The 72,089-nt window shown below is 41.4% G+C and overlaps 3 protein-coding genes and 1 long non-coding RNA gene across 5 annotated transcripts; all 4 read left to right on the forward strand.

Annotated features, from left to right (window-relative positions):
* Positions 1-1,808: 1,808 nt before the first annotated feature.
* LOC112238960 (sodium-dependent neutral amino acid transporter B(0)AT1-like) lies at positions 1,809-11,254 on the forward strand (the record flags this gene model as incomplete). Its single annotated transcript, XM_042315022.1, has 11 exons — positions 1,809-1,978; positions 2,135-2,272; positions 3,053-3,234; positions 3,434-3,544; positions 3,803-3,915; positions 6,932-7,060; positions 7,407-7,563; positions 7,921-8,125; positions 8,373-8,532; positions 10,584-10,746; positions 10,995-11,254. Coding segments are annotated over 11 exons (1,756 nt in total), but the record flags the coding sequence as incomplete, so codon positions are not given.
* Positions 11,255-12,704: 1,450 nt separating this feature from the next.
* LOC112238959 (sodium-dependent neutral amino acid transporter B(0)AT1-like) lies at positions 12,705-26,690 on the forward strand. Its single transcript, XM_042315023.1, has 12 exons — positions 12,705-13,046; positions 13,284-13,424; positions 13,511-13,648; positions 13,791-13,972; positions 20,653-20,763; positions 20,955-21,067; positions 22,076-22,204; positions 22,282-22,438; positions 24,172-24,376; positions 24,468-24,627; positions 25,903-26,065; positions 26,235-26,690. Exons 1-12 carry the CDS (start codon positions 12,845-12,847, stop codon positions 26,481-26,483), a joined length of 1,950 nt encoding a protein of 649 aa, XP_042170957.1. The 5' UTR covers positions 12,705-12,844; the 3' UTR covers positions 26,484-26,690.
* On the forward strand, positions 18,575-19,244 carry LOC121844669. Of its 2 annotated transcripts, none has more exons than XR_006082101.1 (3): positions 18,575-18,657; positions 18,729-19,050; positions 19,208-19,244. It is a non-coding gene; the product is annotated as an uncharacterized LOC121844669 (long non-coding RNA). The 2 variants fall into 2 exon arrangements; XR_006082100.1 differs by having other exon boundaries at positions 19,116-19,241.
* Positions 26,691-45,101: 18,411 nt separating the features above from the next.
* Positions 45,102-52,005, forward strand: si:ch211-254p10.2 (solute carrier family 40 member 1). The gene is made up of 8 exons (XM_042315021.1): positions 45,102-45,108; positions 45,456-45,523; positions 45,753-45,912; positions 46,520-46,635; positions 47,046-47,172; positions 47,428-47,706; positions 49,250-49,942; positions 51,044-52,005. The coding sequence occupies exons 1-8, from the start codon at positions 45,102-45,104 to the stop codon at positions 51,307-51,309; spliced, it is 1,716 nt and encodes a 571-aa protein (XP_042170955.1). The 3' UTR covers positions 51,310-52,005.
* The last annotated feature ends 20,084 nt before the right edge of the window (positions 52,006-72,089 follow it).

Here is a 72,089-nt window from a genome sequence, read left to right on the forward strand (position 1 = left end):
ATGTGGGGGTCTGGGAGAGGAAGTGTGTCCATCTGATGAATGGGCATGTGCCTGAACTTAATTTTATACACTAATTGTAGTCTCACCCATTCATTTCTAATGACCGGTCATTTTTGACTGGGAACACCACAGGTGTACAAAAGTTAAATAAAACACCCAAAATGTAATTAAAATCATCAAAATGTATTTTGTGTGTTCAGATGCCATGTGTGAACAAAGTCATGGAACCACAATCAGATTAAATGAACTACATTTTCAGAGAGAAACCTTGTAAATTGGTCAAAGTCGGCCGGAACACAGCAGGAGGGTTAAAGTCCATTGCCCTCATGGTAAAATCCCTGAGCGGTTTCCTTCCTCTCCGGCAACTGAGTTAGGGAGGACACTTACATCTTTGTAGTGACTGGGTGTACTGATACACCATCCAAAGTACAATTAATAACTTCACCATGCTCAAAGGGATATTCAATGTCTGCTTTTTTTTGTATCCTTCTACCAATAGTTGCCCTTCTTTGCAAGATATTGTAAAAAGTCGCTGGTCTATGTAGTTGAATCTGTTTTTGAAATTCACTGCTCGACTGAGGAACCTTACATATGTGTGGGGTACAGAGATGAGGTAGTCATTAAAAAAATCCTGTTAAACACTATTATTGTAGAGTCCATACAACTTATTGTGACTTGTTAAGCACATTTTTACTGCTGAACTTATTTAGGCTTGCCATAACAAAGGGCTTGAATTCATTTGTAAGAATTTCACAAAACATAATTCCACTTTGACATTTTGAGGTATTGTGTGTAGCCCAGGGACACAACATCTCAATTGAATCCCTCTTAAATTCAGGCTGTAACACAACAAAATGTGGAGAAAGTCAAGGAGTGTGAATACTTTCTGAAGACACTGTATATCCATCTACTGTATTGTTGGCAAACATCGAGAAGACTATTTCTAATGGTTATACACTAATGAGGGATGTAACTACAACATGGGCTCTCTTGTGCCGACCCAGGGTAGATAGGGTGCTTTAGCCCAGTAACATCCACCCAGTGTGATAATTGGAATGAAACACCTCTGCTCTTATCTTATCTAAATACAGAGAGAGTGCCTAAATGGACTTACGGTAACATCCCATCACGTTCTATGGAAACCGTTTGACTACTAGCGAATGACAGATAAGGACTGGCAGATAAAGACTGTTATCTACTGAAGATTGCTGATGGACAGGAAAGCCTTGAGAAGTGTTTGTTGTGAACTGAGGGATAATCACCTGCACATTGAACCACCAACACAATCACTATCCTGTGCCACAGTAAATCCTTTACTTCAGCCATTCCTGCCTGCAACAGGTGCATTGACTTGTCTCCGTAAAAGGACATCAGTGTTATGTGATTCACAAGTGGTTTTATTGTTTCTCTCCATCTGTTTCTCTCTATCCTTTTTTTGCAGTATGTTTAGATAGACAGGTATGTGTATCGATGAGCCCTGTGTTTTATCCAAACCCAAGTACAGGTGTTTCATATTTACATTTGAACCTTTATTTAACTAGGCAAGTCAGTTAAGAACTAATTCTTAGCCTATCGGGGAACAGTGGGTTAACTGCCTTGTTCAGGGGCAGAACGACAGATTCTTACCTTATCAGCTTGGGGATTCGATCCAGCAACCTTTCGGTTAATGGCCCAACGCTCGAACCACCAGGCTACCTGCCACCCCTATATATGATACAGAAGACTTGTAATATACGCTCCATTACATCTGCAGGTGTCTATGTCATGAGATGTCAGTAAGAGTCATGGATATTTACCAATGATTTAAGAGCTTTGATTGTGCCCTCTTTGTTCTCAGGTGCATTCATGATTCCTTTCCTGATCCTACTGGTTCTAGAAGGTGTTCCCCTGCTCCATCTGGAGTTTGCTATTGGTCAACGTCTAAGGAAAGGCAGTTTAGGCGTGTGGTCAACAATTCATCCCTACTTAGCTGGAGTTGGTAAGCAACACTTTCCCCATCTCTGGTCCAGGGCAAACACATAAGGTGCAGTTTGCTGCATGTAAGCAGCAGGTAAACGCCCCGGGACCAGAGCTACACGTGATGCTTCAATAAACCTTGAGTCATCATGGACTCACTGCTCTGTGTTCTTACCAGGCATAGCGTCCATGTTTGTTTCTTTGATGATCAGCCTGTACTACAACACCATCATGGCCTGGGTGATGTGGTACTTCTTTAACTCCTTCCAAGAGACGCTGCCTTGGAGCCAATGTCCCCTCAATTACAATCTAACAGGTAAGAGTTCAGTACAGACACCGTCTCCATGCAAGATTGGTAAAAATGAGATATCAAATTAAATCAAATCTTATTATTCACATGTTCCGAATAGAACAGGTGTAGACCTTACAGTGAAAGGCTTACTTACAGGCCCTAACCAACAATGCAGTTAAAAAAATATATGTATAAGAATAAGAGATAAAAGTGACAAGTAATTAAAGAACTGCAGTAAAATAACAATAGTGAGACTATATACAAGGGGGTACCGATACAGAGTCAATGTGCAGGGGCACCGGTTAGTCGAGGTAGTATGTACATGTAGGTAGACTTATTAAAGTGTCTATGCATAGATGACAACAGAGAGTCGCAGATGTACTGTATAGTATTTGAGACATTATGGGTGTCAGGGGTCAATTCCACTTCAAATTCAGCAAATTCAGAAAGCCAACAGATATTTCATAGAGGAGAACTGATAAAAATGTTAGTTTACTTTCTGAATTAATTAACTGAATTGAAATGGAATTGACCTCAACCCTGATAAACATGCTTCACACTCAGGATGACAGCTATATTACAAGGAAGAAGTACATTTATTATGGAATCTGGAGATACTGTACATGTACTATGGCTGAACATGGTCTGCATCCTAAATGCGACCCTATTCCCTATAGTGCAATACTTTTGACCAAAGCTCTATTGGCCCGGGTCAAAAGTATTGCACTATGTATGAATCATCAAGTCATGTATGTCTAATTATAATAATGTATTATTCGTAAATTCTTTACCTAAATGTCTCAGGCCTGGTGTCAGAGTGTGAGCAGAGCTCCCCAGTGGACTACTTCTGGTACAGAGAGACCCTGAACACCACCCCAGACATTGGTGAGAACGGGGGTCTGCAGTGGTGGATGGTGCTGTGTCTGGTCAGTGCCTGGGCCGTGCTCTATATCTGCATCATCCGAGGCATCGAGACCACTGGGAAGGTAGAGCAGCTCAATCTATCTGAGATGAGGACTACATGTTAACGGTCACATTTATATCCACTTATGACCAATAACAATGGATGAGCGTTGGAAAATGGACAAATAAAATAGCATGAAGGTAGTTTTATGTTATCATGTCTCAGTGATTGCGAATATAAATAAAGGTATAGTGAAATCCCTGTCTCCCCTCTCCTCATAGGCTGTGTATGTCACCTCAACGCTACCCTACGTAGTGTTGAGCATTTTCCTGATCAGAGGTCTGACTTTGAAAGGCTCTTTGACTGGAGTTGTGTTTCTCTTCACCCCGGACGTAAGTCAAGTGTTGTGGTCCAAATGGCAACCTATTCCCTATATAGTCTACTACTTTTGACTACAGACATATGGGCCCTGGTTAAAAGTAGTGCACTATACAGGGAATAGGATGCCATTTGGGACACTGTTACACTGTTACACAAACCTCACGCTAAAAGAAATGTAAACCCATCCCTGAACTGACATCAGATAAATAGGTCATATATAAATCAGGTAAATCTGAATCATGTAACAAAACGTTGTGTTGTTGTCCCAGTTGACAGAGCTGACCAACCCAACTACCTGGCTGGATGCAGGGGCCCAGGTGTTCTATTCCTTCTCCATAGCATTTGGTGGACTCATCTCTTTTTCCAGCTACAACTCTGTGCAGTAAGTCACAATCAACCATCTAAATAAACTACTATTGTTTAATCAATGTATTATATATTTTAGGAAAAAAAGTGGTTTACTATGTTGTATTGGGACACTTTTGAATTGTGTTATAAAGCCAGACAACTGTGCTAAAATAGAGCGTTATGATGTCCATATTAGGACATGCTCAGTCTCAGCAACTGGGTCTCGATCCCGGCCTGTGCAACTGGGTCCTGGACTTTCTGATGTGACGCCCCCAGGTGGTGAGGGTAGGAAACAACATCTCCATCCCACTGATCCTCAACACTGGGGCCCCACAAGGGTGTGTTCTCAGCCCTCTCATGTACTCCCTGTTCACCCACGACTGCGTGGCCATGCACGCCTCCAACTCAATCATCGAGTTTGCAGACGACACTACAGTGGTAGGCTTGATTACCAACAACGACGAGAAGACCTACAGGGAGAATGTGAGGGACCTCGGAGTGTGGTGTCAGGAAAATAACCTCACACTCAAAGTCAACAAAACAAAGGAGATGATCGTCGACTTCAGGAAACAGCAGAGGGAGCACCACCTATCCACATCGACGGGACAATAGTGGAGAAGGTGGAAAGTTTTAAGTTCCTCGGCGTACACATCACGGACAAACTGAAATGGTCCACCCACACAGACAGCGTTTCTTCAGGAGGCTGAAGAAATTTGGCTTGTCATCGAAAACACTCACAAACTTTTACAGATGCACAATCGAGAGCATCGGGTCGGACTGTATCACCGCCTGGTATGGCAACCGCTCCGCCCACAACCGTAAGGCTCCCCAGAGGGTAGTGAGGTCTGCACAACGCATCACCGGGGGCAAACTACCTGCCCTCCAGGACACCTACAACACCCGATGTCACAGGAAGGCCATAAAGATCATCAAGGACAACAACCACCCGAGCCACTGCCTGTTCACCCCGCTATCATCCAGAAGAAGAGGTCAGTACAGGTGCATCAAAGCTGGGACCGAGAGACTGAAAAACCGCTTCTATCTCAAGGCCATCAGACTGTTAAACAGCCACCACTAACATTGAGTGGCTGCTGCCAACATGCTGACTCAAATCTCTAGCCACTTTAATAATGGAAAATTGATGTAATAAATGTATCACAAGCCACTTTAAACAATGCCACTTTATATAATGTTTACATATCCTACATTACTCATCTCATATGTATATACTGTACTCTATAGCGTCTACTGCATCTTGGCAATGCCGCACAGCCATCGCTCATCCATATATTTATATGTACTGTCGTGTCTTTGCTATGCCGGATTAAGTGATATGACATGCTATTTTATCAAATCATTTCTCTTTAACTAATATTACCTGATTAAACTAATCGTGTAAATGTAATTAACTAGAAAGTCGCGAAATAATGTTAAGAGAGCTGTTATCTTCTGAATAAACTCTTAAAGACCTGGTAATCTTTTACCTCAATAGCAGTCCATCATTAATCGTCACCTTATTCAGTCTCATCTGAACATCGTAAATTCTTGGAACCCTTCTTGGAATCTTCACGAACCCTGGCTAACAAGTTGAATCAGCAATACAAAATTTGGATTAATTATTTATTTACTAAATACCTAAATAATCACACAGAATTACATATACACAGGATGGATCATACATTGATTACTAATTATGTCATGCAAGAAAATGTCCCTGGTGGACGGAACCGATATGACGGCTGGTTACACAAAGAAAGGGGGTTGGGTTTGAACGAAAGCGGGGGAAGACTGAGGAACAAAAGGTTTGGGTCACTATCGGACCTCGTGAAGCTATGCTATCGTAAATACAGAATCTTATGCATTCTAAATAACCACTCATTTGGAGAAGGAAAATGCAATAAATATTTACTCTGAGCTGCGCTTCGATAGATTGGACGTAGATGGACGGTTGCCCAGCAGGGATCTCTTGTCCTCTGAAGAATGTCTGGTGGTAAAGTGGATACGTTGTAGGACCGTCGTCGTGTGGTAGAACAAAGACTTTGTCCGTCCTTTCCTGGCCCATGTTTAAAGCTGCTGCTGCTAACTCAACGTCTAGGAGGTATCACTTCTTTAATAAATAAGAGTTCAAAGTTCATACCAGGTTGCCATACTATACGATCATGCTATATTCTGGCTGGTATAGTCGAAATTCATCCTTCCGGCGTGTCAATCGTCACCTCCACGTTGAAATTCACACTTTTTAAGGTATGGACAGCAGTCCTCACGTCACTGGGAACACGATGCTAATTTCATTAGTTTATTGTTGTTCAACCGTTTGCAACCAGAGCTCACACTGAGGTTGGCTTAGTTCTGTAGTTGATATTAGCCCTTTTAACGTATGGACAGCAGTCCTCACATCCTTGGGAACAACAACGTTACATTTTCGTAAAGGGCCTTATGTAGTGGTGGGAGAGAAGGGTGTGTTTCATAGTTTACAACCAATGTCTGTTCACTTGGGCACTGAGTGAGCAGAATTGTTACTTTATAACAACCATTCTCTCATTTTCTCATGATAACTAGGATGTGTAGACTTTCCAAGATACAGTTTATGTCATCCTGTCATCAGTAACAATGTCTCAGATGACAACTGATCTGACATCATATTCTTTAAGTACCAATGCATATTTTCAGCTGGTTGGATTACCGAAATATGGTTCTGTTCCCCACCCTTTTGATGTTACCAGACTCTCTCTATGTTAACAACGGGCTTTCCAACAGTCACATCTGTAGAGTAGAGAGAGGAAAGGGGGGAAGGTATTTATGGGGGTCATAAACCTCACCAACAGGGCAACGTCATGACAGTACACATTCTTATTCATTCCTTTACACTTGTGTACAGTATATAAGGTAGTTGTTGTGAAATTGTTAGATTACTTGTTAGCTGTTACTGCACGGTCGGAACTAGAATCACAAGCATTTCGCTACACTCGCATTAATATCTCCTAACCATGTGCATGTGACCAATAAATTTGATTTGATTTGAGCAGGACGTTGTTGTTTTTGATCCCCAGTAACAACTGTGAACAGGATGCAGTGATCATCTCTGCCGTCAATGGCTTCACCTCCGTCTACGCTGCAACAGTCATCTACACCATCATTGGCTTCAGAGCCACAGAGAGATTTGACAACTGTCTTGGCGGGTAGGAATCTACCCGTCTCTGTAGATGACATGTTTCTACTACAGTACTCACTGCATCCGATATGATATGAGTACAGTTGCCAAAATTCGTCACCTTTCCCAAAATTCCCAGGTTTTTCAGAAATCCCAGTTGGAAGAGTCGTGGAATCAGGATGGGATAAGCAGGACATCTGGGAATCCTCCAACCACGATTTCTGTAAAATCTGGGAATTTTGCAACCCTACATGTACCTAACAGTGCCCCCTACCTCCGATATGACAGTATGATAGCCGATGTGACATAGTTAGATGTAATGTTACCACGAAAGAGGCCATGACATCACCTCATTTTCCACAATGATTCTGTAGAAATATCCTGGCGCTGCTGAATACATTTGATCTCCCCGAGGGAAACGTCACTGAAAGCAACTATGATCAGTTTCTCCAGAGTCTCAATGGAACACATCCAGAAGTCATTCAGGGACTCAACTTGAAGACCTGTGACTTGAACACTTTCCTCAGTGAGGTATGACTTTTAGGGCTGGTTTCCCAGACACAGATTAACCGTAGTCCCGGACTAAAAAACATGCTCAATGAGATTCTCCATTGAAAGTGATTTTTAGTCCAGCAGTAGGCCTAATCTGTAAATGGGAAACCAGAGTTTTAAAGCTAAGCTAAGGTCTCTTACATACATGCTCCACAAGCTTTTCATTTCATCGTATAAATACTGACAATACAAGAATATTATTTTAGCTTGACTATATGGCAATGGCAATCCCAAAGGGAACTATACACTGAATATTCTAGTCCTATACAGTGTAGTAACACGATGTTATTTAAAACAGGCTCTAATTCCACTCCTTCTCTATGTGTCCTGATGCAGGGGGTTGAAGGAACTGGTCTGGCCTTTATCGTGTTCACAGAGGCCATCACTAAGATGCCTGTATCTCCTGTTTGGTCAGTCTTGTTCTTCATCATGCTCTTCTGTCTCGGCCTGTCCTCCATGTTTGGCAATATTGAAGGAGTTCTGGTACCACTTCAGGACCTGGGGGTTTTCCCCAAGAGTTGGCCCAAGGAGTCCACCACAGGTGAGACAAGAGCTGGGAAAGACTGGGACCGGACATCAGCTCAGACAACACACCAGCCCATTCATTTCCTTCGGACCAAAATCCCACACTGGTCTAAAGATGGACCAGTCTATCTTTCATTTGCCCGAACTGCCCCATGGCCAGTCTGTTTCTGGACAAGAGCAATCCAGACCTATTTTCTCCAATGTTGAGAGATTGAAACCTCTTTATTAAATATCTTTAACTCATGTTCTTTATTCTGTTACAGGGATAACGTGTGTCCTCTGCTGCATTGTTGGACTGATATTTGTCCAAGGCTCAGGGAACTACTGGCTGTCACTCTTTGACAGCTTTGCTGGTTCCATTCCTCTGCTGATCATTGCATTCTGTGAGATGGTCGGGGTTGTGTACCTCTATGGTATTGATAGGTGAGAATCAAATTCATTCTGTGAGATGGTTGGGGTTGTGTACCTCTATGGTATTGATAGGTGAGTAATAAATTCATTCAGTGAGATGGTCAGGGTTGTGTACCTCTATGGTATTGATAGGTGAGTAATACATTCATTATGTGAGATGGGCGGGGTTGAGTTCGAAACATTAAATCAAATCAAATCAAAATGTATTTGTCACATGCACCGAATACAACAGGTGAACCTTACAGTGAAATGCTTACTTACAGGCTCTAACCAATAGTGCAAAAAAGGTATTAGGTGAACAATAGGTAAGTAAAGAAATAAAAACAACAGTAAAAAGACAGCGAAAAATAACAGCAGCAAAGCTATATAGAGTAGCTAGGCTATAACAGTAGTGAGGCTATATACAGTAGCTAGGCTATAACAGTAGTGAGGCTATAACAGTAGTGAGGCTATATACAGTAGCTAGGCTATAACAGTAGTGAGGCTATATACTGTTGCGAGGCTATAACAGTAGTGAGGCTATATACAGTAGCTAGGCTATATACAGTAGCTAGGCTATATACAGTAGCTAGGCTATAACAGTAGTGAGGCTGTATACTGTAGCGAGGCTATAACAGTAGCGAGGCTATATACAGTAGCTAGGCTATATATAGTAGCTAGGCTATATACAGTAGCTATGCTATAACAGTAGTGAGGCTATATACAGTAGCTAGGCTATAACAGTAGTGAGGCTATATACAGGCACCGGTTAGTCGGGCTGATTGAGGTAGTATGTACATGTAGATATGGTTAAAGTGACTATACATATATGATGAACAGAGAGTAGCAGTAGCGTAAAAGAGGGGTTGGCGGGTGGTGGGACACAATGCAGATAGCCCGGGTAGCCAATGTGCGGGGGCACTGCTTGGTCGGGCCAATTGAGGTAGTATGTACATGAATGTATAGTTAAAGTGACTATACATATATGATAAACAGAGAGTAGCAGCAGCGTGAAAGGGGTTGGGGGGGGAACACAATGCAAATAGTCCGGGTAACCATTTGATTACCTGTTCAGGAGTCTTATGGCTTGGGGGTAAAAACTGTTGAGAAGCCTTTTTGTCCTAGACTTGGCACTCCGGTACCGCTTGCCATGTTGTAGTAGAGAGAACAGTATGACTGGGGTGGCTGGGGTCTTTAAAATTAGGGCCTTCCTCTGACACCGCCTGGTGTAGAGGTCCTGGATGGCAGGCAGCTTAGCCCCAGTGATGTAAGACACACAATTACCACAACAAACTGTGATTGGATGGAATTTTAATATTTTTGGTCAGCCGGGCTAGTAGACATAAAATTCTACTATCCCGGGTCCTAAATGTCACTCACCAGTGTGCCAGTTTGGCACATTTTCTACTAGCCCGGTCTGAAAAATACTAGCCTCGGGTTAGCTTAATTTCTATCCATAGTAAACTGGGTTGGACTTAATAGGTGTTGAAAATATGTACTGTACCAGTCAAAGGTTTGGACACACCTACTCATTCATGGGTTTTTCTTTATTTTTACTATTTTCTACATTGTAGAATAATAGTGAAGACATAAAAACTATTAAATAACACATATGGAATCATGCAGTAACCAAAAAAGTCTTAAACACTTCTAATATATTTTATATTTAACATTCTTCAAAGTAGCCACCCTTTGCCTTGATGACAGTTTTGCACACTCTTGGCATTCTCTCTACCAGCTTCATCAGGAATGTTTTTCCAACAGTCTTGAAGGAGTTCCCACATATGCTGAGCACTTGTTGGCTGCTTTTCCTTCACTCTGCGGTCCAACTCATCCCAAACCATCTCAATTGGGTTGAGGGCAGGTGAATGTAAAATATAAAATATATTTAGATTTCTTTAACACTTTTTTGGTTACTACATGATTCCATATGTATTATTTCATGGTTTTGATGTCTTCACTATTATTCTACAGTGTAGAAAGTAGTAAAAATAAAGAAAACCCTTGAATGAGTAGGTGTGTCCAGACTTTTGACTGGTACTGTATAATAACAATCGTTTTGTGTCTCTCTCTCTCTGTGCCAGGTTCAACGATGATATAAAGTTCATGATCGGCCACAAGCCCAACCTCTTCTGGCAGATCACATGGAGATTTGTCAGCCCCGCCATCATGCTTGTCATCTGTGTGTTCTACTTTATCACTAAAGTCACCGAAACGCTCCTATATAAAACCTGGAATCCTGAATCGGTACGGTTTTTGCTCTGTCAAGTCTATAAATCTGTTGAAATCAAAACATCCAAATTGCAACACATAAATGTATCTGTCATTTGTTTTTAGGCCTCTTAACATACTACTCACAAACAAAGATTTCCCATATGCCTATATTTACATGTATAGCTCCACTATTCACATAATCTCCATATGGTACAGTACTGTACATTACAGTGACAACACGGACATACTAAAAGCCTTATTCCATTCATCTTCCGTTACAGGAAAACTTCCCTACATTGGAGGAGAAGCCCTATCCAGCCTGGATCTATGTAATAATCTTTATCCTGGCAGGGATACCCAGTCTAGCTGTGCCTGGCACTGCTCTCTTCAAATGTTTACAGAGGAAGAGAAATAGAAAGTCTGAACAGCAAGAGCTCAAAACAGTCTCTGACCAAATGGAGGTGAACGACAGGCTCAGGATGGTAAATCCCGTACCGGATTACCCGTAATAACTCACCACCAATAAAAACAAAAAGAAAAACACAGCCTTTAACGTAGATTCATTGTCAGAAACGTGTGTACTGTTTTTATTTATGAATCACTGTTTCTTTCATTTCTTTCATTCTGTAAAGTGTGTTGTGATTTGATCTGAATCTGACCGAGATATTTTTAGCATAGTATTGCTGCAGAACACTGATATGTTTATGAATAAAAACTGTCGTATCTGAGGATGCTTCTTAGATCGAGGACTCCGGACACCCAAGTACATTTTAGTATTTCATTGTAACCTAGAATAACATTACAGGAATGTCGCTGTCACAAGCTACCTGAGGCCTCTTGAGGTTAAAGCAGACATTAAAGGGCTACGGATAGTGGGAAGCAAACTACATATTGAGTCAATACTGCCATCTATTGGTAAACATAATACTTACACTGAGTGTACAAAACATTAAGAACACCTGCTCTTTCCATGACACAGACTGACCAGGTGAAAGATACGATCTCTTTTTCATGTCACTTGTTAAATCCACTCCAACTCAGTGTAGATGAAGGCGAGTTGACAGGTTAAAGAAGGATTTTTCAGCCTTGAAACATGGATTGTATGTGAGCCATTCAGAGGGTGAATGGACAAGACAAAATATTGAAGTGCCTTTGAACAGGTTATGGTAGTAGGTGTCAGGCACACCGGTTTGTATCAAGAACTGCAACGCTGCTGGGTTTTTCACACTCAACAGTTTTCCCTGTGTATCAAGAGTAGTTCACCACCCAAAGGACTTCTAGCCAACTTGACACAACTGTGGGAAGCATTTAAGTTAACATGGGCCAGCATCCCTGTGGAATGCTTTCAACACCTTGTAGGATTCCATGCCCCAGCGAATTGAGGCTGTTCTGAGGGCATACTTTCATTCCACAGTACTAGAGGGCAGAGTTAGCTATTCAACTGAAGTCATAAATTAGTCCTCTTAAAATGTAGTTCTCATTATTTCTTGCTGTGGTTTTTTATGAATCTCCACTGTTTCTGCTACTCTGTATTAGCTTGCTCTCACGAGGATTTAGGTTCAGTTGTTACGAGGGTTTAGGTTCAGTTTGTTACGAGGGTTTAGGTTCAGGTTGTTACGAGGGTTTAGATTCAGGTTGTTACGAGGGTTTAGGTTCAGGTTGTTACGAGGGTTTAGATTCAGGTTGTTACGAGGGTTTAGGTTCAGGTCGTTGTTTCTAAAAGGGTAGCATGCCCATCCTCCAACTAAATATTTCCTAATACACCATCTAATTGGAGTTAGTTTTACTCTATAGAGAAGAACCCGACAGTATATTGGATATTGGATACATATAACAATGTTGAATGTTGAACCTTCATTGGAATTTATATCACTCATAAAGAGTCATAGAGATCGTTATCAGAGGCCAATGACTATAGATTACCATGATGTACTAGCAAGAGGCATACGGAATGGGGTTGTAGGCGTGTGCAATGCACCTCACATCCATCCAAGACATTGATTATAATCGGGAACAGTCTGCCCTTATTAATAGCCTCCTTTGAACAGTGGATTACACATTCATTGGACTCCAAAGAAAGTAGTCATATTTTCCATTTGCATTGAGCCTGTCCATCTGCGTGGAAGGAACCATGAGGTGTTTACAGGTGTCCAACCAAGACCTGGAAGAAAGGATCCCTTCCTATGAGGAACTGGAAAAGCTGGAGAATGAGGAGGCTGGGGACAGACCCAAATGGGACAACAAGGCCCAGTACATGCTGACTATCGTAGGTTTCTGTGTGGGACTGGGGAACGTCTGGCGCTTCCCGTACCTTTGCCAGAGCCATGGGGGAGGTAGGCGTTGTTGAATGTGTTGTTGAGGAGTAGGGTTGCAGAATACCGGTAACTTTCCTCAAATTCATGGGTTTTCCAGAAATCCGGTTTGAAGATTCCCTTAATACAGAGGGGAATAAGCAGGAAATATGGACATTTTGGGAAAGTTACTGTAATTTTGCAACTCTGCGTTTCTTTATGTACATACAACAGCAACAGATAACCTCTCCTCCACCCTGCTTCTTGTTCTGTTCTCAGGTGCATTCATGATTCCTTTCCTGATCCTACTGGTTCTAGAAGGTGTTCCCCTGCTCCATCTGGAGTTTGCTATTGGTCAACGTCTAAGGAAAGGCAGTGTAGGTGTCTGGTCTGCCATCCATCCATACTTGACTGGCATTGGTAAGCAAAACACTCCATAGGAATTTAGACATGGGTAAAAATGGACCAAATCTCATTGGGCCACGGTGTTGTGTTGTGTTCCATAGGCATTGGATCCATGTGTGTGTCCTTTCTGGTCAGCCTGTACTACAACACCATCATGGCCTGGGTGATGTGGTACTTCTTTAACTCCTTCCAAGAGACGCTGCCTTGGAGCCAATGTCCAGTCAATGCCAACATGACAGGTAAGGCATCCATAGATAGCTAAGTTATGATGATGGAAAATGATTAACTTTATACACACCCCTTATTTCTTTGCCTGTAACTCTGTCTTCAATTGCTTCATTGAATTTTGCCATGTGAATGAATGAAATGAACTTTCCCCAGGCCTGGTGTCAGAGTGTGAAAGAAGCTCTCCAGTGGATTACTATTGGTACAGAGAGACCCTGAACACCACCCCAGACATAGATAACACAGGTGGGCTACAGTGGTGGATGGTCCTATGCCATGTGTCTGCCTGGGCGTTGCTGTTTATCTGCATAAGTCGAGGCATTGAGACTACTGGGAAGGTACGGCATAACCTCTGCACAGCAAATCACTTCCTAATACTAAAGCAGCAGCAGCTGTCAATGTCAAAATGATCAAGGTTATGTTTATAGGCATTTGATTATTGAAGCGTTGAATCAAGGTTTCCTTTTTATGACATTATAGCCATATACAAAACAATACAGAATGATTGGTTTTACTATACTGAACAAAAATATAAATGCAGCATGCATCATTTTCAACAATTTTACTGAATTATAGTTCATATAAGGAAATTAATTAATTGAAATAAATTCATTACGCCCTAATCTATGGATTTCACATGACTGGGCAGGGGCTCAGCCATGGCCCACCCACTTGGGAGCCAGGCACAGGCCCAGCCAATTACATGTATGTTAAGCCAATTGGGCATACTGCCATATTCTCTAAAATTACATAAAGGCTTATGGTAGAGAAATTATCATTCAACTCTCTGGCAACTGCTTTGGTGGACATTCCTACATTCAGCATGCCAATTGCACGCTCCCTCAAAACTTGAGACATTTGTGGCATTGTGTTGTGTGACAAAACTGCACATTTTAGAGTGGCCTTTTATTGTCCCCAGCACAAGGTGTAATGACCTGTGTAGTGATCATGCTGTTTAATCAGCTTCTTGATATGCCACACCTGTCAGGTGGATGGATTATCTTGGCAAAGGAGAAATGCTCAATAACAGGGATGTAAACAAAATGTGTGCGTAAAATTGGACAGAAATAAACTTTTCGTGTGTATGGAACATTTCTGTGATCTTTTATTTCAGCTCATGAAACATGGGACCAACACTTCACATGCTGAGTTTATATTTTTGTTCAGTTTATATATTGATGCAATAAAGCATGTTACCATAGCACTCAAATGACCCAGCTGTTTTTAATAACAGCTTTGTTGACCTTTCTGACACCCCTTCGACAGTGTAGACAGTGTTCACGTTCTAATTTGAACGTATTTTATATATTTGTATTATATATGGTATTATATATTGTATATACAGTGTATGTCACCATGGTGCAATCCTGGATGTAAAATTGTTGTAGTTTGTAGTTTATTTGAAAATACCAACTTTTCAAACACTCGAGGTAGACAAATATAGTTTATATAGAGTTTCAGCTAAAAGACAAACACATTTAGTATTTTGAATACCTCTCAGAAAACCAAATAATATTTGAAGGTATTTGAATATATGGCTGTCAAATATTTGATGAAGAATCCAAAAATGATAACAGTTAGTTGAATTAGTCAACATATTTTATTATAAGCAAGTGGTTTGTAGGACTCTTAGATATGAGTGTTAATTTAGCCTATAACCTAGAATGAAAAGGAATTACTCAACATTAGACTAGACCACATTTGAAGCTTTAAACTAACAAATATATTTTCATAATGAGTGAGACATAGACCAAGGTAATACATGACATTAAGTTCTTATACTTGTGTAGTAATTTTGTCATTATTACAACAAGAACATTGTTGTTAAATTTGAGTTGATTTATAATTGAATAATAATGGAGTTATGACATAAGTGGAATAAGGAACAGTCACTATTCCTCTTGTGTACAGTAGTTACAAAAACACTCAGGTCATTGCTATGCGATTAAAATGCAATTGACAAAGTATTGTGTAACAATAAGCTAATAAAATGTTGTTCCAAAAGTAATGAAAGTTTATTACACAGGTACAAGAACAGTTTCATGCTAAGTGTTACTGAGAAAGCTAACAGTAACACAATACGTCCATTAAGTGTCAAAAGGAAACTAAATGTCCCAACTACAGACAAGGTAGGTGGAAAATCATGTTCGTTTTTATTCTGAGTAAACGATCCCTTTAAAGATGGTATCGTGTGTGTTTGAAAACAAGAACACTTGCCCTCAGATGGACAAAGAGGTTCGAAGTTGTTTTTGCTAAGCGCTCAACTTGCTGTTAGCAATGTTTGCAAATGGCTGTGAATTACTCTGCAGTATTTTCAGGTATCATTAAATGAATTGCAGCTTTCGACCTTTTCAGTGGCATGTTGAAAGAATCATTCAGTGGTTGAGCGTCACCACGTATTTATTCTTATCTGTACAAAATATCATTGGTTAATTGGTTTGACATGATTTTGTGCACCTGGGGCAATGGACATACAGGAGAATGTACATTTACCAAATGTTTAGATAAAAATGTATCGTGTAGATCAAATATATGACTGTCAGATAAATTGGAATAGTATGGGTCATTGTGTGTTGTCTAATCATTCTATTTCTGCCAAGAGGGTGCAAAGCTGTCATCAAGGCAACGTGTGGCTATTTGAAGAATCTAAAATATAAAATATATTTTGATTTGTTTAACAATTTTTTGGTTACTACATGATTCCATATGTGTTATTTCATAGTTTTTATGTCTTCACTATTATTCTACAATGTAGAAAATAGTAAAAATAAAGAAAACCCCTTGAATGAGTAGGTGTTCTTCTTTTGACCGATAGTGTACGTAAGTCACTATTTTGACATATACTAGTAAGTCCATTTTAGTATATTTGCTATAATAGCACACAAAACAGTAACTGTCCAACTTCCTAAAAGCATTCCTCTCTCCTCCCATTAGGCTGTATATATCACCTCAACATGACCCTGTGGTCTCCTCCCATTAGGTTGTGTATATCACCTCAACATGACCCTGTGGTCTCCTCCCATTAGGCTGTGTATATCACCTCAACATGACCCTGTGGTCTCCTCCCATTAGGCTGTGTATATCACCTCAACATGACCCTGTGGTCTCCTCCCATTAGGTTGTATATATACCCTCAACATTACCCTGTGGTCTCCTCCCATTAGGTTGTGTATATCACCTCAACATGACCCTGTGGTCTCCTCCCATTAGGCTGTGTATATCACCTCAACATTACCCTGTGGTCTCCTCCCATTAGGTTGTATATATCACCTCAACATTACCCTGTGGTCTCCTCCCATTAGGTTGTATATATACCCTCAACATTACCCTGTGGTCTCCTCCCATTAGGTTGTATATATACCCTCAACATTACCCTGTGGTCTCCTCCCATTAGGCTGTGTATATCACCTCAACATGACCCTGTGGTCTCCTCCCATTAGGCTGTGTATATCACCTCAACATGACCCTGTGGTCTCCTCCCATTAGGCTGTGTATATCACCTCAACATGACCCTGTGGTCTCCTCCCATTAGGCTGTGTATATCACCTCAACATGACCCTGTGGTCTCCTCCCATTAGGCTGTGTATATCACCTCAACATTACCCTGTGATCTCCTCCCATTAGGCTGTGTATATCACCTCAACATGACCCTGTGGTCTCCTCCCATTAGGCTGTGTATATCACCTCAACATTACCCTGTGGTCTCCTCCAATTAGGTTGTATATATACCCTCAACATTACCCTGTGGTCTCCTCCCATTAGGTTGTGTATATTACCTCAACATTACCCTGTGGTCTCCTCCCATTAGGCTGTGTATATCACCTCAACATGACCCTGTGGTCTCCTCCCATTAGGCTGTGTATATCCCCTCAACATGACCCTGTGGTCTCCTCCCATTAGGCTGTGTATATCACCTCAACATTACCCTGTGGTCTCCTCCCATTAGGTTGTGTATATCACCTCAACATGACCCTGTGGTCTCCTCCCATTAGGCTGTGTATATCACCTCAACATGACCCTGTGGTCTCCTCCCATTAGGCTGTGTATATCACCTCAACATTACCCTGTGGTCTCCTCCCATTAGGCTGTGTATATCACCTCAACATTACCCTGTGGTCTCCTCCCATTAGGCTGTGTATATCCCCTCAACATTACCCTGTGGTCTCCTCCCATTAGGCTGTGTATATCACCTCAACATGACCCTGTGGTCTCCTCCCATTAGGCTGTGTATATCACCTCAACATTACCCTAGGTGACCCTGTGGTCTCCTCCCATTAGGCTGTGTCAACATATAGGCTGTGTATATCACCTCAACATTACCCTGTGGTCTCCATTAGGCTGTGTATATCACCTCAACATGTACCCTGTGGTCTCCTCCCATTAGGGCTGTGTATATCACCTCAACATTACCCTGTGGTCTCCTCCCATTAGGTTGTGTATATCCCTCAACATTACCCTGTGGTCTCCTCCCATTAGGCTGTATATATCACCTCAACATTACCCTGTGGTCTCCTCCCATTAGGCTGTGTATATCACCTCAACATTACCCTGTGGTCTCCTCCCATTAGGCTGTGTATATCACCTCAACAACCCTGTGGTCTCCTCCCATTATGTATATCACCTCAACATTACCCTGTGGTCTCCTCCCACCTCAACATTAGGCTGTGTATATCACCTCAACATGACCCTGTGGTCTCCTCCCATTAGGCTGTGTATATCACCTCAACATTACCCTGTGGTCTCCTCCCATTAGGCTGTGTATATCACCTCAACTGTGTATATCACCTCAACCCTGTGGTCTCCTCCCATTACCCTGTGGTCTCCTCCCATTAGGTGTATATCACCTCAACATTACCCTGTGGTCTCCTCCCATTAGGCTGTGTATATCACCTCAACATTACCCTGTGGTCTCCTCCCCCATTACCCTGTGGGCTGTGTATATCACCTCAACATGACCCTGTGGTCTCCTCCCATTAGGCTGTGTATATCACCTCAACATTACCCTGTGGTCTCCTCCCATTAGGTTGTATATATCAACACCCTGTGGTCTCCTCAAGGCTGTGTATATTACCCTGTGGTCTCCTCCCCCATTAGGCTGTGTATATACCCTCAACATTACCCTGTGGTCTCCTCCCATTAGGTTGTATATATACCCTCAACATTACCCTGTGGTCTCCTCCCATTAGGCTGTGTATATCACCTCAACATGACCCTGTGATCTCCTCCCATTAGGCTGTGTATATCCCCTCAACATTACCCTGTGGTCTCCTCCCATTAGGCTGTGTATATCACCTCAACATTACCCTGTGGTCTCCTCCCATTAGGTTGTGTATATCACCTCAACATTACCCTGTGGTCTCCTCCCATTAGGTTGTATATATACCCTCAACATTACCCTGTGGTCTCCTCCCATTAGGTTGTATATATATATACCCTGTGGTCCTCAACTGTGTATATTACCCTGTGGTCTCCTCCCATTAGGCTGTGTATATCACCTCAACATGACCCTGTGGTCTCCTCCCATTAGGCTGTGTATATCACCTCAACATTACCCTGTGGTCTCCTCCAATTAGGTTGTATATATACCCTCAACATTACCCTGTGGTCTCCTCCTAGGTGTGTATATACCCTCAACATTACCCTGTGGTCTCCCATTAGGCTGTGTATATCACCTCAACATTACCCTGTGGTCTCCTCCCATTAGGCTGTGTATATACCTCAACATTACCCTGTGGTCTCCTCCCATTAGGTTGTATATATACCTCAACATTACCCTGTGGTCTCCTCCCCACCTCAACATTACCCTGTGGGCTGTATATATCACCTCAACATTACCCTGTGGTCTCCTCCCATTAGGCTGTATATATCAACACCCTGTGGTCTCCTCCCCTCAACATTACCCTGTGGTCTCTCCATTAGGCTGTGTATATCCCCCATTACCCTGTGGTCTCCTCCCTGTGTATATCACCTCAACATGACCCTGTGGTCTCCTCCCATTAGGCTGTGTATATCACCTCAACATGACCCTGTGGTCTCCTCCCATTAGGCTGTGTATATCACCTCAACATTACCCTGTGGTCTCCTCCCATTATATCACCTCAACATGACCCTGTGGTCTCCTCCCATTAGGCTGTGTATATCACCTCAACATGACCCTGTGGTCTCCTCCCATTAGGCTGTGTATATCACCTCAACATGACCCTGTGGTCTCCTCCCATTAGGCTGTGTATATCACCTCAACATGACCCTGTGGTCTCCTCCCATTAGGTTGTGTATATCACCTCAACATTACCCTGTGGTCTCCTCCCATTAGGTGTATATATACCCTGTGGTCTCCTATACCCTGTGGTCTCCTCCCATTAGGTTGTATATTACATTACCCTGTGGTCTCCTCCCATTAGGTTGTATATATACCCTCAACATTACCCTGTGGTCTCCTCCCATTAGGCTGTGTATATCACCTCAACATGACCCTGTGGTCTCCTCCCATTAGGCTGTGTATATCACCTCAACATGACCCTGTGGTCTCCTCCCATTAGTATATCACCTCAACATGACCCTGTGTATATCACCTCAACATTACCCTGTGGTCTCCTCCCATTAGGTTGTGTATATCACCTCAACATTACCCTGTGGTCTCCTCCCATTAGGCTGTGTATATCACCTCAACATGACCCTGTGGTCTCCTCCCATTAGGCTGTGTATATCACCTCAACATTACCCTGTGATCTCCTCCCATTAGGCTGTGTATATCCCCTCAACATTACCCTGTGGTCTCCTCCCATTAGGCTGTGTATATCACCTCAACATTACCCTGTGGTCTCCTCCCATTAGGCTGTGTATATCACCTCAACATTACCCTGTGGTCTCCTCCCATTAGGCTGTGTATATCACCTCAACATGACCCTGTGGTCTCCTCCCATTAGGCTGTGTATATCCCCTCAACATTACCCTGTGATCTCCTCCCATTAGGCTGTGTATATCCCCTCAACATTACCCTGTGGTCTCCTCCCATTAGGCTGTGTATATCACCTCAACATTACCTTATGCGGTGCTGACCATCTTTCTGATCAGAGGCTTGACCTTGAAAGGCTCTTTGAATGGAGTGAAGTTCCTCTTCACCCCAGATGTGAGTAGTTTACATTACTATCATCGAACAAAAGTATTTATTGAAAGTATATGATATTCCAAGTTCAGCCACAGATCCAGATCCACAAAGAGTGCATCTAAGGCCTTTTAGCTAGCGTTAATATATGAGGTAGTGTGATAGAATCAAAACGACACGCCTAACAACTTTTCTATGGGTGTGTGTTTCTCCAGATGAATGAACTAATGAACCCAACGACTTGGCTTGATGCGGGTGCCCAGGTTTTCTATTCATTCTCTTTGGCCTTTGGAGGTCTGCTGTCTTTCTCCAGCTACAACTCAGTGCAGTAAGTCCATACTGCTTGCTAATAACTACTAAATGACTTGTTGTTCACAACCCAGTTGAGACATTAAATCAATTCAAAACGTATCATATCTTGTAGATAACCACTGCAAACTTAGGACCCAGTCCTACCTACCTCAAAGTGTACAAGCTTAACTTTCATCGTAAAATATTTTTAGCCAAGATTTATGCAAAAGTTAAAGTGATGGTGCAATATATCTAGTTTAGATCCAGCCTTATGGCTGGTTTCTGATGGGGTACGACAGTTGAACTAGATTCAACCATTATGGCTGGATACTAATGGGGTACGACAGTTGAACTAGATTCAACCATTATGGTTGGATTCTGATGGGGTACGACAGTTGATTCAAAACTTATGGCTGGTTTCTGATGGGGTACGACAGTTTAACTAGATTCAGCCCTTATGGCTGGTTTCTGATGGGTACGACAGTTGAGCTAGATTCAAACCTTATGGCTGGTTTCTGATGGGATATGACAGTTGAACTAAATTCAAACTTCATTGCTGGATTCTGATGGGTATTTATACATTTTATTCTTCAAGAATAAAAAATGGATTTACCAATTCCAGATTGCTCCTTTAATGTGGTCTATTTCTCCAGTAATAACTGTGAACAGCCATTCCAGATTGCTCCTTTAATGTGGTCTATTTCTCCAGTAATAACTGTGAACAGCCATTCCAGATTGCTCCTTTAATGTGGTCTATTTCTCCAGTAATAACGGTGAACAGCCATTCCAGATTGATCCTTTAATGTGGTCTATTTCTCCAGTAATAACGGTGAACAGCCATTCCAGATTGATCCTTTAATGTGGTCTATTTCTCCAGTAATAACGGTGAACAGCCATTCCAGATTGCTCCTTTAATGTGGTCTATTTCTCCAGTAATAACTGTGAACAGCCATTCCAGATTGATCCTTTAATGTGGTCTATTTCTCCAGTAATAACTGTGAACAGCCATTCCAGATTGCTCCTTTAATGTGTTCTATCTTTCCAGTAATAACTGTGAACAGGATGCAGTCATCATCTCTATCGTGAACGGAGCCACTGCTGTCTACGCTGCAACAGTCATTTACACCATCATTGGCTTCCGAGCCACAGAGAAGTTTGATGACTGTATTTCTGGGTATGTACCTATACTAGAATTAAACTAGAGTTGTTGCATGAAGATATGAACTACCCTCTAAATCAATGTTTTTGCAGAAATATCCTGACACTGCTGAATACATTTGATCTCCCAGAGGGAAACGTCACTGAGAACAACTATGATCAGGTTCTTCATAGTCTCAATGGAACATATCCAGAGGTCATTCAGGGGCTCAACTTGAAAACCTGTGATTTGAATTCTTTCCTTAGTGAGGTGATTCATTCATTTTTATGAAATGGTACTTGAATGTAAAATGTTACCAATACAGTTGAAGTCAGAAGTTTATATACACTTAGATTGGAATCATTAAAATTTGTTTTCAACCACTCCACAAATTTCTTGTTAACAAACTATAGTTTTGGCAAGTCGGTGAGGACATCTACTTTATGCATGACACAAGTAATTTTTCCAACAATTGTTTACAGACAGATTATTTCACTTATAATTCACTGTATCACAATTCCAGTGGGTCAGAAGTTTACATACACTATGCCTTTAAACAGCTTGGAAATTTCTAGAAAATTATGTCATGGCTTTAGAAGCTTCTGATAGGCTAATTGACATAATTTGAGTCAATTGGAGGTCTACCTGTGGATGTATTTCAAGGCCTACCTGCAAACTCAGTACTTCTTCGCTTGACATCATGATTAAATCAAAAGAAATCAGCCAAGACCTCAGAAAAAAATTGTAGACTTCCACAAGTCTGGTTCATCTTTGGGAGAAATTTCCAAACGCTCCACGTTCATCTGTACAAACAATAGTACACAAGTATAAACACCATGTGACCACACAGCCGTCATACCACTCAGGAAGGAGACGCGTTCTGTCTCCTAGAGATGAACCTACTTTGGTGCGAAAGGTGCAAATCAATCCCAGAATAACAGCAAAAAACCTTGTGAAGATACTGGAGGAAACCGGTACAAAGTATCTGTATCCACAGTAAAACAAGTCCTATATCAACATAACCTGAAAGGCCACTCAGCAAGGAAGAAGCCACTGCTCCAAAACCGCCATAAAAAACGGACTACGGTTTGACTACGGTTTGTAACTACACATGGGGACAACGATCGTACTTTTTGGAGAAACGTCCTCTGGTCTGATGAAACAAAAATAGAACTGTTTGGCCATAATGACCATCGTTATCTTTGGAAGAAAAAGGGGGAGACTTGCAAGCCAAAGAACATCATCCCAACCGTGAAGCAGACAGGGTGGCAGCATCATGTTGTGGAGGTGCTTTGCTGCAGGAGGGACTGGTACATTTCACAAAATAGATGGCATCATGAGGATGGGGAAATTATATGGATATGTTGAAGCAACATCTCAAGACATCAGTCAGGAAATTAAAGCTTGGTCACAAATGGGTCTTCCAAATGGACAATGACCCCCAAGCATACTCCCAAAGTTGTGGCAAAATGGCTTAAGGACAACAAAGTCAAGGTATTGGAGTGGCCATCACAAAGCCCTGACCTCAATCCTGTAGAAAATTTGTGGGCAGAACTGAAAAAGCGTGTGCGAGCAAGGAGGCCTAAAAACCTGACTCAGTTACACCAGCTTTGTCAGGAGGAATGGGCCAAAATTCACCCAACTTATTGTGGGAAGCTTATGGAAGGCTACCCGAAACGTTTGACCCAAGTTAAACAATTTAAAGGCAATGCTACCAAATACTAATTGAGTGTATGTAAACTTCTGACCCACTGTGAATGTGATGAAAGAAATAAAAACTGAAATAAATCATTCTCTAATATTATTCTGACATTTCACATTCTTAAAATGAAGTGGTGATCCTAACTGACCTAAAACAGGGAATTTTTACTAGGATTAAATGTCAGGAATTGTGAAAAAAATATTTTAAATGTATTTGGCTAAGGTGTATGTAAACTTCCGACTTCAAATGCATTTGTATAAGATTTGGTGCTAGGCTTCTGATTCATTCTCTCTTGGTACAGGGGGTTGAAGGAACTGGTCTGGCCTTTATCGTGTTCACAGAGGCCATCACTAAGATGCCTGTATCTCCTGTTTGGTCAGTCTTGTTCTTCATCATGCTCTTCTGTCTCGGCCTGTCCTCCATGTTTGGCAATATTGAAGGAGTTCTGGTACCACTTCAGGACCTGGGGGTTTTCCCCAAGAGTTGGCCCAAAGAAGCCATCGCTGGTGAGATGAGACAAAGACATATGTCCCTTACACCATTTTGAAGGATGGAGATCCCTTTGTTAAATATCTTTATCTTCTTCTTCTGTTACAGGGACAACATGTGTCCTCTGCTGCCTTGTTGGATTAATATTTGTCCAAGGCTCAGGGAACTACTGGCTGTCCCTCTTTGACAGCTATGGCGGGTCCATTCCTCTGCTGATCATTGCATTCTGTGAGATGGTTGGGGTTGTGTACCTCTATGGTATTGATAGGTGAGTAATAAATTCATTCTGTGAGATGGTTGGGGTTGTGTACCTCTATGGTATTGATAGGTGAGTAATAAATTCATTCTGTGAGATGGTTGGGGTTGTGTACCTCTATGGTATTGATAGGTGAGAATCAAATTCATTCTGTGAGATGGTCGGGGTTGTGTACCTCTATGGTATTGATAGGTGAGAATCAAATTCATTCTGTGAGATGGTCGGGGTTGTGTACCTCCATGGTATTGATAGGTGAGTATCAAATTCATTCTGTGAGATGGTTGGGGTTGTGTACCTCTATGGTATTGATAGGTGAGAATCAAATTCATTCTGTGAGATGGTCGGGGTTGTGTACCTCCATGGTATTGATAGGTGAGTATCAAATTCATTCTGTGAGATGGTTGGGGTTGTGTACCTCTATGGTATTGATAGGTGAGAATCAAATTCATTCAGTGAGATGTTGGGGTTACGTTACTCTATGGTATTGACAGGTGAGTAATACATTAATTCAGTGCGATGTTGGGGTTACGTTACTCTATGGTATTGACAGGTGAGTAATACATTAATTCAGTGAGATGTTGGGGTTACGTTACTCTATGGTATTGACAGGTGAGTAATACATTCATTCAGTGAGATGTTGGGGTTACGTTACTCTATGGTATTGACAGGTGAGTAATACATTCATTCAGTGAGATGTTGGGGTTACGTTACTCTATGGTATTGACAGGTGAGTAATACATTCATTCAGTGAGATGTTGGGGTTACGTTACTCTACGGTATTGACAGGTGAGTAATACATTCATTCAGGGTTACGTTACTCTACGGTATTGACAGGTGAGTAATACATTCATTCAGTGAGATGTTGGGGTTACGTTACTCTACGGTATTGACAGGTGAGTAATACATTCATTCAGTGAGATGTTGGGGTTACGTTACTCTATGGTATTGACAGGTGAGTAATACATTCATTCAGTGAGATGTTGGGGGTTACGTTACTCTATGGTATTGACAGGTGAGTAATACATTCATTCAGGGTTACGTTACTCTACGGTATTGACAGGTGAGTAATACATTCATTCAGTGAGATGTTGGGGTTACGTTACTCTACGGTATTGACAGGTGAGTAATACATTCATTCAGTGAGATGTTGGGGGTTACGTTACTCTATGGTATTGACAGGTTACTATTGAAACAAAATTCTGTTGATTGACATGGTCCTTACATTCACCGTAGATTCATTAGAGTCTGGGCACTAATGAATGTTGACTATGTAAATTATTCGAACAGGTTCAACGATGATATTGAGTTCATGATCGGCCACAAGCCCAACCTCTTCTGGCAGATCACATGGAGATTTGTCAGCCCCGCCATCATGTTTGTCATCTTTGTGTTCTACTTTATCACTAAAGTCCAAGAAACACCCATGTACAAAGCCTGGAATCCTGAATCGGTAAAGTTTCACTTTGTTGTCAGTGGCCCAACGAGGAGATTAGCACCTGCTAATAGTAAATCAACTTGCATGCACATGTTCTCTATTGGGTGTTTGAAAGGATCTCACTAGACATTGGCATCAGTAGCCTATAAACACACTTAACAAGGTTATTACTGTTTCTTCACAGGAAAACTTCCCTACACTGGAGGAGAAGGAATATCCATCCTGGATTTTTGCTATAATCTTCATCCTGGCAGGAATCCCAGGTCTTTCTGTACCTCTTACGGCTATTTACAAATGTTTGAGGAACCGCTGCTGCAAGAAGGATAATGAGTTTAAACAAGATGACTTAAACACTATTGCCAAGCAAGTTCACCTGACGGATGAGGCTACCAAGAACAAACCAGACATCCCAGAGACAGCAGATGGAAGATAGTGATCAAATCACTAGCCCATTGTTGTTTTCATGACAGGCCATTTATTTTCTTCATGCCACTGATAGCTGAAAGGAGTAGATACGTTTGATAGTTTTACAAGGTTGTATGGATGAGGTATGACAGAAAAGCCATTAAAGCTTACATTGATTGACACATTGTTGTAATTTTTGTGCTGAGAAGTCAACATTAAACTAAATTATATCCTTTGTTCTTGTTATGTTCTTGTTCTAGTATAGTCCATTCAGTGTGTAGTTCTGGTCTAGTTCTGGTCTTGCTATAGCATAGTCCTTGGGGATTACCATTCAGTGTGTAGTTCTGGTCTTGCTATAGCATAGTCCTTGGGGATTACCATTCAGTGTGTAGTTCTGGTCTAGTTCTGGTCTTGTTATAGCATAGTCCTTGGGGATTACCATTCAGTGTGTAGTTCTGGTCTTGCTATAGCATAGTCCTTGGGGATTACCATTCAGTGTGTAGTTCTGGTCTTGCTATAGCATAGTCCTTGGGGATTACCATTCAGTGTGTAGTTCTGGTCTTGCTATAGCATAGTCCTTGGGGACTACCATTTAATGTGTAATGCTGGTCTTGCGACTTTGGGCTAATAAATATTCCAGACAATTTACTGATTATTTACTGGAATAACGAATTGATCAGATTTATTTGATTCATCTGGTTATCTTGTTCAAACGAATCTGAAAGGGGCACCATTAAGGGTTGCTCATAGAGAGACTTTTAGTTATCATTAAACGTTACAGTGTTAATCCTATCAACAATATAATCATTTTTACCATGTTCTCATTCTGAAGTTGTCGAGTGTCTGGAACCTCAAGAACTCAATAGCTTGTAAAGTAACACAATGGCACAAATAATTCATTTAAGGTTTTATTTTACTAGACTAAATCAGTTGGAAAATGAGGTAGTTAAAGATACAATATAAAAGCAGGGTATATGGTGATACAACACAGTTATTGAGGTGAGAATCTCCACAGGTCGATATGAATGAACTTCCATACTCAAGTCAGGCAGTACAACAGAATATTCACAGGATTTTTGAGAATGACTTGATCTTAGTAATTGAAAGAGACAATGTGAAAGGGGTTTACCAACACATTCTTTCACAACTGTGACCTTATAGAGAGCTTCCCCAACCAGGAATAGACAATGAACTAGGCAATCAGTTAGCATCCGAATGTGGAAAATGCCGGGACAGTATTGATCATGGGCTCGTAAATTCGACCAGCCGTCTTACAATTACTCAATAACTTCCAATATGTCACACACAACGCCAGTTTCAGAGGAATTTAAGAATGCAATAGGTCCTGTACTTGAATGCCGATGTTGCCTGACCAAGTGGATTCCTTGAGGATGTGATGGAGAAATAAAAGGTCCATTGTCCTCTTCTCTTGACAGTAGTGATATGAGGCCAACAGGCCAAAAATAGCTCACAGCCAAAGAAGTGAGTCCCACTTCTCTCTCTGGCGCAGTCCTCCGTCCTCAGTCCCGGAAGGTACAGTCTATTAGAGTTGTTTTCATTCTTTCTCTGATCCAGGGGGATGTATTGTGAAGTCAGTCCGTTGGTCTTGAATGAGAAACAGTGCGCTTCGCAGGATGCCCTCGGGGATGATTGCTTCCGTCTGAGTAGGATACTTTTTCATCGATCGGTATTTGGTTTCCAAGGAGATGGGATCATTCGTCCAATGGGCCGCACCTCGCAGAAACGTGGTCTTGTCGTCTGTTAGTAAGTCCTATAATTTATAGGGATACTCACAGAGTGCGTGCTTATGATAGGCATCATGGGACAGCCCTGTGTATTCTAAGGATTCAGCATATCCCTGTTCTCTGTGAAAAACCTGACATCTCCTCATAAGTGCCCACAGCATGTTCCTACTGCACAAAACACAGTTCACCAATCTCTAGGATAACTGCATTATTCAAGATGGTGGGACTATTGATAGGGGAGTTCTAGATACAACATGCCATTGATTACTATGACAAAATGATAACCATTGTCATGTATTTATTATACCACAGAGCCTGGCCCAGTTGCAACTTCTACTGGCAGATCAAAAATAATGTTTTATTGTCACATACACCGGATAGATGCAATGAATGTCTTTTTTCTTCCCTGTTTTACAGGGAAACCATAGTAGTAAGGCATCCCTGGACAAAATTAAGTTTAAGTGCCTTGCTCAAGGGCACAACGACAGAGTTTTCATCTTGGGTATTCGAACCAGAGACCTTTCAGTTACTGATGCAACGCTCTAACTGCTAGGCTACCTGCCACCTTCATGGAGGCTGATCTGTCCCTTCACGTTCGTTATTTTTGTCTTCTACTTCGATGACACAGTCCCTAAGGTATCCTGAATTTGTAATATTCCCTCTAAACATAATAAGCAGCTAAACTACAGAGTTTTGAGATGTAGAAACTGATTGAAAACACAATAAGATATTGATGTCACAATCGACAATACCAGATTACATTCACAGGTTATGTTCGATACACAAGTCAGTGCATTGCTCCAGTTCATGTTGATAGACTAACTCATACTGAGACTTTCTTTGTAGGAAAACTGTACATATTAATGATTTTTATTGTGTGTCCCTTTCGGGAAATTTGTCTTGCAAATTTGGAGTTGAAGCCATATCCAGACTGGATCTACAGTGATCTACAGTCAGTGGTGTAGAGAGGAGTAGGCAGGAGGCAGTCGCAGGTTTAAAACTACTGAATTTATTTAAGGACCATAGATCAAAGCGGGACGAAACCCAAACGCTGTTGTGCTCAAAATCTATCTTCATAAACAAAAAGGCACAGGGCGAACCCAAAGTGCAGCATATAAAGTACTCAGGGAATAGTAGGAGAAATTCCTCTCAGGAAAACAAGTAACATTTACAATGATCCACAAAGACAAATGGCAGAGGGAGTATATATACAGTGATAGAGTGGGGATTGGAACCAGGTGTGTGTAATGATGACGAGACAAGTCCAGGGTTGATGATCAAATCAAATCAAATCAAATTTATTTATATAGCCCTTCGTACATCAGCTGATATCTCAAAGTGCTGTACAGAAACCCAGCCTAAAACCCCAAACAGCAAGCAATGCAGGTGTAGAAGCACGGTGGCTAGGAAAAACTCCCTAGAAAGGCCAAAACCTAGGAAGAAACCTAGAGAGGAACCAGGCTATGTGGGGTGGCCAGTCCTCTTCTGGCTGTGCCGGGTGGAGATTATAACAGAACATGGCCAAGATGTTCAAATGTTCATAAATGACCAGCATGGTCGAATAATAATAAGGCAGAACAGTTGAAACTGGAGCAGCAGCACAGTCAGGTGGAAGTTGAAACTGGAGCAGCAGCATGGCCAGGTGGACTGGGGACAGCAAGGAGTCATCATGTCAGGTAGTCCTGGGGCATGGTCCTAGGGCTCAGGTCAGTTGAAACTGGAACAGCAGCATGGCCAGGTGGACTGGGGACAGCAAGGAGTCATCATGTCAGGTAGTCCTGGAGCTCAGGTCCAAGGGCTCAGGTCCTCCGAGAGAGAGAAAGAAAGAGAGAAGGAGAGAATTAGAGAACGCACACTTAGATTCACACAGGACACCGAATAGGACAGGAGAAGTACTCCAGATATAACAAACTGACCCCAGCCCCCGACACATAAACTACTGCAGCATAAATACTGGAGGCTGAGACAGGAGGGGTCAGGAGACACTGTGGCCCCATCCGAGGACACCCCCGGACAGGGCCAAACAGGAAGGATATAACCCCACCCAAAGCACAGCCCCCACACCACTAGAGGGATATCTTCAACCACCAACTTACCATCCTGAGACAAGGCTGAGTATAGCCCACAAAGATCTCCACCACGGCACAACCCAAGGGGGGCGCCAACCCAGACAGGATGACCACAACAGTGAATCAACCCACTCAGGTGACGCACCCCCTCCAGGGACGGCAAGATAGAGCCCCAGTAAGCCAGTGACCCAGCCCCGTAATAGGGTTAGAGGCAGAGAATCCCAGTGGAAAGAGGGGAACCGGCCAGGCAGAGACAGCAAGGGCTCCAGCCGTTGCTCCAGCCTTTCCGTTCACCTTCCCACTCCTGGGCCAGACTACACTCAATCATATGACCCACTGAAGAGATGAGTCTTCAGTAAAGACTTAAAGGTTGAGACCGAGTTTGCGTCTCTGACATGGGTAGGCAGACCGTTCCATAAAAATGGAGCTCTATAGGAGAAAGCCCTGCCTCCAGCTGTTTGCTTAGAAATTCTAGGGACAATTAGGAGGCCTGCGTCTTGTGACCGTAGCGTACGTGTAGGTATGTACGGCAGGACCAAATCAGAGAGATAGGTAGGAGCAAGCCCATGTAATGCTTTGTAGGTTAGCAGTAAAACCTTGAAATCAGCCCTTGCTTTGACAGGAAGCCAGTGTAGAGAGGCTAGCACTGGAGTAATATGATCAAATTTTTTGGTTCTAGTCAGGATTCTAGCAGCCGTATTTAGCACTAACTGAAGTTTATTTAGTGCTTTATCCGGGTAGCCGGAAAATAGAGCATTGCAGTAGTCTAACCTAGAAGTGACAAAAGCATGGATTAATTTTTCTGCATCATTTTTGGACAGAAAGTTTCTGATTTTTGCAATGTTACGTAGATGGAAAAAAGATGTCCTTGAAATGGTCTTGATATGTTCTTCAAAAGAGAGATCAGGGTCCAGAGTAACGCCGAGGTCCTTCACAGTTTTATTTGAGACGACTGTACAACCATTAAGATTAATTGTCAGATTCAACAGAAGATCTCTTTGTTTCTTGGGACCTAGAACAAGCATCTCTGTTTTGTCCGAGTTTAATAGTAGAAAGTTTGCAGCCATCCACTTCCTTATGTCTGAAACACATGCTTCTAGCGAGGGCAATTTTGGGGCTTCACCATGTTTCATTGAAATGTACAGCTGTGTGTCATCCGCATAGCAGTGAAAGTTTACATTATGTTTTCGAATAACATCCCCAAGAGGTAAAATATATAGTGAGAACAATAGTGGTCCTAAAACGGAACCTTGAGGAACACCGAAATTTACAGTTGATTTGTCAGAGGACAAACCATTCACAGAGACAAACTGATATCTTTCCGACAGATAAGATCTAAACCAGGCCAGAACATGTCCGTGTAGACCAATTTGGGTTTCCAATCTCTCCAAAAGAATGTGGTGATCGATGGTATCAAAAGCGGCACTAAGGTCTAGGAGCACGAGGACAGATGCAGAGCCTCGGTCCGATGCCATTAAAATGTCATTTACCACCTTCACAAGTGCCGTCTCAGTGCTATGATGGGGTCTAAAACCAGACTGAAGCATTTCGTATACATTGTTTGTCTTCAGGAAGGCAGTGAGTTGCTGAGCAACAGCCTTCTCTAAAATTTTTGAGAGGAATGGAAGATTCGATATAGGCCGATAGTTTCCATCATGAGTGATGGATGTTTGCCAGCAGTAGGTATGGCAGAAGCTAGAAGGCCAGCTACGCTGAATGCCTGAGCTGGACAGAAGGGGGAGCCAAAGCAAAGGCTGGTGTGACAGTACCCTCCCCGGGTAACGACCCCGGAGACGCTGTGTGCGTTGGTCAGGACGACGCCTGTGGAAGTCCCGAATGAGAGAACGATCCAGGACGTAATGTGCCGGAACCCAGCACCGATCTTCGGGACCGTACCCCTCCCAGTCAACCAGGTACTGGAGAAGCCCTCCAACAGGCTGCGGATGGAGTATGCCGGGGCCCCCTCGACGTGCAAGGGAGGGGTAGGTGCGTCGTGGGGTCCAGCACTAGCCAAGGGCCCAGCTGCTACCGGCCTGAGGAGAGATACATGAAATGAGGGTGAGATGCGGTAATTGATGGGGAGTAGTAATCTGTACGTCACCTCATTGACTCTCCTCAGGACTTTGAATGGGCCCACAAACCCATGGGCTCAGCTTTTGGCAGGGCAGGTGGAGGAGCAGGTCCTTGGTAGAAAGCCAGACCCTGTCACCGGGATGAAAGACCGGGGCCCCACTGCGGCCTGCTCCCTCTGCCGGAGGACGACGTGCTGGAGACGGCACGCCGGAACCAATTGTCCACCGCAGGATCCTCGATCTGACTCCAGTGCGAGGGTGCCTGGACCGGGTGATAGCCTAGAACACACTGAAAGGGTGTGAGGTTAGTGGAAGAGTGACGGAGGGAAGGTACCCAGTTCCTGATTTACCCTTTCCACCTACCCGTTTGATTGGGGATGGTACCCAGAGGTGAGGCTGACCGTTTTGCCCATCGTAATCTTTTCTTTTTATTGGCCAGTCTGAAATATGGCTTTTTCTTTGCAACTCTGCCTCTTTGTTTCTGGCCATTTTGAGCCTGTAATCGAATTTTCAAATGCCGATCCCACAACCTATCGGCTCGCGCAAACAGACGGATGGAATTCTATCTAACCAAAATAAAACAATGCACCAAAATCAAACTCAACATCCACTGACTGCTCAATCGGGGTCCCTCAAGGATCAATTTGTATGTCCTGAAATCAAAATGCTGATGTATGCTGACGGCATGGTCTTCTATGTCTATGCCAAGACAAAGCAAAAGGCTGCTCGTAAACTTACAGCAGCAATGGATAAAATAGCTGACTGGTTGGACCACTCATGTCTAACATTAAACATAACGAAAACTGTCCGCATGTATTTCTCCATCAGGAACAGTGAGACCCATCAGCCTGACGTGACTGAGGTAATTCTCTCACTCTTTTTCACTCTTTCTTTCTTTCTTTCTCTCTCTCGGAGGACCTGAGCCCTAGGACCATGCCTCAGGGCTACCTGGCCTGATGACTCCTTGCTGTCCCCAGTCCACCTGCTGTCCCCAGTCCACCTGGTCGTGCTGCTGCTCCAGTTTCAAGTGTTCTGCCTGCGGCTATGGAATGCTGACCTGTTCACCGGACGTACTACCTGTCCCAGACCTGCTGTTTTCAACTCTCTAGAGACTGCAGGAGCGGTAGAGATACGCTGAATGATCGGCTATGAAAAGCCAACTGACATTTACTCCTGAGGTGTTAACCTGTTGCACCCTCGACAACCACTGTGATTACTATTACTTTAATTCATCTATGAACATTCAAACATCTTGGCCATGTTCTGTTATAATCTCCATCCGGCACAGCCAGAAGAGGACTGGCCACCCCTCATAGCCTGGTTCCTCTCTAGGTTTCTTCCTAGGTTTTGGCATTTCTAGGGAGTTTTTCCTAGCCACTGTGCTTCTACACCTGCATTGCTTGCTGTTTGGGGTTTTAGGCTGGGTTTCTGTACAGCACTTTTTGACATCCGCTGATGACATCAGGGCATTATAAATACATTTGATTTTGATTTAACTGTAAAGGGGCGGAGGATCAAGGAGATGTCACATTTGAAATACTTAGGAATAATTATTGACTGAGCTTTCCTTCAAAAACCGAATAAAACAAGTATATGGAACACCAAAATGCAACAATGTGAATTTCAAATTGATCAGAAACCAAATGTCAACAGATGCTGCTAAATTGTACACGCACTTGGTTATTTTATCCCATCTCTCGTCCTGTTTTACAACCTGGTCACAAGTTAGTATCACAGCAATGAAACCACTTCAAAAGCTCTATAATTTAACTCTGAAAGTACTGGACAAAAAATCATATACCTATCACCACTGCAATAACATTAAGAAATACAACCTACTGAGCTTTGGCAGCTTCTTATGCCTTGCCAACACTTCTCTGCTATTTAAGGTCACTCATGACCTTGCCCCACCACCTCTTAAGCAGTTAAGCAGCTTGTTACATAATACAAGGACAATATCAGGAGCTTCTACCAGAGGGGACTGCTCAACTCGGTTTAGGTCCACAAAATGTATCCAGACATCTTTTTCAATCAGAGCGTCTAGATTATGGAACAACCTGCCAACCAAATCAAATCAAATGTTTTATTTGTCACATACACATGGTTAGCAGATGTTAGTGCGAGTGTAGCGAAATGCTTGTGCTTCTAGTTCCGACAATGCAGTAATAACCAACAAGTAATCTAGCTAACAATTCCAAAACTACTGTCTTATACACACAAGTGTAAGGGGATAAAGAATATGTACATAAGATATATGAATGAGTGATGGTACAGAGCGGCATAGGCAAGATACAGTAGATGGTATTGAGTGCAGTATATACATATGAGATGAGTATGTAAACAAAGTGGCATAGTTAAATTGGCTAGTGATACATGTATTACATAAGGATGCAGTAGATGATATAGAGTACAGTATATACGTGTACATATGAGATGAATAATGTAGGGTATGTAAACATTATATTAGGTAGCATTGTTTAAAGTGGCTAGTGATATATTTTACATCATTTCCCATCAATTCCCATTATTAAAGTGGCTGGAGTTGAGTCAGTGTGTTGGCAGCAGCCACTCAATGTTTGTGTGAGAGAGTGCAGTACCTTTGCTAGCTTCAAGGAAAAGAAGTGGCTGAAGGCCAGTCATGTGAACATTAAGACATTCCAACTCTTAAGATGTCACAACTGTAGGACCAAGGGACATTTAAACTCTGACGTAAACTTATTGTCTACTGTATATTTTGATTATGATATATACATGGATTATTATTTATATACAGTACCAGTCAAACGTTTGGACACACCTACTCATTCAAGTGTCTTTTTCTTTCTTTTTTTCCTTTTTTCTTTCTACATTGTAGAATAATAGTGAAGACATCACAACTATGAAATAACACATATGGTAAGCATGTAGTAAGCAAAAAGGTGTTAAACAAATCAAAATATATATTATATTTGAGATTCTTCAAAAGTAGCCACTTTTGCCTTGATGACAGCTTTGCTCACTCTCTGCATTCTCTCAACCAGCTTCATGAGGTAATCACCTGGAATGCATTTCAATTAACTGGTGTGCCTTGTTAAAAGTTCATTTGTGGAATTTCTTTCCTTCTTAATGAGTTTGAGCCAATCAGTTGTGTTGTGACAAGGTAGGGGTGGAATACAGAAGATAGCCCTTTTTGGGTGTCTATTTGAAGAATCTCAAATATAAAATATATTTTGATTTGATTAACACTTCTTTGGTTACTACATGATTCCATATGTGCTATTTCATAGTTTTGATGTCTTCACTATTATTCTACAATGTAGAAAATAGTAAAAATAAAGAAAAACCCTTGAATGAGTAGGTGTGTCCAAACTTTTGACTGGTACAGTACAATTTTCAACACCTAGCAAGTCCAACCCAGTTTACTATGGATAGAAATTAAGCTAACCCGAGGCTAGTATTTTTCAGACCGGGCTAGTAGAAAATGTGCCAAACTGGCACACTGGCGAGTGACATTTAGGACCCGGGATAGTAGAATTTTAGGTCTACTAGCCCGGCTGACCAGTACCAAAAATATTAAAATTCCATCCAATCACTGTTTGTTGTGGTAATTGTGTGTCTTCTACTGTACAGAGGGTAGTGGATACGGCCCAGTACATCACTGAGGCTAAGCTGCCTACCATCCAGGACCTCTACACCAGGTGGTGTCAAAGGAAGTACCTAAAAAATAAATTCTGCCCAGGGACTACAGATAAAAATGAGCTATCTAGCTAAATCTGGTGGGATGGCATGTTGTACATGGTCCCTGACAACAACAAAAAAATATACCTGTATATATACCTGTATATATATTATATAACATTACTAGTGCTTTTCTGATTATAAGTGATTAAATGTCTGCTTTTAAAGATGCTTTCCTGATCCCTTATCTCATTGGTGTTTGAGGGCCTTCCCCTGCTGCATTTGGAGCTGGTGATTGGACAGAGGCTCCACATGGGAAGCATTGGAGTTTGGACCTCAATCTAGGAGGAGTAGGTGGGCTGGTTTGGCATCAAGGAAATCCAGATCTTAAATAGTTACATGTGTAATAATTCCATGTGTCCTGTTACTGTCTAACAATTTGGAAATGTGATTGTTTGTTGGAAATATCTGTGTACAGTTTTATAGGTTTCAGGGATGCTAAATAAATTAATAAGCAATCTTCCAAACAAGATTTCTGGAAAACCTGGGTATTTTCTTAATTTACTGGAATTTTACAACCCTAGTTACAGTTACAGTATATAGTTGTTTTTTTACCTCCTTTTTCTGCCCAATTTCGTGACATCCAATTGTGATCCAAATACGATCTTGTCTCATTGCTGCAACTACCCAACAGGCTTGGGAGAGGTGAAAGTTGAGTCATGCTCCCTCTGAAACATGACCCACCAAGCCACTCTTAATGCCCGCCTGCTTAACCCAGAAGCCAGATGCAGAAATGTGTCGGAGGACGACCGAACTGATGACCGAAGTCAGCCTGTCTCTCGCTCTCTCTCTCTCTCTTGCTTCTCCTTCATTTGGGAAGAAATTAATTTGTTGAAAACCGTTCAAGTATTGTCTTTCTCTCTCTTTGAGTCAACTACTCACCACATATTATGAACTGTAGTGCTAGCTAGCTGTAGCTTATGCTTCCAGAACTAGATTCATTCTCTGACCCTTTGATTGGGTGGACAACATGTCAGTTCATGCTTCAAGAGCAGTTTGGAGGATGTCCTCCGGAAGTTGTCATAATTACAGTGTAAGTCTATGGAAGGGGAGAGAACCAAGAGCCTCCTAGGTTTTGTATTGAAGTAAATGTACCCAGAAGAGGACGGAAGCTAGCTGTCCTCCGATTACACAATGGTGCTACCCTACAGAGTGTTGTTGAGGCTACTGTAGACCATTGCAAAACAGTGTCTTTTAATCAATTATTTGGTGACATGAATACGGTCCTCCCCTTCCTCCTCTGAGGAACCTCCACTGGGTATATTAAACTTGTGCTATTGATCCTACTTAAACTGTGTCAAGGGGTCATCTCTTGCGCAACTCAATATGGGGGAATGTAAGTTTAGATTAAAGCCACAATCTGAAGTTTTACTGAGGAAGATGGTCCTGCCCTTCCTCCTCTGAAGAGCCTTCACTGCTATAGACATACCATTCAAGCTCCTTCAGACTCCAAAACAATCTACCGAATGTTCTCAGCTTTTCTAATATCTGGTGGCCTAGCTGGTCGTGGCCTAGCTGGTCTAGCGGTAATGCCGGTGTCAGCATAGGTTTCAAATCTGGCCTTTACTGCCCTTTGACTCAAACTCTCTCTAGCATTCCCCTCTGTCGTCCCCTCTCGCTCTCTCTGTTTAATACATTCAGAAAATACATACAAATATATATTTAAGAAGATAGTAATAAAATAGAACCAGTCATGGATAATCATGTATTTGTCTGTTTGTTTTATTAGAGTTGATGTGCCTCGCCTCCTTCACTGTGGCTCTGATCTTTACCATGGGCTCAGGAAACTACTGTCTGGAGATCTTCAACAGCTATGTAGGATCCCTGCCTCTACTCATCATAGTCTTCTTTGAGATCATCGCTGTGGTTTACATCTATGGGATAAACAAGTTAGGTCTACTCAATTTGTGTTTTTTCCATCTATAAATGATCTCACTTCTGAACAAGCTCAATCTCAAGCACAAAGATAACAAAATAGTATAAAATCTTTGTTTTTCTTTCTTCAACTCATCTGAGAATGTTTCTTTGTTCTCAGGTTCAGTGATGACATGGAGTGGAGGACGGGGCGAAGGCCCAACATTTTCAGGCCATGTGCAGAGTGATCAGCCTTCTGATGCTGCTGATGGTCTTCCTGGCTTACGTGGTTGTACAGGCTGAAACTCAACCCACTTACGCTGCATGGAACCCTGACTATGTAAGAGACATATTTTGTTGCATGTTGATGCATGTTGCAATGTTGTATCACTTCAGGCTGGAGTAGGACAAGATAGAGATAACAATACATTATGATCTGACTTAATGTTTAATCCAGTCATTTTACATCCAATAAACATGATCGATGCAAACTTCACATATTTTTAGATGAACTGGGTAAAGAAACATCCTCTCCTTTCAATAGGTCCACTTCACCATGGCTGAGTTGCAGCCCTATCCCTCTGTGTGTCTGCTGTGTGATGCTGTCTGCTCTCCCCTGTGTCTCCATCCCTCTAGTGGCCCTCTACAGATTCACCCTCTTCCTGAAGAAACGTGTCATGGACAGAGGCAATCATAACCCCCTTTTAGAATGACACTTAAGTTCGGAGACATGTAGAACAACGAAGAAGAAGAAGAAGTGTGTCTTCTGCAGTACCCAACTCCTCTGATACACACACACACACACACACACACACACACACACACACACACACACACACACACACACACACACACACACACACACACACACACACACACACACACACACACACACACACACACACATTCCCAACAGGGTACTTGGTGGTCAATTCAGGGTCATAATTTTGACCTGCCCTCTACAGTAAAACAACACTCACTATCATAATCTTTCTGTGGAATTATTTATCCCTTTCAGTTTTTAATTACCTTCTCGCTTTCAAAACATAATTACTCATTGCTACATGATCAGAAGGCCAATGATATTGATCAAATTGATAGGTTCATTTTAAGGAAATAAAACTTATTTAATTGTTATGGTTCAACAGTGTTAGATCACTATTTTTTACTCCCACAGCTTCCTGCTTTTTGCATGGCATGTGGGGCTTGTTATTGGTGAGACTGATGCAAGAGGACCAGTAGGCAGCCTAGTTCATCACTGCACAATTCTGTCCATGTGGAAAGACAGAGGCCGACTGTATCTACTGTAAATAAAGACACAGAACGGAACTAAATACGGAAAGCTCTTTACATCCTCTGTTTGATGTGCCAATATTTGCCATAATGAAGATGTGTAATGTGTAATGATCATGCTGTTTTATCAGATTATTGATATGTCACACCTGTCAGGTGGATGGATTATTTTGGTAAAGGAGAAATGCTCACATTTCTGCACAAAATTTGAAAGAAATACGATTTTTGGGAGTATGGAACATTTCCGGGATCTTTTATTTTAGCTAATGAAACATGGGATAAAGACTTTTACATTTCCTGTTTATATTGTTGTTCCGTATAACTTACATACTGTAAAGGACTTTTGCGTTATTTGTTATGGTTTCATGTTATCACTGGTCTAGTTTTGTCAGAACTCAATTGGTCTCTTGTGTGCGCGTGTGCGTCTGTGTGTGGGTTTTTGTCTGTGTGTGCATGTGTCATACGAGTGACACGGTTATCCTTTCTGTGGTGCGGGGGGACAGAGATATTGTCCCCTCATTGTCACGTGCTTTGGAATACTCTGGCTGCTTTTGTTGTCCCTCGTTCTGCTTTTCTGGCACTTTCATACAATGGTGCATTTTTACACACTGATTCTATCAAGCCTTTTATACTACTATAGCTTGAATTCCAGCTCTCCGGAAAGAGGAGCATCTCCATGTAGGATACATGGCAAAAGACACCTCATCAAGGAGCACCAGCAAGGATTCACCCTAACATCAGAGCCAAGGTGATGTTGGGATTGTTTGAGAAATGTCTTGAGATGTGTCAATATTTTTTTTTTTACATGTAGGATTGGAAGTTTTGGCTTGGTTTTGCTCTGCAGTTAGTGCACATTGAAGCAGCACATCGATGCACAGTGCTAGAAATGCTCAAATGTATTTGTTTTCAGGGCTTTAAATTGTGTTTAAAATGTGTGTTTAAAATGTGTGTTCCTGTCTTCCTGAGGTAGAGTATGTTATTGCCAGATTTGAGGTAAACAGAATGTGTACCCTGCTGCAGATGATTTGACCTGATGACCTATGGGAGCCATCTTATATGTAGGCCTCAGAATCTGAACTGCAAGTCATGTTCAATAACACTGAAATACTATTTGAATTCATTTCAGATGAGCAAAGCACAATTAATTTGAGAACAACATTTGCGGTGTGATGTACTTTCTGGTTGACAATATTTTGTCTGAGATACGTTTATCTGAGATGGTTTCTGAGATATAAAGGATAAGGTACAAGATGTGAAGACTAGTGGCACTAAGATAATTAACATGAGGGTTTATGAATCAGAATCCATCCGGTGTCTGTCACTGAACATAATCTGATCTGGTCAAATGCAACCAGATACTGACTTCAACAGATGAACATGTTAGACATGGTTGAGTCTTAATAAGATGCCCTTTAACTTCATGTCAACAAACCTTTCTTAAATCTGTCATTTAAATGTTGATGTGATGTTAAAAGGAATTGAACTTCTAAAGCAGGGGTGTCAAACTCATTCCATGGAGAGCCTAGAGTCTGCTGATTTTTGGTTTTCCTTTCAATTAAGACCTAGATAACCAGATGAGGGGAGTTCCTTACTGATTAGTGACCTTAATTCCTCAATCAAGTACAAGGGAGGAGTGAAAACCTGCAGACACTCGGCCCTCCATGGAATTAGTTTGACACGTGTTCTAAAGAATATGTTCAATGAGTTTGGGGTTTTCTATTACTAGTGAATGTCCTTAGGACTCTGAAATGCACCCACATACCTTTATTAAACAGACTATTGGGTTGAGTCGACCCATTCTTAATAATACTAGATCTATTGAGTTGAGTAGACCCATTCTTAATACTACTAGTTCTATTGAGTTGAGTAGACCCATTCTTAATACTACTAGTTCTATTGAGTTGAGTAGACCCATTCTTAATACTACTAGTTCTATTGAGTTGAGTAGACTCATTCTTAATACTACTAGTTCTATTGAGTTGAGTAGATCCATTCTTAATACTACTAATTCTATTGAGTTGAGTAGATCCATTCTTAATACTACTAGTTCTATTGAGTTGAGTAGACCCATTCTTAATACTACTAGTTCTATTGAGTTGAGTAGACCCATTCTTAATACTACTAGTTCTATTGAGTTGAGTAGACCCATTCTTAATACTACTAGTTCTATTGAGTTGAGTAGACTCATTCTTAATACTACTAGTTCTATTGAGTTGAGTAGATCCATTCTTAATAATACTAGATCTATTACGTTGAGTTGATCCATTCTTAATACTACTAGTTCTATTGAGTTGAGTAGACCCATTCTTAATAATACTAGATCTATTGAGTTGAGTAGACCCATTCTTAATACTACTAGTTCTATTCTAGTTCTATTGCGTTGAGTAGATCCATTCTTAGTACTACTAGTTCTATTGAGTTGAGTAGACCCATTCTTAATACTACTAGTTCTATTGAGTTGAGTAGACCCATTCTTAATACTACTAGTTCTATTGAGTTGAGTAGATCCATTCTTAATACTACTAGTTCTATTGAGTTGAGTAGATCCATTCTTAATACTACTAGTTCTATTGAGTTGAGTAGACCCATTCTTAATACTACTTGTTCTATTGAGTTGAGTAGACCCATTCTTAATACTACTAGTTTTATTGAGTTGGGTAGACCCATTCTTAATACTACTAGTTTTATTGAGTTGGGTAGACCCATTCTTAATACTACTAATTCTATTGAGTTGAGTAGACCCATTCTTAATAATACTAGATCTATTGAGTTGAGTAGACCCATTCATAATACTACTAGTTCTGTTGAGTTGGGTAGACCCATTCTTAATACTACTAATTCTATTGAGTTGAGTAGACCCATTCTTAATAATACTAGTTACAGTCGGAAGTTTACATACACTTAGGTTGGAGTCATTAAAAGTTGTTTTCAACCACTCCACACATTTCTTATTAACAAACTATAATTTGCATGACAAGTAATTTTTCCAACAATTGTTTACAGGCAGATTCTTTCACTTATAATTCACTGTATCACAATTCCAGTAGGTCAGAAGTTTACATACACCAAGTTGAAGGTGCCTTTAAACAGCTTGGAAAATTCTAGAAAATGATGTCATGGCTTTAGAAGCTTCTGATAGGCTAATTGACATCATTTGAGTCAATTGGAGGTGTACCTGTGGATGTATTCCAAGGCCTACCTTCAAACTCAGTGCTTCTTTGCCTGACAACATGGTTAAATCAAAAGAAATCAGCCAAGACCTGAGAAAAAAAATTGTAGACCTTCACAAGTCTGGTTCATCCTTGGGAGAAATTTCCAAACGTCTGAAGGTACCACATTCACCTGTACAAACAATAGTAAGCAAGTATATTACACACCATGCGACCACGCAGCCGTCATACCGCTCAGGAAGGAGACGCGTTCTGTCTCCTAGAGATGAACGTACTTTGGTGTGAAAATCAATCCCAGAACAACAGCAAAGGACCTTGTGAAGACGCTGGAGGAAACAAGTTCAAAAGTATCTATATCCACAGTAAAACGAGTCCTATATTAACATAACCTGAAAGGCAGCTCAGCAAGAAAGAAGCCACTGTTCCAAAACTACCATAAAAAAAAGCTAGACTACGGTTTGCAACTGCACATGGGGACAAAGATCATACTTTTTGGAGAATTGTCCTCTGGTCTGATGAAACAAAAATAGAACTGTTTGGCCATAATGACCATCGTTATATTTGGAGGAAAAAGAGGGATGCTTGCAAGCCGAAGAATACCATCCCAACCGTGAAGCACGGGGGTGGCAGCATCATGTTGTGGGGGTGCTTTACTGCAGGAGGGACTGGTGCACTTCACAAAATACATGGCATCACGAGGGAGGAAAATGATGTGGATATGTTGAAGCAACATCTCAAGACACAAGACAGTCAGGAAGTTAAAGCTTGGTCCCAAATGGGTCTCCCAAATGGACAATGACCTCAAGCATACTTCCAAAGTTGTGGCAAAATGGCTTAAGGACAACAAAGTCAAGGTATTGGAGTGGTCATCACGAAGTCCTGACCTCAATCCTATAGAAATTTGTGGGCAGAACTGAAAAAGCGTGTGCAAGCAAGGAGGCCCACAAACCTGACTCAGTTACACCAGCTCTGTCAGGATGAATGGACCAACATTCACCCAACTTATTGTGGGAAGCTTGTGGAAGGCTACCCGAAACGTTTGATCCAAGTTAAACCTTTATAAGGCAATGCGACCAAATACTAATTGAGTGTATGTAAACTTCTGACCGACTGGGAATGTGATGAAAGAAATAAAAGCTGAAATAAATCTCTACTATTATTCTGACATTTCACATTCTTAAAATAAAGTGGTGATCCTAACTGACCTAAGGAAGGACATTTTCACTAGGATTAAATGTCAGGAATTGTGAAAGACTGTTTAAATGTATTTGTATGTAAACGTAAACTGTAAATGTAAACTTTCGACTTCAACTGTATGTTCAAGTTCAGTTGAGTTGAGCAGGCCCATTCTTAACTCTACTAGTTCCATTAAGTTGACAAGACCCTTCTGGATTCTTGTACAGTAGTTGTATGACCTCTGACCCCTTACTGGTGACTTGGTTTGGACTCTGTACAGGCAATGTCCCTGCGAGCAGACGCAGCCCAGTGTGGAGGGGTGGTGGTGGAGCTTGAGTCTGATGACATCAGGGAGGCTCGGGCCAGGAAGGCCAGGAGTACATCAGGTCAGCTTGTCTATTGCGGGAGTGGAGAGAGAGAGATGACCAGGAGTTTACCCTGACCTCATGACCGGACAATACAACTACACAGCTATTACTTAATGATGATGTATCAACACCTTGTGATTGTCGGAACCACAGTGTTACATTTATATAGGTATTAGAGCAATTCAATATAAAGTGCTAGGTGTAAGAGCAACTTAATGTAAAGTGTTAGGTGTACGAGCTACTTAATGTAAAGTGTTAGGTGTTAAAGTAACTTAATGTAAAGTGTTAGGTGTTAGAGTAACTTAATGTAAAGTGTTAGGTGTATGAGCCACTAAACGTAAAGTGTTAGGTGTTAGAGTAACTTAATGTAAAGTGTTAGGTGTTAGAGTATCTTAATGGAAAGTGTTAGGTGTTAGAGTAACTTAATGTAAAGTGTTAGGTGTATGAGCCACTAAACGTAAAGTGTTAGGTGTTAGAGTAACTTAATGTAAAGTGTTAGGTGTTAGAGTATCTTAATGGAAAGTGTTAGGTGTATGAGCTACTTAATGTAAAGTGTTAGGTGTTAGAGTAACTTAATGTAAAGTGTTAGGTGTACGAGCTACTTAATGTAAAGTGTTAGGTGTTAGAGTAACTTAATGTAAAGTGTTAGGTGTATGAGCTACTTAATGTAAAGTGTTAGGTGTTAGAGTAACTTAATGTAAAGTGTTAGGTGTTAGAGTAACTTAATGTAAAGTGTTAGGTGTTAGAGTAACTTAATGTAAAGTGTTAGGTGTTAGAGTAACTTAATGTAAAGTGTTAGGTGTACAAGCTACTTAATGTAAAGTGTTAGGTGTACGAGCTACTTAATGTAAAGTGTTAGGTGTTAGAGTAACTTAATGTAAAGTGTTAGGTATAAGAGCTACTTAATGTAAAGTTTTAGGTGTACGATCTACTTAATGTAAAGTGTTAGGTGTTAGAGTAACTTAATGTAAAGTGTTAGGTGTAAGAGCTACTTAATGTAAAGTGTTAGGTGTACGAGCTACTTAATGTAAAGTGTTAGGTGTAAGAGCTACTTAATGTAAAGTGTTAGGTGTACGAGCTACTTAATGTAAAGTGTTAGGTGTTAGAGTAACTTAATGTAAAGTGTTAGGTATAAGAGCTACTTAATGTAAAGTTTTAGGTGTACGATCTACTTAATGTAAAATGTTAGGTATAAGAGCAACTTAATGTAGTGTTTAGTTGTAAGAGCTGCTTAATGTAAAGTGCTAGGCATAAGAGCTACTTAATGTAACGTGTTAAGTATAAGAGCAACTTAATGTAACGTGTTACAGTAGGTGTAAGATAACTTAATGTAAAGTGTTAGGTATAAGAGCAACTTAATGCTTTTGTTTTCTGATCAGAACACATCCTGGTCCTAAATATGTTCAAACATACTCTGATGCCCAGTGCTTAATGTTTTCCAGCTATAGATGCAGAATGTGTCCTGTAGACTCATAATGATGTTATCTCTGGTTATTGTTCATGTTACTGTGTGTCTCTGCTGAACATACTCACCAGGGTCAGCCCTCATCTACCTCAGGGGCCCTAAATTCCTGATCTACGTCAGTGGGGCACTGTCCATGTGGGTAAGAAGCCTTTTCATGTAACAACAATGGGTAAGGGAGCTACAAAGCCATACCGGCTGGACACTATAAGGTTTATGTCATCAACCTGGTAGTGTCTTGCAAATCAATGAAAGATGGACATACTTTACATTTCTCTTTAAGCCCTTTACCCCTAGAAAGAGGAAAGAGCTAAAAGCCAAAAGCTGAAAACGTTCTTCTCCGTCACGATGACTATTTGTCTTTCTAATAGGGTGACCGTATGTGGCACTTTGCCATTTCGGTGTTCCTGATCGAGCTGTATGGACGTAACCTGCTGCTGACCGCAATATTCGGCTTGGTGGTGGCGGGGTCAGTGCTGCTGTTAGGGGCGTTGATTGGGGACTGGGTTGACCGCAACCCCAGGAACAAAGGTTAGACCAACAATAATTTATATTTACAGCTATAGGGACTGACATCTAGTCCCAAATGGCACCCTAAAGGTACTGCAATATAATAGGGAATAGGATGCTATTTGGGACACAGTCCTAATTGCCTGCCTCTCTGCCTCACATGGGCACTCTGCAGTTCAAACAGTAACAAAGTTGCATCCTACCACTATTTTGGTAAATTGCTGAGGGATTTGGCTGGATAAATGTAACCACTCACAACTTCATAGATAGAGCTATGGATGCAAGTACTGACCATCCATGAGATGAACATTATAGATTTATTCATGTTTTTTAAGCTATACAGAGTTAGTTTACAATTACAAAGTAAAACAAGTGTATATTTGGGGATCTAATGGGGTACAACAGATGATCTAAGCTCATGAGTCATTTATAAGTAATATTATTTTAGAATCAATGGCTATATATCATTACTTTAAAAGTCCAAAAATGAATGTACTATGGCAACTGCAGAATGCCCCTTTAAGACCAATGATACATTTATGGTTCTGTAGAAGTCTTTATGGTTCTCTGAAATGCATTGTCCCAGAATATTTTAGAGTCTTAGTTTCTTCTCCCTCCTTGGTTTTAGTGGCGCATGCATCCTTGTTGGTTCAGAACATTTCAGTGACGGTGTGTAGCATTGTGCTGATGTTGGTCTTCTTATATAAACAGTGGATTGAGAGCATTTGGGATGGCTGGTTAACTGTGAGTATATTTTTCATTTTCTCTCCCATACTGTCTAAACTCTCATGATGTGAACCAACAGTATGTTTTGGAAATAGTATGGATTGAAATAGTATTTGTACCCTTTCAAAGACTTTATCTGCACTTGATTGAGTTTGCCTGGTGCAATGGAACCAATGGAATAGTCCTAAAATGACAAACCCCACCCATCCAGTGCTCCAGGCATGCTCCATCAAACGCTCAATGTACTTGAAAGAAAATGAATACTATTTAAACCCAGGTCTGTTGAGAATCAGGCAAGATATATTATTGCAAACTGCTGTTTCACCTGCACTGTTCTGTGTCCATGTTGTTGCTGCTGCTGTTCTGAGCCTCCTGCTGCTCTGTGCTGTCATGCGTAGTAACGTGTTGCATCACAAAACTTACACAAGGTGGTTTGTTATACGGTGGTGATCGTCCTGGCAGATGTGGCTAACCTAGCAAGCACAGCGCTGACCATCGCCATCCAGAGGGACTGGATTGTGGTTATCACTGGATACAACCGGGGGCACCTCGCTGGTGAGACTGGCAGACCTGCCACACGCTATTACATAACCAGGGATTGTTGTTTCTGTTTCAGCTGCTGAACTGGCTGCTGGTTAAAGCACTTCAAGGTTATCAGACACTCTATGTATTTAGTTTATCTAGGATGTATCACATGCATTACAATAGAGGCAGTTTGATAATGTAGCCATTAGTAAAGCTGGTAACACAGATACCATATCACCACAACCAAACTAAACCCTGTACCTTTTGGTTGATTCTCATCTGAAGGGATGAATGCTACCATGCGGCGCATCGATCAGGTGACCAACATCCTGGCACCGCTGGCGGTGGGACAGGTCATGACCCTGGCCTCCAACGTGATCGGCTGCGGTTTCATCCTGGGCTGGAACCTGGTGTCCCTCATCGTGGAGTTTATCTTTCTGTCCCGGGTCTACCGCATTGTTCCGGCGCTGTCCGTCAAACCACCTGCGCCCGAGGACGGCCAGGCCTCCCTGGAGAGACCAGCAGAGAGGACGGAGGGACTGGTGGAGAGGGGGGGGTCACAAGGTCAGTGTCCTGTTGTCCTGGTCACTGTGTGACTACTTCAGTAGTTGAGTTGGTAAAGTATAGTGGATCTTCTAACCTGTTTCATCCAACTTTACAGTGAAGCATAGCTTTACTTTACAGTAAAATTGAATGAAATCGGCTGTTTCCAGCTACAATTGTCAGTAGAGTATTGTTAGAAGCATGACTGATGCTTGTCCTCTCAGTAGAGTATTGTTAGTAGCATGACTGATGCTTGTCCTCTCAATAGATCATTGTTAGTAGCATGACTGATGCTTGTCCTCTCAATAGATCATTGTTAGTAGCATGACTGATGCTTGTCCTCTCAATAGATCATTGTTAGTAGCATGACTGATGCTTGTCCTCTCAGTAGAGTATTGTTAGTAGCATGACTGATGCTTGTCCTCTCAATAGATCATTGTTAGTAGCATGACTGATGCTTGTCCTCTCAATAGATCATTGTTAGTAGCATGACTGATGCTTGTCCTCTCAATAGATCATTGTTAGTAGCTCTGTCTGATGCTTGTCCTCTCAGTAGATCATTGTTAGTAGCATGACTGATGCTTGTCCTCTCAATAGATCATTGTTAGTCAGTTCCTGTCCTCTCAGTAGATCATTGTTAGTAGCATGACTGATGCTTGTCCTCTCCTCTCAGTAGATCATTGTTAGTAGGATGACTGATGCTTGTCCTCTCAGTAGATCATTGTTAGTAGCATGACTGATGCTTGTCCTCTCAGTAGAGTATTGTTAGTAGCATGACTGATGCTTGTCCTCTCAATAGATCATTGTTAGTAGCATGACTGATGCTTGTCCTCTCCCTCTCAGTAGATCATTGTTAGTAGCTTGACTGATGCTTGTCCTCTCAGTAGATCATTGTTAGTAGCTTGACTGATGCTTGTCCTCTCCCTCTCAGTAGATCATTGTTAGTAGCATGACTGATGCTTGTCCTCTCAGTAGATCATTGTTAGTAGCTTGACTGATGCTTGTCCTCTCAGTAGATCATTGTTAGTAGCATGACTGATGCTTGTCCTCTCAGTAGATCATTGTTAGTAGCTTGACTGATGCTTGTCCTCTCAGTAGATCATTGTTAGTAGCTTGACTGATGCTTGTCCTCTCAGTAGATCGTTGTTAGTATCATGACTGATGCTTGTCCTCACCCTCTCAGTAGAGCATTGTTAGTAGCATGACTGATGCTTGTCCTCTCAGTAGAGCATTGTTAGTATCATTACTGATGCTTGTCCTCTCCCTCTCAGTAGATCATTGTTAGTAGCTTAACTGATGCTGGTCCTCTCAGTAGATCATTGTTAGTAGCTTGACTGATGCTTGTCCTCTCAGTAGATCATTGTTAGTAGCTTGACTGATGCTTGTCCTCTCAGTAGATCATTGTTAGTAGCTTGACTGATGCTTGTCCTCTCAGTAGATCATTGTTAGTAGCATGACTGATGCTTGTCCTCTCAGTAGATCATTGTTAGTAGCTTGACTGATGCTTGTCCTCTCAGTAGATCATTGTTAGTAGCTTGACTTATGCTTGTCCTCTCCCTCTCAGTAGAGCATAGTGAGGTGGTGACATCAGCCCCGGGCCTCAGTGATGACGACATGAGCCTGAACCTCAAGGAGATCACCAACCTGCCTCTGTGTTTTGGACGCTTCCGCTGGCTGCTGAGCACCTGTAAGGACGGCTGGAGGGCCTACTACCGCCAGGATGTCTTCCTGGCTGGGATGGGCCTGGCCTTCCTCTACACAACCGTCCTGGGCTTCGACTGCATCACCACGGGCTACGCCTACACCCAGGGCATCAGTGGCTCCCTGCTCAGTCTGCTGATGGGGGTCTCGGCTATAACAGGCCTCATGGGCACCATCATGTTCACCAAGCTGAGGAAGGCTTACGGTTTAGTCAACACAGGCATCATCTCCAGCTGTCTCCATCTTTGCTGTCTGCTGCTGTGTGTGTGTTCTGTGTTCGCCCCCGGCAGCCCCATGGACCTCCGCATGCTCAGGCCCATCCTGGACGCCAACGCCAACTCAACGTTGTCGGCGGCCGGGGGGATGGTGGAGGGCCAGAGGCAGAAACACACCTACCCGATGCGGGGTGGCATTAATCAGCCGCTGCTGCCCGACCGCTCGTCCATCCACTGGACCAACAACACGGTGCTGTTTGAGAATATGCCATCAGGCATGGAGCCAGACTCCTACATCTCTATAATCCTGCTGTTCTTGGGGGTCATCACAGCACGCATCGGTGAGTAAGAGGGACGAGCAGACACAGGCCCTTCACAATTGGATTGAGTTGCTGATCCACAGCTTAACAATAGCAACTGTATTATGCATGTTTCTAACATAGGCTGTGGGTATTCAGTTCTTTTGAAACTCAACTGTAAATTAGTTCAAATAGTGTTGGAAGATAATCATTTTTGTATTATACCAGAATATTTTTACCAGTTTTGATGACACAGTGTGGGGGTCTATCTATATAGACTACAGTATAGTGGTCTATCTATATAGACTATAGTTTTTATTTATTTATTTTTATTTAACCTTTATTTAACCAGGTAGGCTAGTTGAGAACAAGTTCTCATTTGCAACTGCGACCTGGTCAAGATAAAGCGTAGATATTCGACACATAGAACAACACAGAGTTACACATGGAATAAACAAAACATAGTCAATAATAGAGTAGAAAAAAAGAAAACAAAAAGTCTATATACAGTGAGTGCAAATGAGGTAAGTTAAGGAAATAAATAGGCCATGGTGGCGAAGTAATTACAATATAGCAATTAAACACTGGAATGGTAGATTGGCAGAAGATGAATGTGCAGGTAGAGATACTGGGGTGCAAAGGAGCAAAATAAATAAATAAATACCAGTATGGGGATGAGGTAGGTAGATAGATGGGCTGTTTACAGATAGGCTAAGTACAGGTGCAGTGATCTGTAAAATGCTCTGACAGCTGGTGCTTAAAGCTAGTGAGGGAGATGTGAGTCTCCAGCTTCAGAGATGTTTGCAATTCGTTCCAGTATAGTATAGTATAGTGGTTAATCTGTATGGATCATAGTCTAGTAGTCTATCTATATAGACCATAGTGTAGTAGTCTATCTGTATAGATCATAGTCTAGTAGTCTATCTGTATAGACTATAGTATAGTGGTCAATCTGTATAAACCATAGTCTAGTAGTCTATCTGTATAGACCATAGTCTAGTAGTCTATCTGTATAGACTATAGTATAGTGGTCAATCTGTATATACCATAGTGTAGTAGTCTATCTGTATAGATCATAGTGTAGTAGTCTATCTGTATAGACCAAAGCAACCACTGACTGTCTGTGTATCCTGTGTGTTCCAGGTCTGTGGTCCTTTGACCTGACCGTGACCCAGCTGCTTCAGGAGAACATCTGTGAGTCAGAACGTGGTGTGGTCAACGGGGTCCAGAGCTCCATGAACTACTTGATGGACCTTCTCCACTTCATCATGGTCATCTCTGCTCCACAGCCCCAGCACTTTGGCATCCTGGTCATCATCTCTGTACTGTTCATCACCACAGGACACACAATGTACTTCCTATACGCACGCAAAGCCAAGAGGAAACCTGCTGGATGCCTGGACACGTAGGGAGGCCGTGCGGCTTTCCGGGACAAAGCATGTGCCCAAAGACTCCACTCTGCCTGCGCCTGCCTGTGAAATGAATGTATGTTCTCTCTTGTTCCCTCTGCGCTCTCATTGCTAGGCAACAATACAAAACCGTAACACTCCTTCCCCACCATCCAGCCATTCATTCATTACAGCACAACACAGCAAGTGTCTGTCGTGTCCTCCCCAACCTGGTTGCTATCTCCCTGCATGGTCAGGTGTAGTACGGCCAAGTGCTAAGGTACAGTAACAAACTAGAACTCAGGTTAACTAAAGTAAGATCCACCTTTTCCCTTCTGTACATAGGTTGAGGTGGTCGCAACAGATGCGGTGTTGGTTCCCTGCCGTGGTAGGTTCTCCCACCTTAGTGTTGGTCCCCTACCGTGGTAGGTTCTCCCACCTTAGTGTTGGTACCCTACCGTGGTAGGTTCTCCCACCTTAGTGTTGGTCCCCTACCGTGGTAGATTCTCCCACCTTAGTGTTGGTCCCCTACCGTGGTAGGTTCTCCCACCTTAGTGTTGGTCCCCTACCGTGGTAGGTTCTCCCACCTTAGTGTTGGTCCCCTACCGTGGTAGGTTCTCCCACCTTAGTGTTGGTACCCTACCGTGGTAGGTTCTCCCACCTTAGTGTTGGTCCCCTACCGTGGTAGGTTCTCCCACCTTAGTGTTGGTCCCCTACCGTGGTAGGTTCTCTACCCCCGTGGTAGGTTCTCCCACCTTAGTGTTGGTCCCCTACCGTGGTAGGTTCTCCCACCTTAGTGTTGGTACCCTACCGTGGTAGGTTCTCCCACCTTAGTGTTGGTCCCCTACCGTGGTAGGTTCTCCCACCTTAGTGTTGGTCCTCTACCATGGTAGGTTCTCCCACCTTAGTGTTGGTACCCTACCGTGGTAGGTTCTCCCACCTTAGTGTTGGTCCTCTACCATGGTAGGTTCTCCCACCTTAGTGTTGGTCCCCTACCGTGGTAGGTTCTCCCACCTCAGGAAAAGGGCACAGAGGGCAGGCTAAGGCAGCAGCAGCAGAACACGCCTTTCCAGCAATTTTGGATTACTGCAAGAGCTTCATTATGGCAGTCTGTTGACCTACTCAGAGTTTGGATGGGAATTGGATGGATGGATTGGTGTATTTTTCTAACCCTCACACAGTAAAGAACTGGACATGGTGAAGCAGGTGACAGTAACAAAAAGAAGAAGAAACGAGACTTAACAACTTTAACAAGTGGCAAACATGTTACTGCTCCGTCCACTTGGAAATCCAGGAAGTCCAAAAGGAAAACTAAAGGGAAGTTGGTGTCAGATTGTGAGATACTGAAGATTATAAAGGAGACCCCCTTGATGGACAGAAGAGGAAGGCTGTAGTGTCATCTTCTCCTGGTCTGTTTCTCTGTGGATGAATCAGGCAGACATGTGCCTAGCTTTCAAATCAATCACTAAGACGCATTTCAGTGCCTATTGATTAACACGTTATATCATTAAAAAAAAGATATAATTTAAACCGGATCGCAGGAACACATCATCAGAGCATAAAGATAGTAAGAAAAAACAAACATGCATTGAAATCAGAGGAAACCAAAATGACCATAATTGCTTGTGTACTTAGATAACTGAAAATAGCTTCCAAATTGTAAATGCTTTTCCTTCACATAGAAACAGAGTGATATTAATGCAGTTTGACAAATTCATAGCAAACAGATTTTTACTTCCTCTTTCATTTTGTGACCTGTTTTGAGATCAGTGTTTAGTAGATTGATAGGTCTATATGATTCTGGATTAAGGCAGTGTTGTATTACACTAGAACTCCTCCTTGTTGTTCTCATGAACTAAAACCTTACCTCAGTACAGTACAAGAAAACCGTGTTTGAAAAACTGACTTGGACATGTCTCTCAGCTATGTACGGCCATCTCCTGTCTGTACAGTGGTAATCCAATCAAAGTTGATCTCGTTGCCATGCAAACAGCACCACATTACAATTTATTTGTTTTTCTATCATATTTTCCTGTGACGTATTGTTCACTTACATCTATAATTTGTTGTCCTTTTCTGTTTCAGACTGTTATTTATGATGACAATAAACACGGATTAAGATGTCTTTGTATTTTGACTTGAAATGTTTTGTTACCAACATTTCCCTCTATTCACCAAAGCTCATTTCGAACGGATTTGGATGTCTAAAAGTCATAGTTATGATGAGTCCAGGGGGTTTCTTGGAGTTTTTCAGTCACGAGTTCCGTAAATTTCCAATAATTCTGAGAGCACATGAACGCAGCATCATAAACGACAGTCAGTATACAGTTCATGTACTGTACTACGTTTCATCCAGGAAGAGGCTCCAAAACGCCCCTCACTGCCAAGCACCGAACAGGTCTGCCTCTGACCCTACCCAGTCCCAGTTAATCCCCTCCATAAATAAAGAAGAATAGGCTGCCTCATGACTCTAACAATATTAATAAAGGCACCGTTTCAACCTTCCTGAGTTAATGTTCTAGTTGGATTCTTTCCCAGATCATAGGCTGCCTCATGACTCTAACAATATTAATACTGCCTGTCCCTTGTGGATCTTGTGCATATTTAATGGCGACATTTCCCAGATCTTGGCTCCCATACTGGCATAAGGCATTAGAGATTCTGCTGACGGGATCTTACTGAGCATTTTGACCGCTGGAGAGAAGACAGGATGTTCAGAAATAGAACCACAGGTGAAGCCCCGTCCCCAATTAATCAGGAAGTAGGAAGTAGACCTAGTGCCACCACTCTATATCACAGAGAGAGATGAGATGAAGAGGGAGAGATAGAAAGATAGACAGAGAGAGAGAGAGAGACAGAGAGAGAGAGAGAGAGAGAGAGAGAGAGAGAGAGAGAGAGAGAGAGAGAGAGAGAGAGAGAGAGAGATGAAGAACAAAAAGAGAGAGAGATGAAGAGGGAGAGATAGAAAGATAGACAGAGAGAAGAACAGAGAGAGAGAGAGAGAGAGAGAGAGAGAAAAGAGAGAGAGAGAGAGAGAGAGAGAGATGAAGAACAAAAAGAGAGAGAGATGAAGAGGGAGAGATAGAAAGATAGACAGAGAGAGGGGGAGAGAGGAAGAGGAAAGAGGAAGAACAGGAGGAGATCAGGCTGTGGCAATTATCTCAACACTCTTTTTTTTTGTAATATAATTGCCTGAGGCAAATTCACCTGCAATGACTCTCATGGCCAGCAGAGGTCAATGTCACTCTGGGATGTCAAGTACAACAAATCTCAAAGTAAAGCTGTCAATTGGGATTGCTTCAGGCAGTGTGCAATATTACCCAACAATATACCCAATTTAATGCTGGAGTGGATCCTCACAGGTGCTAAACTCTCAGGGGCTGTCACGAGCTGTCAGAGGTGATTATTCTGGTCAGGGATGGATTTATCTTCGGGACACAGACTAACGAGACCTTGCATGTGGACTATCCAATGTTCTGTTCAGTTTGAGAAGGAGAGTGTAAAGATCATGAGGAGGACCGGAGGTCAACTTTGACAGCTTGCCACTACTATAAATGATTTGATTAAAAACAATATGTTTCTTACCCATGATGTATTTATCAGAGTTATTGACATCACAATAAGACAGATTCAAGTAACTCACATCGTGGTGCTGAAACTTGAAGCAGCAGCCGCAGCACAATCAATCAGAAATGGACAGCTCAGAGTGCTGAAAGAAGGCAAATTCAAGTAGTCATAATTCATTTAAACCATCTTCATTTGAATTAGACTTTACTAACAACAAGAGGGCTTTGTGTTGAAGCCTATTTCTTCCTATTTAAGAAAAAGGAGGTAGGCCTACCTGTTTGACAAACAAAATTAGGCTTTTGACTGCAAAATCCATTGATTTGAAGGTCAATTCCTCCACCAACCATGCACTCTTTAAATAGCCTACCTGTCAGTTGAAGGGCTGTTAAAATAAAACCAAGATGCCAATTGAGAGGGTATGAGAGGGTGTGAGAGTGTATGAGAGGGTTTGAGAGGGTATGAGAGGGTATGAGAAGGTATGAGAGGGTATGTGAGGGTATGAGAGGGTTTGAGAGGGTATGAGAGGGTTTGAGAGGGTATGAAAGGGTTTGAGAGGGTATGAGAGGGTATGAGAGGGTATGAGAAGGTATGAGAGGGTATGAGAGGGTATGAGAAGGTATGAGAGGGTATGAGAGGGTATGAGAGGGTTTGAGAGGGTATGAGAGGGTATGAGAGGTTATGAGAGGGTTTGAGAGGGTATGAGAGGGTTTGAGAGGGTATGAGAGGGTATGAGAGGGTATGAGAGGGTTTGAGAGGGTATGAGAGGGTTTGAGAGGGTATGAGAGGGTATGAGAGGGTATGAGAGGGTTTGAGAGGGTATGAGAGGGTATGAGAGGGTATGAGAGGGTTTGAGAGGGTTTGAGAGGGTATGAGAGGGTTTGAGAGGGTATGAGAGGGTTTGAGAGGGTATGAGAGGGTTTGAGAGGGTATGAGAGGGTATGAGAGGGTATGAGAGGGTTTGAGAGGGTATGAGAGGGTATGAGAGGGTATGAAAGGGTATGCCATAGGCCTACTTTTTTTTAAAGAAAATGTCAAAAAGCACACGCCTCCCCTTTTTTATCTTACGGATACGATTATATAAAGTGATCTATAAGAGCACTTTGATCCGTAATGCTTTATGATAGAAATATGCACGTGACTCAAATGCATATGGGGATATCATTGTTTACTTTCTTTGACATTCAGAGGCCGAGCTACAACCTTCTATACCGAGGAGACAAAAAATGGACTTTGCTTTGGAAGTAATCTAATTCTGTTACAATCAATTTTTTTAGTTATTCACTTTCTGTATGTAAAATAGAATATGTTTAAACCCAGACAGCTTTTAGAGAAACACTTGGAACCTTCTCTCATTGTGTTAAACCACAGAAAAAGAGTAGCCAGCAGTTAAAGCTTACATTTTTCTGCGTCGGTAGGTTCTACTCTGTCCGGGGTGGAAAGGTAAGCCTAACTTTTGAAAGTACCATGTTCAGATTCCTAATGACGTCTCAGATGTAATTATTTGCAAACAGGAACAGTTTCATTGCAAACAAGACACAGTGATTTGGCGTTGGAGAAATATGACAAGATGAACACACTCTGTCCATTCTTGGCCTGTAATTTGGGTAATGTGTGTGGGCAATCTTCTGGCCCGCAGCCTGGGCACTATCAAAATTCCTGGGCTGCCATGTAATGCTTCCTGGACGAAGAGCAGTTTGTAAAACTCTTGAAACTCTAAGACTGGCCTGTCCAAGAAGGGAGGGTAAATGGTGAACATGTTCTCTGCTATCCACTTTATGTTTGGTTTATTATTTTGGATATAGACAAGGGCATTTTGTTTCAAGCGTTCGGGGAGGGTTTAGGTCAAATATATTTTTGCTGAAGGGAGGACCAATCCACTTTCATTTCAGAGAGATCTGACTTTCTCCATGTAACCCTTATTCTAAATAACTTCCTTGGAGGAGCATTGGGCTGTTTCAAACCCAGAAGAGACACAACTTTATAGCCAAGTGAAACACAGCAGGGTTAGATTACTGTTTTAGACCAATGATGTACTGTAACCAGAGAACACAGCAGGGTTAGATTACTGTTTTAGACCAATGATGTACTGTAACCAGTGAACACAGCAGGGTTAGATTATGGTTTTAGACCAATGATGTACTGTAACCAGTGAACACAGCAGGGTTAGATTATGGCTTTAGACCAATGATGTACTGTAACCAGAGAACACAGCAGGGTTAGATTATGGCTTTAGACCAGTGATGTACTGTAACCAGTGAACACAGCAGGGTTAGATTATGGTTTTAGACCAATGATGTACTGTAACCAGTGAACACAGCAGGGTTAGATTACGGTCTTAGACCTGTAAAGTGATGTACTGTAACCAATGAGAGAACACAGCAGGGTTAGATTATGGCTTTAGACCAGTGATGTTTTAGACCAGACCAATGATGTACTGTAACCAGTGAACACAGCAGGGTTAGATTAGCTGTTTTAGACCAATGATTTTAGACCAATGATGTACTGTAACGAGTGAACACAGCAGGGTTAGATTATGGTTTTAGACCAATGATGTACTGTAACGAGTGAACACAGCAGGGTTAGATGATGGTTTGAGACCAATGATGTACTGTAACCAGTGAACACAGCAGGGTTAGATGATGGTTTTAGAGCAGTGATGTACTGTAACCAGGGAACTTGAAACTGCACTTGCACACTAGCACTGTTGTACTTTGTGTAGTTTATTTAATGACCTCGAGGATTATGTGCTCCCGATGGTTTCGGTTTCTCTCTCTCTCTTCCCTGCCTTAGAAACTGTGTCAGTATCAGTATATGAAGTCAGTGGGGATGGTCCAAATGGCACCCTATTCCTTATATAGTAGTGCACTTTATAGGGAATAGGGTGCCATTTGGGATGCACAGATTGCTGTCCTTGGTGCTTTGTCTCAGGGAGGAAACCTTCACCAGGAGGGATAAGGAAGGGAAGGTGAAGAGAATGGATAAGGAAGTCAGTTTGGTTTTAGATTCCTTTCCCACTGAGTGACTTCACCAGTCCTGACTAGCCTGCACCCACGTCACATGATCACCCTGACATGTCTCCACCTGTTCTATGCTTTTCTGTTTTTAAATCATGAATTATAAACAATCATTTTAAATCATAAATTAGTACTTTCTGGAAACTGGTGTTGCCTCAATATGCATGTCAGAGTACAGCAAGTGTCAGGATAAGTTCAAAGTGGTAAGCTACTGTACAGACAGACAGACTGTAATGTCTTTAGTTCCCGACCCCCAAGTTGTAGATTTGAAGTCTTAAAGAAGCGATGTGCTGCAGAGGGTGAGGACATTCTCTCTCTGTGTCTCCAAATGGCACCCCAGTATAAACACAATACAACGACTAAACACATGGACCTATGGTCAAAACAAGTGCACTACATAGGGAATAGGGTGCCATTAGATATGTAGTGTCTGTCTCTTTAGATTGTGTTTGTCTCCAGACAGGCCTAAGGAGAAGCTCCACAGGGAGGGAGAGTGTGTCCAGGGAGATACTTCACATGAAGGTCCTGGAGAGACTCCATCCACAGTGAAAAGAGGTGTGCTAGGATGTATGTTCTGTAGCCTGTCACTTTCTGAGCCTGTTTCTACTGTTGAAGTCTTTAAAGACATTCTCCGCTACTTTTTTATACTTTTTAGCCAGTAGTTCTGAAATTAGTGCCCCCACGAGACAAAAGTCATCGCTGAAAATGGTGTACTACGTCACAAATGTGCAGATATGTGCAGGATGTCATTGTTTTCTCTCTCACTCTACTGCGTGTGCATCTTGCTAGCTGTCACTTAAATGCAGAGGGGCTGGAGCTCATTGGCTGAAACTCAAATAGCTAGGAGGCTGGCTCACATGTGGGTAAATGTAGTGGAAATTACGCCGCACAGCTTCCACAAAATGTCACTTTCAAACTATGAATTTGTGGCTAATTGAGCTTAAAACATTAATTTTGCTCATAAATTATGCATGTATGAGCTACAAATTGACACATCCAGCCCAAAGCGGGAGGTTAAAAAAATACTTACTAGTCGCAACAGTACCGCAGCATGTCTTTAATAACTGAAATGTAATTATTCACTGGAGGAAAGATACAGTCTCACATTCACTCCAATACTAACTGTTGAGGAATGGCTTGGCGTATCTAGACTCATGCCATTGCAGGGATAAACACTTTATGTAAGAATGCGTGGTATGTCATTTTAGGAACAACTACCTGCAATGGCATGAGTCTAGATACGGGGGCAAACTACCTGCCCTCCAGGACACCTACACCACCCGATGCTACAGGAAGGCCATAGAGATCATCAAGGACATCAACCACCCGAGCCACTGCCTGTTCACCCCGCTGTCATCCAGAAGGCGAGGTCAGTACAGGTGCATCAAAGCTGGGACCGAGAGACTGAAAAACAGCTTCTATCTCAAGGCCATCAGACTGTTAAACAGCCACCACTAACATTGAGTGGCTGCTGCCAACACACTGTCAATGACACACTGACTCTACTCCAGCCACTTTAATCATGGGAATTGATGGGAAATGATGTAAATATATCACTAGCCACTTTAAACAATGCTACCTTATATAATGTTACTTACCCTACATTATTCATCTCATATGCATACGTAGATACTGTACTCTATATCATCGACTGCATCCTTATGTAATACATGTATCACTAGCCACTTTAACTATGCCACTTGGTTTACATACTCATCTCATATGTATATACTGTACTCGATATCATCTACTGTATCTTGCCTATGCTGCTCTGTACCATCACTCATTCATATATCCTTATGCACATATTCTTTATCCCCTTACACTGTGTATAAGACAGTAGTTTTTTTTTGGAATTGTTAGTTAGATTACTTGTTGGTTATTACTGCATTGTCGGAACTAGAAGCACAAGCATTTCGCTACACTCGCATTAACATCTGCTAACCATGTGTATGTGACAAATAAAATTTGATTTGATTTGATTTATCCAAGATGGATGTTTTACACCCCAAAATGTTCACACAGAAATCTATTTGAACTCCCTAATCTGATTTGGATTCAATCATCCTCACTGCCATTCACACAGTTATGGTATAGACTAAATATACAAAACATTAAGAACACCTGCTCTTTCCATGACATAGACTGACCAGGTGAATCCAGGTGAAAGCTATGATCCCTTATGGATGTCACTTGTTAAATCCACTTCAGTCAGTGTAGATGAAGGGGAGGAGACATGTTAAAGAAGGATTTTTAAGCCTTGAGACAATTGAGATATGGATTGTGTACTGTATGTGTGCCATTCAGAGAGTAAATGGGCAAGACTAAATATATAAGTGCCTTTGAACGGGGTATGGTAGCACAGTAGGTGCCAGGTGCACTTGGTTTGTGTCAAGATCTGCAATGCTGCTGGGTTTTTCCACACTCAACAGTTTCCCGTGTGTATCAAGAATCGTCCACCACCCAAAGGACATTCAGCCAACTTGACCCAAATGTAGGAAGCAATGGAGTCAACATGGGCCAGCATCCCTGTGGAACGCTTTCGACACCTTGTAGAGTCCATGCCCCGATGAATTGAGGCTGTTCTGAGGGCACAACTCAATATTAGGAAGGTGTTCTTAATGTTTTGTACACTAACTGTACTTTTGGTACTTGATTACGTCAGCACATGGTCTACCACATCTAAGACATACAAGTTAGACTGTGTTAATTAAGAGAGTAGTGGCTCTATAATTAATATCCTTGTGTCTCTATAGTCAGACTGTGTTAATTAAGAGGGTAGTAATGATATCTTTGTGGCTCTAGAGTTAGACTGTGTTAATTAAGATAGTAGTAATGATATCTTTGTGGCTCTATAGTCAGACTGTGTTAATTAAGAGGGTAGTAATGATATCCTTGTGGCTCTATAGTTAGACTGTGTTAATTAAGAGAGTAGTAATGATATCTTTGTGGCTCTATAGTTAGACTGTGTTAATTAAGAGGGCAGTATCCTTTGTCTCTATAGTTAGACTGTGTTAATTAAGAGGGTAGTAATGATATCTCTATAGTTAGACTGTGTTAATTAAGAGGGCAGTAATGATATCCTTGTGTCTCTATAGTAGACTGTGTTAATTAAGATAGTAGTAATGATATCTTTGTGGCTCTATAGTCAGACTGTGTTAATTAAGAGGGTAGTAATGATATCCTTGTGGCTCTATAGTTAGACTGTGTTAATTAAGAGAGTAGTAATGATATCTTTGTGGCTCTATAGTTAGACTGTGTTAATTAAGAGGGCAGTAATGATATCCGTGTGTCTCTATAGTTAGACTGTGTTAATTAAGAGGGCAGTAATGATATCCTTGTGTCTCTATAGTTAGACTGTGTTAATTAAGAGGGCAGTAATGATATCCTTGTGTCTCTATAGTCAGACTGTGTTAATTAAGAGGGTAGTAATGATATCCTTGTGGCTCTATAGTTAGACTGTGTTAATTAAGAGAGTAGTAATGATATCCTTGTGGCTCTATAGTTAGACTGTGTTAATTAAGAAAGTAGTGGCTCTATAATTAATATCCTTGTGTCTCTATAGTCAGACTGTGTTAATGAAGAGAGTAGCAATGATATCCTTGTGTCTCTATAGTTAGACTGTGTTAATTAAGAAAGTAGTGGCTCTATAAATGATATCCTTGTGGCTCTATAGTCAGACTGTGTTAATTAAGTAAAGTAGTGGCTCTATAATTAATATCCTGTGTTAATTTAGTGGCTCTATAGTCAGACTGTGTTAATTAAGAGAGTAGTAATGATATCCTTGTGGCTCTATAGTTAGACTGTGTTAATTAAGAGGGTAGTAATGATATCCTTGTGGCTCTATAGTTAGACTGTGTTAATTAAGAGGGTAGGAATGATATCTTTGTGGCTCTAGAGTTAGACTGTGTTAATTAAGAGGGTAGTAATGATATCCTTGTGGCTCTATAGTTAGACTGTGTTAATTAAGAGAGTAGTAATGATATCCTTGTGGCTCAATAGTTAGACGGTGTTAATTAAGAGAGTAGCAATGATATCCTTGTGGCTCTATAGTTAGACTGTGTTAATTAAGAGAGTAGTGGCTCTATAATTAATATCCCTGTGGCTCTATAGTTAGACTGTGTTAATTAAGAGAGTAGTAATGATATCCTTGTGGCTCTATAGTTAGACTGTGTTAATTAAGAGGGTAGTAATGATATCCTTGTGGCTCTATAGTTAGACTGTGTTAATTAAGAGAGTAGTAATGATATCCTTGTGGCTCTATAGTTAGACTGTGTTAATTAAGAGGGTAGTAATGATATCCTTGTGGCTCTATCGTTAGACTGTGCTAATAAGAGGGTAGTAATGATATCCTTGTGGCTCTATAGTTAGACTGTGTTAATTAGGGGGAGGGGTGTAATGATATCCTTGTGGCTCTATAGTTAGACTGTGCTAATAAGAGGGTAGTAATGGCATCCTTGTGGCTCTATAGTTAGACTGTGTTAATTAGGGGGGTTGTAATGATATCCTTGTGGTTCTATAGTTAGACTGTGTTAATTATCCTTGTGGGGGTGTTGTAATGATATCCTTGTGGCTCTTTAGTTAGACTGTGCTAATAAGAGTGTAGTAATGGCATCCTTGTGGCTCTATAGTTAGACTGTGTTAATTTGTGGGGGGTGGTTGTAATGATATCCTTGTGGCTCTATAGTTAGACTGTGCTAATAAGAGGGTAGTAATGGCATCCTTGTGGCTCTATAGTTAGACTGTGCTAATAAGATCCTTGTGGTAGTTAATGGCATCCTTGTGGCTCTATAGTTAGACTGTGCTAATTAAGAGGGTAGTAATGACATCCCTGTGGCTCTATAGTTAGACTGTGTTAATTAGGGGGGGGGGGTAGTAATGACATCCCTGTGGCTCTATAGCTAGACTGTGCTAATTAAGAGGGTAGTAATGACATCCTTGTGGCTCTATAGTTAGACTGTGCTAATTAAGAGGGTAGTAATGGCATCCTTGTGGCTTTATAGTTATACTTGGTAAGGATCCAACCCTTTTTTCTCAATCTTCGCCTAAAGTTACATACCCAAATCTAACTGCCTGTAGCTCAGGCCCTGAAGCAAGGATATGCATGTATCCATATTTAAAAGGAAACACTTTGAAGTTTGTGTAAATGTGAAATTAATGTAGGAGAATATAACACAATAGATAAAAGATTAAAAAAAGATAATACAAAGTATTTTTGTTGTACCATCATCTTTGAAATGCAAGAGAAAGGCCATAATGTATTATTCCAGCCCAGGCGCAATTTAGATTTTGGCCACTAGATGGCAGCAGTGTATGTGCAAAGTTTAAGACTGATCCAATGAACCATTGCATATCTGTTCAAAATGTTGTATCAAGACTGCCCAAATGTGCCTAACTGGTTAATTTTCAAGTTCATCATTATGCACTCTCCTCAAACAATAGTATGGTGTTCTTTCACTGTAATAGCTACTGTAAATTGTTAGATTAACAACAACAATTCTTAGATTACTGTAAATTAGATTAACAAGAATTTAAGCTTTCTGTCCATATCAGATATGTCTTTGTTCTGGGATTTTTTTAGTTACTTTCAACCCCATTCTAATCACATTAGCCTAGGTTAGCTCAACCGATCCCGGGACACCGATCACGTAGAGGTTAATTAAGAAGTAGTAATGATATCCTTGTGGCCCTATAGTTAGACTGGTCAAAATGAGTGCACTATGTAGGGAATAGGGTGCAATTTGAGACAAAGGGCTCTGCATTTGCATGAATACCTGGGGGATATGGCATAGTCTTTTTCTCATCCTCCACTGAGTCTGCTCACAGACTACTACAACATTATAGAACATTGTTCTACTGAGGAAACACTTGATGAGCAAAATGTTTCCTCAGACAAACTATTGGGTGGGTAGTGTTTCCTCAGACAAACTATTGGGTGGGTAGTGTTTCCTCAGGCAAACTATTGGGTGGGTAGTGTTTCCTCAGACAAACTATTGGGTGGGTAGTGTTTCCTCAGACAAACTATTGGGTGGGTAGTGTTTCCTCAGACAAACTATTGGGTGGGTAGTGTTTCCTCAGACAAACTATTGGGTGGGTAGTGTTTCCTCAGACAAACTATTGGGTGGGTAGTGTTTCCTCAGACAAACTATTGGGTGGGTAGTGTTTCCTCAGACAAACTATTGGGTGGGTAGTGTTTCCCATAGCACTAGATGTTGCCAAGAGACTCAGAGAGCCCTTAACAGTTTAATTCACATAAACCCACTTGTTTATGTCACAAATAATATGAATTACGTAATAACATAATGCCTTGTCAAAACTGTGGTAAATACACCTTACTTGACTCATAGTGAGACCAGTACACTTAGCCTGCATCAGATGTTATCCTCTGCTTTAGTAATGTTGTCATTTTATGGGATTTTAGAAATGTATCTGCTTATGACAATAGCCATTTGTTACTCTCAGCAACCGGCGATGCAGCCAACCTGACACACACGATCACCTTTGGCATAAAGGGCCACAACAGCAAACCAATACCTATGGGGATATAGGAGTTAATGACAGGTATCTGCTGCTTGAGGATACCTAAACACCCCCGTTCCCCTTCCATTCCCCTTGGACACTCTGGCCTGACTGCGGTGACAGCGTATCTGACTTCCCATCTGGAGGAAAATGATGTATCGGATGCATTTGTATTCATTGTGCAGCTGACGTTCCTCCTCAGCCCATAACCGCTGAGGGACAGCCCTTCTAAAGACTAGCTGATCTGTCTGGTTAAGAAGGAGACTTTAAACCAAGGCTCTAGCGATGAAGTCCTTGTTTTGTTCCTCCAGTAAAAAGCAGATAGATGAATGTTTCAAGATTTTATTTGTCACATGCACCAGTTCAGTGAAATGCTTAACTTGCAAGCCCTGCAGTATTCAATATCAAAATAGTATAACTAACAAAACATATACAGTATAAACATTTTAAAAAACACTATAAATTAGAGAAGAGATGAATGTGCTGTGTAGTCTATCTGTATGTCCCAAATGGCACCCTACTCCATATACATAGCACTATGAACCCTGATCAAAAGTAGTGCACTATATAGGGAATAGGGTACAATTTGAGACACGGCCTATAAATGTAGTAGAAACGTCCAGTTATGGATTCTCAGAGAGAAGGATGGGAGGACACCTGCCAATTCCTCGTGGCTTTGGAAGAACAAAAAGGAACATATCCTCATGGAACTCAACTGAAGCTCACGTGGTGGAGGATGCAGGGAGGATACCCCTTCCGATACTGGAGACCAGAGAAGAGAAGAGGGGTATTTCTTATTTAGCTTTTGTGTGCATCAGCAGTTTTTTTCCTGTACAGTTGAAGGGTTTTGCTAAGACTCAGTCAACTATCACAGTACAGTTGAAGGGCTTTGCTAAGACTCAGTCAACTATCACAGTACAGTTGATGGGCTTTGCTAAGACTCAGTCAACTATCACAGTACAGTTGAAGGGCTTTGCTAAGACTCAGTCAACTATCACAGTACAGTTGAAGGGCTTTGCTAAGACTCAGTCAACTATCACAGTACAGTTGAAGGGCTTTGCTAAGACTCAGTCAACTATCACAGTACAGTTGAAGGGCTTTGCTAAGACTCAGTCAACTATCACAGTACAGTTGAAGGGCTTTGCTAAGACTCAGTCAACTATCACAGTACAGTTGAAGGGCTTTGCTAAGACTCAGTCAACTATCACAGTACAGTTGAAGGGTTTTGCTAAGACTCAGTCAACTATCACAGTACAGTTGAAGGGCTTTGCTAAGACTCAGTCAACTATCACAGTACAGTTGAAGGGCTTTGCTAAGACTCAGTCAACTATCACAGTACAGTTGAAGGGCTTTGCTAAGACTCAGTCAACTATCACAGTACAGTTGAAGGGCTTTGCTAAGACCCAGTCAAGCAGCACATTGCTGACAGGGTAAAAATATATATTAGAGCGATAGATAAAGCGTTCATACTGAGAATGAATGTCCTTGTTTTAGTCTGCTCTAGCACATATACTGAGAATGAATGTCCTTGTTTTAGTCTGCTCTGGCACATATTATACTGAGAATGAATGTCCTTGTTTTAGTCTGCTCTAGCACATATCATACTGAGAATGAATGTCCTTGTTTTAGTCTGCTCTGGCACATATTATACTGAGAATGAATGTCCTTGTTTTAGTCTGCTCTGGCACATATTATACTGAGAATGAATGTCCTTGTTTTAGTCTGCTCTGGCACATATTATACTGAGAATGAATGTCCTTGTTTTAGTCTGCTCTGGCACATATCATACTGAGAATTAATGTCCTTGTTTTAGTCTGCTCTGGCACATATCATACTGAGAATGAATGTCCTTGTTTTAGTCTGCTCTGGCACATATACTGAGAATGAATGCCCTTGTTTTAGTCTGCTCTGGCACATATCATACTGAGAATGAATGTCCTTGTTTTAGTCTGCTCTGGCACATATCATACTGAGAATGAATGTCCTTGTTTTAGTCTGCTCTAGCACATATCATACTGAGAATGAATGCCCTTGTTTTAGTCTGCTCTGGCACATATCATACTGAGAATGAATGTCCTTGTTTTAGTCTGCTCTGGCACATATCATACTGAGAATGAATGTCCTTGTTTTAGTCTGCTCTAGCACATATCATACTGAGAATGAATGCCCTTGTTTTAGTCTGCTCTGGCACATATCATACTGAGAATGAATGTCCTTGTTTTAGTCTGCTCTGGCACATATCATACTGAGAATGAATGTCCCTGTTTTAGTCTGCTCTAGCACATATCATACTGAGAATGAATGTCCTTGTTTTAGTCTGCTCTGGCACATATCATACTGAGAATGAATGTCCTTGTTTTAGTCTGCTCTGGCACATATACTGAGAATGAATGTCCTTGTTTTAGTCTGCTCTGGCACATATCATACTGAGAATGAATGTCCTTGTTTTAGTCTGCTCTAGCACATATCATACTGAGAATGAATGTCCTTGTTTTAGTCTGCTCTGGCACATATCATACTGAGAATGAATGTCCTTGTTTTAGTCTGCTCTAGCACATATCATACTGAGAATGAATGTCCTTGTTTTAGTCTGCTCTGGCACATATACTGAGAATGAATGCCCTTGTTTTAGCCTGCTCTAGCACATATACTGAGAATGAATGTCCTTGTTTTAGTCTGCTCTGGCACATATCATACTGAGAATGAATGTCCTTGTTTTAGTCTGCTCTGGCACATATACTGAGAATGAATGTCCTTGTTTTAGTCTGCTCTGGCACATATCATACTGAGAATGAATGTCCTTGTTTTAGTCTGCTCTGGCACATATCATACTGAGAATGAATGCCCTTGTTTTAGTCTGCTTTAGCACATATCATACTGAGAATGAATGTCCTTGTTTTAGTCTGCTCTGGCACATATCATACTGAGAATGAATGTCCTTGTTTTAGTCTGCTCTAGCACATATCATACTGAGAATGAATGTCCTTGTTTTAGTCTGCTCTGGCACATATACTGAGAATGAATGTCCTTGTTTTAGTCTGCTCTGGCACATATCATACTGAGAATGAATGCCCTTGTTTTAGTCTGCTCTGGCACATATCATACTGAGAATGAATGCCCTTGTTTTAGTCTGCTCTGGCACATATACTGAGAATGAATGTCCTTGTTTTAGTCTGCTCTGGCACATATACTGAGAATGAATGTCCTTGTTTTAGTCTGCTCTGGCACATATACTGAGAATGAATGTCCTTGTTTTAGTCTGCTCTGGCACATATCATACTGAGAATGAATGTCCTTGTTTTAGTCTGCTCTGGCACATATCATACTGAGAATGAATGTCCTTGTTTTAGTCTGCTCTGGCACATATCATACTGAGAATGAATGTCCTTGTTTTAGTCTGCTCTAGCACATATCATACTGAGAATGAATGCCCTTGTTTTAGTCTGCTCTGGCACATATCATACTGAGAATGAATGTCCTTGTTTTAGCCTGCTCTAGCACATATCATACTGAGAATGAATGTCCTTGTTTTAGTCTGCTCTGGCACATATCATACTGAGAATGAATGTCCTTGTTTTAGTCTGCTCTAGCACATATCATACTGAGAATGAATGTCCTTGTTTTAGTCTGCTCTAGCACATATCATACTGAGAATGAATGTCCTTGTTTTAGTCTGCTCTAGCCTGGCACATATACTGAGAATGAATGTCCTTGTTTTAGTCTGCTCTGGCCTGGCACATATACTGAGAATGAATGTCCTTGTTTTAGTCTGCTCTGGCACATATACTGAGAATGAATGTCCTTGTTTTAGTCTGCTCTAGCACATATACTGAGAATGAATGTCCTTGTTTTAGTCTGCTCTGGCACATATCATACTGAGAATGAATGTCCTTGTTTTAGTCTGCTCTGGCACATATCATACTGAGAATGAATGTCCTTGTTTTAGTCTGCTCTAGCACATATCATACTGAGAATGAATGTCCTTGTTTTAGTCTGCTCTGGCACATATCATACTGAGAATGAATGTCCTTGTTTTAGTCTGCTCTAGCACATATCATACTGAGAATGAATGTCCTTGTTTTAGTCTGCTCTAGCACATATCATACTGAGAATGAATGTCCTTGTTTTAGTCTGCTCTAGCACATATCATACTGAGAATGAATGTCCTTGTTTTAGTCTGCTCTAGCACATATCATACTGAGAATGAATGTCCTTGTTTTAGTCTGCTCTGGCACATATACTGAGAATGAATGCCCTTGTTTTAGTCTGCTCTGGCACATATCATACTGAGAATGAATGCCCTTGTTTTAGTCTGCTCTGGCACATATACTGAGAATGAATGTCCTTGTTTTAGTCTGCTCTGGCACATATACTGAGAATGAATGCCCTTGTTTTAGTCTGCTCTGGCACATATACTGAGAATGAATGCCCTTGTTTTAGTCTGCTCTGGCACATATACTGAGAATGAATGCCCTTGTTTTAGTCTGCTCTGGCACATATCATACTGAGAATGAATGTCCTTGTTTTAGTCTGCTCTGGCATATCATACTGAGAATGAATGTCCTTGTTTTAGTCTGCTCTAGCACATATCATACTGAGAATGAATGTCCTTGTTTTACTGCTCTAGCACATATCATACTGAGAATGAATGTCCTTGTTTTAGTCTGCTCTGGCACATATCATACTGAGAATGAATGTCCTTGTTTTAGTCTGCTCTGGCACATATCATACTGAGAATGAATGTCCTTGTTTTAGTCTGCTCTAGCACATATCATACTGAGAATGAATGTCCTTGTTTTAGTCTGCTCTAGCACATATCATACTGAGAATGAATGTCCTTGTTTTAGTCTGCTCTAGCACATATCATACTGAGAATGAATGTCCTTGTTTTAGTCTGCTCTGGCACATATACTGAGAATGAATGTCCTTGTTTTAGTCTGCTCTGGCACATATCATACTGAGAATGAATGTCCTTGTTTTAGTCTGCTCTGGCACATATCATACTGAGAATGAATGTCCTTGTTTTAGTCTGCTCTGGCACATATCATACTGAGAATGAATGTCCTTGTTTTAGTCTGCTCTGGCACATATCATACTGAGAATGAATGTCCTTGTTTTAGTCTGCTCTGGCACATATCATACTGAGAATGAATGTCCTTGTTTTAGTCTGCTCTGGCACATATACTGAGAATGAATGTCCTTGTTTTAGTCTGCTCTGGCACATATCATACTGAGAATGAATGTCCTTGTTTTAGTCTGCTCTGGCACATATACTGAGAATGAATGTCCTTGTTTTAGTCTGCTCTAGCACATATACTGAGAATGAATGTCCTTGTTTTAGTCTGCTCTGGCACATATCATACTGAGAATGAATGTCCTTGTTTTAGTCTGCTCTGGCACATATCATACTGAGAATGAATGTCCTTGTTTTAGTCTGCTCTGCACATATCATACTGAGAATGAATGTCCTTGTTTTAGTCTGCTCTGGCACATATCATACTGAGAATGAATGTCCTTGTTTTAGCCTGCTCTAGCACATATCATACTGAGAATGAATGTCCTTGTTTTAGTCTGCTCTAGCACATATCATACTGAGAATGAATGTCCTTGTTTTAGTCTGCTCTAGCACATATCATACTGAGAATGAATGTCCTTGTTTTAGTCTGCTCTAGCACATATCATACTGAGAATGAATGTCCTTGTTTTAGTCTGCTCTAGCCTGGCACATATACTGAGAATGAATGTCCTTGTTTTAGTCTGCTCTGGCCTGGCACATATACTGAGAATTAATGTCCTTGTTTTAGTCTGCTCTGGCCTGGCACATATACTGAGAATTAATGTCCTTGTTTTAGTCTGCTCTAGCACATAACATACTGAGAATGAATGTCCTTGTTTTAGTCTGCTCTGGCACATATACTGAGAATGAATGCCCTTGTTTTATGGCACATATACTGAGAATGAATGTCCTTGTTTTAGTCTGCTCTGGCACATATCATACTGAGAATGAATGTCCTTGTTTTAGTCTGCTCTAGCGCATATCATACTGAGAATGAATGTCCTTGTTTTAGTCTGCTCTAGCACATATCATACTGAGAATGAATGTCCTTGTTTTAGTCTGCTCTAGCACATATCATACTGAGAATGAATGTCCTTGTTTTAGTCTGCTCTGGCACATATCATACTGAGAATGAATGTCCTTGTTTTAGTCTGCTCTGGCACATATCATACTGAGAATGAATGTCCTTGTTTTAGTCTGCTCTGGCACATATCATACTGAGAATGAATGTCCTTGTTTTAGTCTGCTCTGGCACATATCATACTGAGAATGAATGTCCTTGTTTTAGTCTGCTCTGGCACATATCATACTGAGAATGAATGTCCTTGTTTTAGTCTGCTCTGGCACATATACTGAGAATGAATGTCCTTGTTTTAGTCTGCTCTGGCACATATCATACTGAGAATGAATGTCCTTGTTTTAGTCTGCTCTGGCACATATCATACTGAGAATGAATGTCCTTGTTTTAGTCTGCTCTGGCACATATACTGAGAATGAATGTCCTTGTTTTAGTCTGCTTTAGCACATATCATACTGAGAATGAATGTCCTTGTTTTAGTCTGCTCTAGCACATATCATACTGAGAATGAATGTCCTTGTTTTAGTCTGCTCTAGCACATATCATACTGAGAATGAATGTCCTTGTTTTAGTCTGCTCTAGCACATATCATACTGAGAATGAATGTCCTTGTTTTAGTCTGCTCTGGCACATATACTGAGAATGAATGCCCTTGTTTTAGTCTGCTCTGACACATATACTGAGAATGAATGCCCTTGTTTTAGTCTGCTCTGGCACATATACTGAGAATGAATGCCCTTGTTTTAGTCTGCTCTGGCACATATACTGAGAATGAATGCCCTTGTTTTAGTCTGCTCTGACACATATACTGAGAATGAATGCCCTTGTTTTAGTCTGCTCTGGCACATATACTGAGAATGAATGCCCTTGTTTTAGTCTGCTCTGGCACATATACTGAGAATGAATGCCCTTGTTTTAGTCTGCTCTGGCACATATCATACTGAGAATTAATGTCCTTGTTTTAGTCTGCTCTGGCACATATCATACTGAGAATTAATGTCCTTGTTTTAGTCTCTAGCACATATGTGCACATCAGTCTATATGTAATTACACAGGGCTCCAGACAAGCTTCATTTGAGCAGTTCAAGTCTGATTTGACACGTCCATGAATCTGAGGCTATTGGCTCTATTCAATCATAAAGCTGAAGGGTTAAGGATTCCGCAATAGAAAACGTTAAGGTAATTTCCTATTGACTATTGAATTTCCGTTTAATCTGAATGCAGCCTCCGCTAAAAAGTGTGATCGTTGCCTTTCAATTTCAATCACGCAGAAAAGCTGAAATTCCGCGATGCGGATTGAATAGAGCCCTATATATTTAGATAATGTCTGGTAATAGGAGCAGTAAGCAAAGACATTCAAATGAAGTTTATTAATAAATGTCACAGTCTTTTAAACGGGAAATATGTCCATATATCCTACCACACTCTATCAAGGAGCACATCTTTCTCTGTTCCCGCTACGATCAAATTATAATTTGTTCTGTCACTTTTGTTTTTCAAATGTCCTATGTAGAGTTCATTCGAAAGTATTCAGACCCCTTGACTTTTTCCACATTTTGTTACCTTA

This window comes from Oncorhynchus tshawytscha, unplaced genomic scaffold (assembly GCF_018296145.1).
Source record: "Oncorhynchus tshawytscha isolate Ot180627B unplaced genomic scaffold, Otsh_v2.0 Un_contig_7271_pilon_pilon, whole genome shotgun sequence".
Classification (NCBI taxonomy): domain Eukaryota; kingdom Metazoa; phylum Chordata; class Actinopteri; order Salmoniformes; family Salmonidae; genus Oncorhynchus; species Oncorhynchus tshawytscha.

What these genes read in the sequence shown, in the direction of transcription:
- LOC112238959 (XM_042315023.1), top strand. Translation starts at nt 12,845, where the DNA reads ATGAGGTGTTTACAGGTGTCCAACCAAGACCTGGAAGAAAGGATCCCT. An exon ending in TCCATACTTGACTGGCATTG is followed by an intron (nt 13,425 to 13,510) that starts GTAAGCAAAACA and finishes TGTGTTCCATAG; the next exon opens with GCATTGGATCCATGTGTGTG. An exon ending in GCCCAAAGAAGCCATCGCTG is followed by an intron (nt 24,377 to 24,467) that starts GTGAGATGAGAC and finishes CTTCTGTTACAG; the next exon opens with GGACAACATGTGTCCTCTGC.
- si:ch211-254p10.2 (XM_042315021.1), top strand. An exon ending in CCGCAACCCCAGGAACAAAG is followed by an intron (nt 45,913 to 46,519) that starts GTTAGACCAACA and finishes CCTTGGTTTTAG; the next exon opens with TGGCGCATGCATCCTTGTTG. An exon ending in GGAGAGGGGGGGGTCACAAG is followed by an intron (nt 47,707 to 49,249) that starts GTCAGTGTCCTG and finishes TCTCCCTCTCAG; the next exon opens with TAGAGCATAGTGAGGTGGTG.